The sequence below is a fragment of the Arachis hypogaea genome, chromosome 13, assembly GCF_003086295.3.
Source record: "Arachis hypogaea cultivar Tifrunner chromosome 13, arahy.Tifrunner.gnm2.J5K5, whole genome shotgun sequence".
NCBI lineage: Eukaryota > Viridiplantae > Streptophyta > Magnoliopsida > Fabales > Fabaceae > Arachis > Arachis hypogaea.
The window spans coordinates 1605661-1660757 of NC_092048.1; the positions used below are offsets into that span (position 1 = coordinate 1605661).

The window sequence follows — 55097 nt, forward strand, 5'->3', positions numbered from 1 at the left end:
TGACATAATTATAAATTTAGTGAAATTATAGAGACTAATATAATAATTAAATTATAAAAATTAAGTTAGAATAATTGAAGGTGAGTGCGGATTGTCTTTAAAAGTAGAGGTGAATGCGGATCGGATCGGATTGGATTAGATATGGCCAAAATTTTAATCCGATTTGCACTAAAATCATCGGATCCAATATCCGCAAATTTTAAGTTTGGATCTGATTCGATCCAATCCGATCCGCACATTTACGGATCGGATCGGATCGGATATCGGATATATCCGTAAAATACAAAAATATTTTTAAAAGCTTATTTTTATTAAAAAATATCAATAAAATTTATTTTTTCTATTCTTTTAAATATGTTTACTCTTAAAATAATATTAAACATACATTTCTTAAATAATAAATTAAAATAATACAACATATATGATAATTATTAGTTGAAATAAAATATAAAAAAATATTAATTTATTTATTTCTTTATTTTTGCGGATACGCAGATATGCGGATCAGATATGCGAATATCTACACAAAATCCATAATTTAATCCGATTAGTTTACAGATCTGATCTGATCCGATCCGATAACCTTGTGGATCGGATCCATATCCATAATTTTCAGATCGAATTCGAATAAATACCGCGGATATGCGGATTAGATCCGATCCATGAACACCTCTATTTAAAAGTTTATACTAAAAAAACCTTTAAATTAAAACAACATGAAATAAACTAACTAAAGGCAATAGGGGTGTCCATGGATCGGATCGTATCCGCGGTAAATATCCGCATCCGATCTGAAAATTACAAATACGATCCGATCCGCAAATTGATCGGATCGGATCGCGGATATCTGCTCTACATCCACGTATCCGATCCACGAATCTGCAGATCTGCACTATAATAATTAAAAACTAAATAAATATATATATGTTTGGTATTATATTTACTTGTTTGTATGTTTTAGTTAGTAATTATTATTCATATATTGTATTATTTTATTTTTGTTATTTAGATAGAGTTTGATTAAAAATATTTTAGGAATAAATAAGTTTAAAAGTATGAAAGAAATATTTTTATCAAATTCTTTTACATAAAAATATGATTAAAAAGAGAAGGTTTAATTATGCAGATATATCTGATATCCGATCCGATCCGCAAATGTGCGGATCGGATCGGATTGGATCGAATCCGACACTAAAAAATGCAGATATCATATCCGATCTGATTCGATAAAAATTGTGCGAATCGAATCAAATTTTTGGCCATATCATCCGATCCGATCCGCGTACACCCCTAAACGCAAGAGCAATTAGGGTGGGAATCAGAATTATGTTTTATATTCCCTCGTGACACTTGGTATGTGTTTTATATTTGGATCATATTTGGTTATCATGACAACGTATATTGGCACTAAGAACTTTATAACCAAAAAGTTGAGAATTTAATCTCTAGTGAACACTAAAAATAAAAAAATAACATAAGATAAATAATAATAAAAAAATCTATATAAAAATTAAATAAACTCAAAAAAAGATTATTTAAACAAAATATTAAAAATATAATTATTTATATTATATTTTTTTATCAGTTTAAACTTTTTTAAAAAACTAACATCACCATAAAATTATTGAAGACTGAGAACAACTATATGGCGGAAAAACTTCCCCTTAATTTATATATAAATACAAATTTTAGGTTCATTATGTTTTAAAGATATAAATTAAAGCAAAATTTTGTACCAATGTTTAAATTATGGACAAATTATATAGTCATATAACCGTACAGAAACAATTATAATTATGTTGCGATTGATTTTGAGAATATGACAAGACAAAACATTAAGAATAAGATACAAAAATAAAAATATAAAATTAATATTTTTATATTTTATTTTTTAATAAATTAAAATAAATTATAAAAATTTAATTTATTTTTATTTTTTTATCTAAAAATTAAAAAAAATGAAATATAATTATAAAAAATTAATAAAAATAATAAAAAAATAAATTATATATTTTTTGTTAATATTTCTATATTTTTTTATTAAAATAAATATAAAATATACTAACTTAATATTTTTTAATATATTAGTGTAGATGATTTTTTTTTTTTTTTGGACAGTGTCAGGCCTACAAAGGGCCAAAAAAACAAAAACCAGGTGGACCATCCCAGACCCACCCGATCCGGAAACAAATCCATCAGCTCCCTTATGCGCCGATCCTGCTAAGATTGCCAATGACGCCCAAACCCACTCTGCTGCTACCATGGAGAGCATAGGTCAACAATCTCACATTGGTGAGGTATCACTGCAAGACAATATGGCCAAATCACATTGAGAGCTTGGTCATATAGTTGCCTTCCAAGCAATGTCATTATCACAAGTGCATTGCACATGCTTGGTCATGATAGTCCAAAAAAGCAAAAGAGGGCTTTTCTTTTCTTATTAGCTCCCTGCTGAAACAACATTGCAGCGGCAAGCATGCTAGGGCGGTACATCTGCTATTGTTGAAGCAAGGCCTGTAGCATTAGGAATTGTTGTTGTTGTTGCTATCATCCTCTCCGACGGTGCAGTCCTTGCAGAAACAACCTTGCAACTGCTCCAAATGTTAGTCAAGAGGAGAGCTTCCTCCTAACTGCACCAATCCGAGGAGAGATGCTGTGCTTGTCATCAAAGATCTTGAGCTAGCCAGCAAGAAGGACGTCTTCATCAACACTCCGCAACGTTGAGCAGCACACAATGCAACCACCCTCAGGATGCATGCAGACTCATTGCCTTAGGACAGACAGACTTTGGGCTGAAAAGAGCCTCCTCTAGAAGATCTGGACAACCCAACCTGAAACCTACAGCAGGCTTCAAAGTCATCATTGAGAAACTCCAATCTATTGCCCAACAAGAAATTCACCCTTCCTTTCTTTAAACAACTGCAGATCCAACATGCCTTCCCACACTCTTTTAAGTGCCGCCCCTCCTCCCCTAGGGACACCAAAATAACCCAGATCCAAACAAGGAAAGCATTAGAACAATAAAGTTGCTATTCCACAATCTCCCCATAGTGGAGGTGCCAAAATCCATTTCTAAATTACCCTCGAACTCTCAACCTATAAAGGAAGTAAGTTTTCTCCTGAATTAATTAATTCATAACCAGTTCAAAACAAATTACATGCTCATGATCTGTTTGTCAATTGCAGTGACGTGTACTTCTCTTTTTGCAAAATGGACGTGATGATTTGTGGCTTGCACCTGAGCCAATTCTGATGCAGAGAACCGTTGGCTGTAAGCTTGGCTACTTCATGCGCTAAGGCATTCCCTTCTCTAGGAGCCCAGGTAAACCCACAATTTGAAATATTTCGTGCTAAATCCAAAATATCATCCAAAATAACTTGAAACTCTGCAATTGTTGCCTTTGATTTTAGAGCTTGGATGAGAATTAAACTGTCAGATTCAAAGATAACTCTTTCCAGTTGAAAGTTCTTTGCTATTATTAGACCTTCCCTAACTGCTAATGCTTCCGCAGCTAAAGGCGAGGTAGCCGCTATTTTAGAGTTAGAGGCTGTGAGAAGGTTACCAACGTGGTCTCTGAAAACAGCTGCTGTTGCACCTCCATGAAGCACTTCAAAGAACGCTGCATCAACATTACACTTAACCCATCCTGGCGGAGGCGGTCTCCAGGTAACCTTTCTAACTGTCTTTCTATCAATAACGGAACAAATAGCTGGTTCTTCTGCCATTTCTGCAAAATCTGTTTCCATCTGTTTAGCCCTGTAGATTACCAATGAAGGACTAGGTTTAGACCTCTGATGTACTGCTTGATTTCTTTCTTTCCACACCTCCCAAGCCAAAAAACCAACTCTGCTGATACACAGTTCATAATCAGTTCCTGTACACTCCTTCATATTTTTAAAAAGCTCCATTATCCATTTTCCAAAAGATGAGACTGTATGAGGCGTAGGACAGCACTGAATTTGAGCTCCAAACCACGCAGCCCTTGTCCAAGGGCAAAGCAGCAACGCATGCTCAGTGGACTCGGGTTCCTGCGAACAAATAGCACAGATAGGAGTGTTAGAAATTTTTTTATTATAAAGATTTTGAAAGACCGGTAATGTGTTATGTGAGGCCCGCCATAGAAACGATCTTATCTTTTGAGGCACTTTTAATTTCCAAATATCCGTCCACAAGTCCCTGAAGTCATCACTAGTTGAAGGGCTATTGTTATTATCAATACTCATCTCTTTCCTGGCAACATAGTATCCCGTCTTTATAGTATATTTCCCATCTGTTTTAAAAGGCCAACAAAACTTGTCTTCTCTACCAATAATACTTACCGGGGTTCTAATGATCTTCCCTATGGTATCTCCATCAAAACGTTTTCTCAACTCGTTCATATTCCACCCCTGTCCCTGAGTAATTAGCTCCTTTACAAAAGTGACGTCATGATTCGTAACCTGAGGACTCCTCTGAATGTTCAAAATCCAGTTATCCTCCAGGATTCTCACTTTCTCTCCATTCCCAATCGACCATCTCCCATTCCTCAAAAGGAAATCCTTACCATATACAATACTTTTCCAGATCCAAGAAGCCCCCCTTCTTGCCTTGGTTCCCTTAAAACCCTCATTCGGAAAATACACAGCCTTAAGCACCTGAACCCACACCGCATTAGGGCATTCAAAAATTCTCCATGCCTGTTTTGCCAAGTGTGCTATATTTTGACTATAGAAATCCTTAAAACCAATTCCTCCATCCCTTTTGCTAGCACAGATTTTATCCCAACTCTTCCAATAGATACCCCTATCCTTACCAGTGGAGGACCACCAAAACTTAGCCACTTTCTGACTAAGACGACGACAAAAACCTTTAGGAAAGAGAACAACGTTCATAGCATAGGCAGGTATCGCTTGAATAACCGATTTGATGAGAACCTCCTGCCCAGACTGACTAAGGAGTTTTTCTTTCCAACCTCGAAGCTTATCAAACACTCGCTCTTCAATCCAGCTCAGAGCTTTATTCTTAGATCTGCCCCACTGAGCCGGAAGACCAAGATACTTACCTGGTTTATCCCAGGCAGGCAACCCTAAGATCTCCTCTATTTCTACTCTATTTCTGATCGGTATCTGGTTGCCGAACGTAATCCCAGACTTGTCAACATTTATTCGCTGCCCCGAGGCTTCCGTATACATATTTAAAATAGTAATGAGTTGATAAATCTCCTCCTCACTATCCTTCGAGAAAATAATACAATCATCCGCAAAAAGGAGATGAGAAATGGGTGGAGCAGTAGGGGCAATTCTGACACCAGAGATTCTACCTTCTTCTTGAGCCTTATTCATAAGGATGGTAAAAACTTCAGCTGCTATGATAAACAGGTATGGCGATAGGGGGTCTCCCTGCCTTAGTCCCCTCTGAGGCACAAAACTACTTGACAAAATACTATTGATCTTAATTCTATAAGAGACCTGTGAGACACAACTCATAATCATTTTAACCCAATGCGAACTAAACCCAAAAGCTTTCAGAGCAGCCTCTAGGAATGGCCATTCAACCCTGTCATAGGCTTTGTTCATATCAATCTTAATGGCTAAGTTCCTAGAAGCATGCTGCCCTTTTTGATTTAAAGCGTGAAACATTTCCTGCACTATTACCATGTTATCCTGAATGAGGCGTCCCCCCACAAAAGCACTCTGGATAGGAGATATAATCGTATCTATTAATCTTCTAAGCCTAATAACTAACAGCTTAGAAATGATCTTATATATAAAATTACAACAACTAATCGGTCGAAGCTGATTGAGAGTTTCTGGGTAATTGGTCTTAGGAACCAAGACTATAATAGTATCTCCGATGCTCTTAGGTAGGATCCCTTCCCGAAAAAAAGTCTTGACAACTTCACAAACCTCCTTCTCAACAATCGCCCAATGCTTTTGAAAAAACAGACCGTTTAAACCATCTGGACCTGGCGCCTTAAGACTTCCAAGGCTAAAAGTAGCTTCTTTGATTTCCTGATCAGAGACCTCTTCCATAAGCTCTCGATTCATATCATCAGTCACTCTAATAGGAATTTTGTTAATGCATTCAGACATAGCAAGGTTACCTGAAGCTTTAAAAAGATTCTGAAAATGAAGAACTGCCAGCTTAAGAATATCATTCTCCCCACACACCCATTCTCCACTAGTATCCTTCAATCTCTCAATCCTATTCCTGTCCCTTCGTTGAATGGTAGAGGCATGGAAAAAAGCAGTATTCTTGTCACCAAATTTCAGCCATTTCACTCTAGATCTTTGACCCCAATACTTTTCCTCTTGTTTCCATAATCTATTAATCTGCACTTTCATTGTATTAATTTCCTGTTGCTGATTCTCGGAATATTCTGCTTCCTCTGCTTGTTTAAGATTATGCATTAGTTTCTGTATTTCGACATCTGCCCTCTTAAAGTTAACCTTACTCCATTTGATCAAATCCTGCTTACAATTATTCATCCTTCGAGTTAAATTAGTCCAATGATCAACCGTACTATTACAAACACTGTTCCATCCTCTCCTTATGACATTGCTACAATCAGCATGGTCAGCCCAAAAAGCCTCAAATTTAAAGCATCTGCACCTTACTCCTCTGGGTTTAACATTGAGAACTAAAGGCGTATGATCAGAGCTAATAGCTGGTAAAGCTGAAAGAGTGGCATGTTGGAAAGCTCTTCTCCATTCCCAATTAGCAAGAACTCTATCTATCCTCTCTTTAGTAACAAATTCATTCCTTGGGTTACTAAACCATGTGTATCTAGTCCCTTGCAACTCCAAGTCTATGAGAGCATTGCTATCTACAAAGCGCCTAAAAGCATCGATCTGACTACTTGGTTTTGGATGCAATCCTACTTTCTCATGCTGTGCAATTACATCATTAAAGTCTCCAATAAAAGCCATTGGAACATCCAAATTATTATTTGCATAAGTTAACTCTCTCCATAACTCCTTTCTTCTCTTGTAATCAGGATGGCCATAAACAAAAATTCCATCCCAATCTTTATCATTAGTAGTGCTGATCTGAGCTTTAATAAAGTTATCACACCAAGCATAGACATTAATATTTATATTACTTTTCCAAAAAAGACACAGCCCCCCGGACAACCCCCGGGATTCCACACAAAACATATTAACAAAGCCCAACATTCTCCTAATCCTAACACAACTAAGATTGCTAGCTTTAGTCTCCATAAGAAACAAAATGGACGGCCTGAGAGATTTACAAATATTTCTTAGTTCAGACACCGTCGAAGGGGCCGCCATCCCACGACAGTTCCAACTGACAACAATCATGGCTGCTGGTGGGGCATGATAAGGCCCGCCTCCTCAGCCACAACTGTTCCAGTTTCGTCTTTGAACTTCTTACCTGATTTTTCCATTATTAGTTGTTCGTCATCTTCCATCTTGTCTACATAGACTGGTAGGCTGCTTGTATCCCTTCTCCTTTTAGCGTTCAGATTCAACCCCATGTCAAAAGCCAGCTCCAACACATGTTGATTTTCGTTCCTCTGCTCCGACACAGCAGCAAGCTGCTCTTTCATATCTTGCTTTTCCTCAGCTAGTTCAACATAATACTCCTCCCCATTTTCCATTCGTTGAATCATGGTTCTACCAGCTGCAGTAATGGTCCTCTTCATTTTAAGTTTTTCCCTATAGCTCCACAACTGACCTCCGCCATGCTTTATAATTCGTGTCTCCTTCTCTGATTGCTTATTAAAATCCATAACGCCATATTGATAAATTTGGGGTTCTTTCTTGCCAAAAAGCATCTCCAATTCTTCCCTGATTGTTAACTTTTTGGGATACTCCGAAGCACCTTGCTGCACTTGTTGGCACTCAAACGAAACCTCCATCTGCTTCAGCTCATTGAAATGCCCCTCATTCAGCCTTGTTTCGGTACCAAAAGGTTGGTGCTTCATGTTCTCCCCGACTTGAAGATGCTCCTGACACCCCTCTTTAAAAGATTGAAACTTACAAGGTCTAGAACCCTGCTGCTCCCTAGAAAGTGTGGCATTGGGCATAAAAGCAGAGTTTACTTCACCAACCTCTTGGAGCTTATCTTTACCTTTTGTAATGTCAGCTTTAATATTTGGAGATTTGTCACCCCTTCTCAACGCTTTCCCATGTGAAGACATAAGTTTGATTAGTACATTTTGTAAGACATCTTCAACATGCTGTCTAGATCCCTGGCTCTCCCTATCTAACCCCGCCTGTTGCTCAGAATTTGCTTTGAGGTCCCTCTGAAGCTCTGCTTCTAATCCCCTGCCCGTACCACTCTCTGCTTCCGACTGATCCTTCATACACTGCATCCTTACACGTTCCCCCTCACAATCCTGCTTAGCCTCAGACCATTCCCTGTTCATTGCTTTGTCATCCTGCTCCGTTTCCTTGGCTAAGATGGCCCTAGCTCGACTAACCCCCAAACCCAGCCCATACCTTGGTTTCGTGTGGTCCCAGCTAGCCATTGCCATTGGATTCTTACATTCCTTCTTAGTATGACCCAGAATTCCACAATTCAAACAGTAACTGTCTTGGATCCTCTCATACTTGAAGTCGACCCAAACAGTTTGATGATTTTGTGTTGCTAACCAGAAGCCAGTTGGCAGAGGTTTAGTGATATTCATTGTGACCCTCACCCTCAAGAACGTTCTCTGTAGTGTATCGTTTAATCTAGGATTTTCTGTTTCCATTACAGCACCTATTTTCTTGCCAATAATCTCTGCTGTTTTTCTTGTTATATAATTAAGTGGAAGTCCATGTATTTGTATCCATAATTCCATATACCTATGATCCACCTCATAGATTGACTCACGTCCATTCCATGTCTGCAGGTTAAGAAGATTCCCTCGAATACTCCAGGGGCCTCCGTTACGTATGTGGATCCCTTTCCGCGCATCTTTAAAGCTGATCAGCACTTTATTCCTACCGACATCGGAGATAGCTACACCTTGCGGATGACCCCAAATCCCCATAATAGCAGCTTTGCAGGTGCTGAAGCTAACTTCTTTGTCCGAAAGAATCTTCCCCACCATGTTCAGGTTCTCTGGAGCAAAGCTGACATCTTCTTCTGGGTCAATGGAAATAACTTTGCCTTCAACAGATTGTTCCTCTTTGTAGGCCATATGTAGTATTGTGATAATAAGAGAAAGAAGCTAGAAATAAAAGTTTGCACAAAAGTAAGGATAGTACGCAGGTAAGTACAAAACCTTATTTCAGGAAAACTCTCCAGAAGAGAGAAAAGTTCTCCATGAGAGAGATAAGGCGGTTCTGCAAACCGAAAGATTAATTAGTGTAGATGATTTTGATAACCAGTTCAGATCTGATGTGGACCCAAAACATTTCTTGGGCCCTTGCTAGGTTCCTTCACCTTTTAGGCAAATCACACGTGTTGGGTGATATAGTAAAAGGGGACTTGGCCACTTGGGCCTTATTTTTCTTAAACAATAAAAATAGGCTACATTTATTTATATATGCAGCACCTCTTGCACAATGAGAATAGAAGTGGGTGGGTTTCGGGTTCTGATTTGGACCTGAAAGAATGAGCTGACCACTCGATCAACCCAAGTTAGTTATCATCTATATTAAGTGGGTATAATAATTTTGGTTATATATATATCCCTATCAATTATAGTTATAATAGTAATTAAAAAAGTATGGAATAAATAATTCAAATATATATATATATATAGCCCAAATTAAAACATGCACTTTATTTTCAAATTATCTCGACGACAATATTCATGACAGAAAACATACATCAAGTTTCAAATTAAATAAACTGCAATAATCACGCGTAATAAGTAATGCTTAGTCTATGTTTATTTCCTAGACTTTATTAGGCACACATGCGCCAGAATAATACAACTGAATAATATTATTTTATTTTTAATTTTGACCATACATAATAGTCAAAATTAAGATAAGATAATTACTTCCCCATATGATTGTATAGTTTAGGCTGAAGATGCAATGGTACTTTCTTGCAAACAGTGAGCCCATAAATCTCACACATATCAATGTGTTGCATTTTAGTGACACCAACATCATCATCATCATTATTATTGGGCAGCTTCCAATCAAACCAATATAGAAGATTAGCAAGAATATGTTCAGTGGAAGCAATTGCAAATGAAATTCCAGCACAACCCCTTCTTCCGAAACCAAAGGGTATAAGTTCCAAATGTTGACCCATAAAATCAATTTGACTTTTCTCAAATCTCTCAGGAATGAACTCTTCAGGGTTGTTCCAAATTTCGGGGTCCCTTTGAATTGTCCATGCATTCAAATATACCTTTGTCTTTGATGGAATATCATAACCTTTTAGCTTCACATCACTTAGGGTTTCACGGGGTATTAATAAAGGAGCAGGTGGATGCAATCTTAGAATTTCTTTCATGACACATTTCATGTATTCCATTTTATTCACATCATTTTCATCTATTTTTTGTTTATACCCAACAACATTTCTTACTTCTTCTTGAACTTTCTTCATGATCTTTGGATTCTTAATCAGTTCTGCAAATGTCCACTCCAAAAGTGTTGAAGTAGTGTCACCACCTCCCGCAAATACGTCCTGTGTATTAGATATATAATTATCGAAAATGTTTCGTAAGCAAAGAAAATCAGTCAAAAACAGCCATAATTAATGAATACTAAATAAGATAAGTTCTGTCTGTTTTTTGTCTCCCTAGCATTACCTATAATTATTTATTTACCTTCACTTAATATAACTTTATTTAACAGTTTAATTTGTGAGAGTAAATAATTTTATAATAGTATAAAATTATAAAAATTTGAGAATAAATACTAATATTTAATTTAAAGAATTATGTTGTATACTAGCAGAATATATATATAATATTTATAAATTTAGATAAAATATTTTTTTGTCTTTCAAATTTAAAAATTTTAAAAATATTCTTGAATTTTATGTTATTTTAATTTTATCTTAAAAATTTTTAAATTACACTAAATATATCTAGGACGACTAATTTTTCAAAAAATTTAACACAAATTAACGACAATTAACAAGAATAACTTTCAATACAAATAAATCAAACATAGTTGTTATAACATTATTGTTGATTTTTTTAAAAATTTAATTGTCAAATGATATATTTGATGCAGATAAAAAACTTTAAAGACAAAATTAAAACAAAAGAGATATTTTTAAATTTTTGATAAATTTCAAGAACAAAAAATACATTTTACCTTTCTATTTTTATATATATATTTAATAAAATCTCTTTTCTCTTCATTTCATTATTAAATCTCTTTCTCTTTGACTTGCTACACAAGCTATCTATTGTCCTAATGAGTAGAAATCATGTGGCTAAGATATTTGAAAATTTACGTTCATAAAATTAATCCAATTTTAATTATATATAATAGATAAATATATTATTGTTACTTTATACTTTTTAAGTAGGTAAGAATAATTAATTTTAAAAATCATACCATTAGGATTGCTTTGAGATTATCATTGGAGAGGTGAAAGTCATGATGAACACCATCCTCTTGAACTTGAAGCAGTAAATCAACAAAGTCTTTCTTATCATCATCATTTCCTTTCTTAATCATTCTCCTATGTTCTTCAAGTACCTTATCATAGAAACAATCTAATGCATGAAAAGTGGCCTTGAATTCTTGTATTTGGCCAGTGAGAAAATCAAGCCAACCCAAGAAAGGGAAGAAATCTCCCACACTAAAAGCAGCCAATTCTCTCATCATCTTCCTTCCAAGCTCTCCAAAGCTGCTATTACCATCTGGATTATCATACTTTTGTCCAAGAACACATCTTGACACTATGTTGTTTGATGTTGCAATTATCAACTCACTAAGGTTCACACATGACTCTTTGTTGCTTCCACATGTTTCACGTATGCTATCAACCTATGTATATATATGTTACATTGATATGCATACCGTTATTAAATTATAAAAAAAATAATCTTTAAAATATGGGAATGACTCAGATAAAAACACCTAAAACGTCTTTTTTAAAAATATTTTTTGGTAATTAAAATTTAATATATATAATTAATTAAATCATGTTATTTTTGTCAAAATTAGGCTAGACAAATTGATTTAACCGAAAAAAATGGTAAATCAAATCTTGAACTGGTCTAAATTAATATTATTTTTTTTTATAAAAAATGACTACAATACTCTTATTATAGAGAATAGTTAAAATACTCTTATATATATATTAATTTTAAAAATTTTAAATTCTAACCCTACAATAAAAAAATAAAGGATTAAAATTTAGGATTCTCAAAATTAATATATATAATAGAAATATTTTAATCATTTTCTATAATAGGGTATTGTAGTCATTTTCTATAAAAAATAATATTAATTTAGACCAGTTCAAGATTTAATTCACCATTTTTCGGTCAAATCAATTTGTCTAGCCTAATTTTAAAAAAAATAACACGATTTAGTCGATTGTATGTGTTAAAATTTAATTATTAAAAAATATCTTTATAAAAAGACGTTTTCAACGTCTTTATCTAAGTAGCTCCCTTAAAATATATTATGTTCTGAACGGTCACATATCATTTGATGGTCAATTAAGACAGGCCACCTAATCATATGTGGCCGCTTAAGATAAGACAATTAGCCATGTGTGACAAAAAATGATAATATAATATTTAAAAAAAATGGTATATAGATATTTTTTTCTATTTTATCTTAAATTCTTGAAATACGAAAGCTATAAATATAGTATATATTCATTCGAAAAATATAAATGCAAAAACTTGAGTAGTAGATAATTTTAAAGTATTTTGTTATGCAATCTCATCATAGCTACTAACCAATTCGGCAACCTCCTCTTCACGAATGGATTGAAAGGATCGCACCCTTTTAAGGCTTAGAAGCTCAAGAACACAAATCTTTCTTTTCTGTCTCCACTCATCACCATAGGGTGCAAAAGCAACATCCTTACATCCATACATAATGATTCTCTCGGATGTTGTTTGGGGCCTGTTGGAGAAAACAACATCATGGTTTTTGATGATTTCTTTGGCCACATCAACCGAAGAAACAACAATGGCTGGTGTTTGTCCAAGTTGAAGAGACATGAGAGGGCCATGCTTCTTTGAGAGTTCATGGAAGGAACGGTGTGGCAATGTTCCTAGTTGATGAAGGTTTCCAATGAATGGTAGCTTTGGTGGTGATGGTGGAAGATTATTGGATTTTCGTCCTTTTTTTGTTATTGTGAAATTAAGCACAAGAAAGATGCTTATGAAGCCAAAAATGGCTAAGTAGTAAAGGGTTGAGTAGTAATCTTGCTCATAATAATAATAATAAGAGGAATATTGTTTTAGTATTGATTGAAGTTGTAGAAAAGCCATTCTTCTTTGTTTTTTTGTGGTTGTTTGGTAATATGTGTAAAATTTAATGAATGGAGAGAATATCTAAATGTAGTATTTATAGACACCATCATGCACATTCTTAACAAATAATAAAATATTTATTTACTTTTATATATATTATTTGCTAAAGATATAAAAAAAATGTAATAAACGTTTTTGCAATGACACTTTAGTTATAACTTTTTTAATTAGGGTACAAATAGTGACACATATGGTAAAACAAGAGGCGAAGAGTATAGAAGTATTTTAAATATTTTACTAAATCACTTCTTCCAAAAATTTAAGTTAATAAAAAAATACATAAATAATTATATTTTTAATATATTTATTTATACAAGAGTTTTTTTTAGAATTTATGTATTTTTTTGTATATAGACTTTTTTTTATTTGTTTTATATTCATTTTTTGTACATCAATAATAAGAATTAAGTTCTAGATATATAGGTAATAGAAGTATTGATATTAAATTATAAAATTACCTTTTATAAAAATTTAAATTGATAAAAAATATATAAATAATTATATATATCTGTATTAAAGTAATTGACTGTATATATAAATGTATGAATAATGGAAACTTCATCACCAACACTAGTTCAACTTAGATTTTTCTTCTTTCTTATTATATATGTTGTTTTGTCTAATCTTTGGTTTTTACCATTTTTAATCCTTGCGTGTCCTATATTAAGAAGCACTTTTTCCGTTTTGATTCCGTTGAAATGAAATAAAATATTTTCCTTTGTGGAAAAAAAAATAGAAAAATGTTATACGTGTTAGAGTATAATTAGAATCAATTATATTAATTAGTATTATTTAACATATCTGAATATTTATTATAGAATATTGCGTTTTTATTATTTCGATTCTCTTAGCACCTATAAATCTCTTTTTATATTGTATCATTCTACACAACTTGAATACTCACAAACATTTTTTTTATTGCTCTCTCTTCCTTTTCTAACTTAGTATCAAAGCCAAGGTATCCTCCTCAAGGAGGATAAGTTGATTTTCTTCTGGTGAAATCACCATACTTTTCATACTTTTCACCAATTAGCTCATCCATTACTTATCTATTCTCATGGAAAAACCATATGTTTTTCGTCACCTTCCGATAGTTTGTTATCTCTTCGCACTTTGTCACCTTTTAACAGTTTTCTGGCAGTTCGCCATCTTTTCAGCAGTTTTTTTGTAGTTGGCCACTCTTGCAGCAGTTCCGTTTGCGTTCTCTTCGGGTAGTTTCGTCTGCACTTCCTTCCGACAGTTCTGTCTGCGTTTCCTTATGCCAGTTCTGTCTGAGTTTCTTTATGGCAGTTCCGTCTGCGCTTCCTTTCGGCAGTTTCGTCTGTGCTTCCTTTCGGCAGTTTTGTTTGCGCTTCCTTCCGGCAGTTTCGTCTGCGCTTCCTTCCGATAGTTCTGTCTGCGCTTTCTTCAGGCAGTTCCGTTTACAACCGTTCTATTAGTTTATGCATTTTTTTATTTAGTTGTTTTAAATAAGTTTTAAACTCAAGTTGTCACTTGAGTTTGAGGAGGGATGTTAGAGTATAATTAGGATCAATTAGATTAATTAACATTATTTAACATATCTGAATATTTATTATAGGATATTGCGTCTTTATAATTTCGATTCTCTTAGCACCTATAAATCCTCTTTTATATTGTATCATTCTACACAACTTGAATACTCACAAACATTTTCTCTATTGTTCTTCTCTCCTTTCTAACATATATATATATATATATATATATATATATATATATATATATATATATATATTCTTTGTTTTTTATTAAAAATAATTAATAAAAATAATAAAATATTTACTTTTTATATGCTAAGAAAATAAAAAATATTTATATAAAAAATAATACAAACATCCTTTCTCATATAAAATATCATAATTATTATTAGTTACTTAGTGTTGAACTGAGAAAGGTGAAAGTGCATACGAAAGCTAAGAAAGAAAAAATAAGAGTTGCGTCTAGGCCATGCTTTCGAATTTTAAAATGGAAATGACCTCGTCATGTCTATATTTTTTATCTTTTTTTCGGACGGACGTGGTGTGCCCATGCATATATATCACCATTGATAATAAATTATTTACTTTAGCTAGAAACATGAAAGTTTTTTTTAAAAAACGTGAAAATTATTACTAATGAAAAAATATATATCTAGACTTGATGAGGTGAATGTCTGTCATCATATGAGAAAATCCTTATCCATAAAGCAATGACACATAAATTAATCAAGCTACTAATTAAGTATAGGCAGGTGGAAAATGAGGCCGTGAATTTCAATTTAACATTGCATTAATGCATTAAGCTGATGTATTTCAGGATAGTGAATTTGTCAGAGATATAATTATTTATATAATTTTATATTTTATATTTTTTAAATTTAACAAATGTTTTAAAAATATTTTTAAATTTTATTTTATTTTAAAAATTTTTTTATTTGTATTAAATATATTTTTGATAATTAAATTTTTTAAAAATTAAGATCAATTTAATAATAATGTATGAAAATTATATTTGATTTATTTATTTTAAAGGTTGTTCTTGTAAAATTATTGTCGAATTGGTCCTAAATTAGCTATCAATGATATATTTGATGCAAATAAAAAAATTTCTAAGACAAAATTAAAATAAAATAAAATTTAAGAGTAATTTTAAAATGTTTGTCATATTTTAAGAAGAAAAATATACTTTACTCTTTTTTTAATTAGTTAAATTTTTAAAAAATAATAATTTCATAATGTAATATTAAAATTTTTTTAATTTAAAGATTTAAAATTCAATATTTGTTACTAGAAAAAATTCAGGATAAAGAAGATAAAATGAGAACAAGATAACTTACTCAAAAATTCATACAAATCTAAACAAAAAAAAAAATTTGTATGAAAGGAGTGTTAGAAATATAATTAATTATTTATACACGTCCTTTTAATTTATCAATTTATATTTTTGAGAGAAATGATTTTATGACCTGATTTAAATAGGGTAAAGTATATTTTTTGTCTATTGCGCAAAATTTGTTAAAAGTTTCAAAAATAATCCCAATTTTTTTTATTTTAATTTTGTCTCAAAGATTTTCTATTTGTATTAAATATTCTCTTGCCGACTAATCTTTCAAAAAATTGATGACCAATTCAACAATAATTTTACAAGAACAACTTTCAACACAAGTATATCAGACATAATTGTCATGTATTATTGTTGGATTGGTCCTAAAATTTTTAAAAATTTAGCTGTTAGGAGTATATTCAGTCGCTAAATCGGTCGTTAATTTGCAACCAGTATTTCGGCCTTTAATTTGCAACCAATATTTCGGTCGCTAAATCAGTCGCTAATTTACGACTAGCATTTCAGTCTCTAATTCAGTCACTAAGTGGAGATCTGTATTTTAGTAACCGATATTTCAGTCGCTAAATTGGTTGCTAATTAGCAACCAAGCATTTTAGTGACCATTTCTATGGCTGATCCTAATTCTTTACTAAATTTTTGCATCTAGGCTATCAAATATTGAAAAAATATTAACACAAAATTTACACCTTAACACATAACAGCCAACCTATAACAAATATATCTCAAATAACATAACACACTTAAACAATAACCAAAATAATTCATCAATTCAATATTATAGACAACAATAATAATAAATAAACAACACTCTCAAATTATTAATTATATCATTTAAAGTTTATTAACTAACTAATATCACAACTACAATAAGATAATCACTCTTTAAACGTACGGTCATCATCTTATGACGATGAACGAACCATTCTTCAGCTGACCTCTGTACATCTGAGACACAAAATAAAAACACATTATTTTAGAATGAAACAAATTACTTCATTCTCAATGATGAGAAGTAGTTGAATCTTTCTGATCAAATAGTTTTCCTGATAAAGGCTACATAGCATAACAACAAAAGATAGAACACTAGAACTCCTTAGACTATATATCATGAAAAATTGATCTGTGGAGTTATTTGAAAGATACAACATATTCATCATTCATTCATTCATTCATTCTAGATAATGCTTCATTTGCTCTTTTGTGAAGTGATTCATCGCATAATCACTTTGTCATAACCTTACATTTTCATACAACAGCATGCAAAATCAAAACATTTCATTGAAGTTAGCACTTGAAAGAATACAAACAACAAAAATACAAAGGAGTTTCTAATCAGTTAAGGATTTCATCTATTGAAAAAAAAAAATACAAACAATAATAACAACAAAGCCTTGTCCCACTAAGTGGGGTCAGCTACATAAATCAAACGACGCTATTGTGCTCTGTCATGTATCATGTCTACAGAGAGACCGTTTATATGTAGATCTCATTTGACCACTTCATGGATGGTCTTCTTAGGTCTTTCTCTACCTTTTTCTCCTTGACCATCTTCCATCTCATCCACCCTCCTGACTGGATGTTCTATCGATCTTTTTCTCACATGTCCAAACCACCTGAGACGCAATTCAACCATCTTTTTCACAATGGGTGCTATTCCAACTCTCTCCCTTATATCTTCTGAAAAAAAATAAAGAATGAAAAAAGAAACATATGATTTGTATTCAACAATAAATAAGTAGTAGTATTATTATCTCTTGTTGAACCAATTTTGAATGCATAACGATTTCACAACGGTTTAAGTGGCATTATTATTTAAGAGAAATTCAATTCAAAACAGAAAGTCAATTTAATTCACTATAAGAATGAACAGAAAGTCTTGATCATATTGTAACAGCCACAATGGATGGTTTCATTGGTTAACATTGCTAATGAACTTAGTTCAATGGAGAAGTCTCACTTTGTTCATGCAAGGAATATTTTTTCCATGATATGGAGGATCAAGCTTCTCTCTTCTATGATTGAAGAGATTTAATTAACATGTTGTCCAATTCCTAAGAGCAAGGTTACTTCATCGTCACGAAATTATTTTACAACAGCAAATCACAAACAATTCAATTCATAATTACATATTCAATGAGAACACTAGAACAGGGCTACAGGACTAAGGTTGACTCCTTCAACTTAACTACAAAATTTTTTCTATAAACAGAACATAATTCGTATACTAGAATGGATTTTCTTTTATTTTCTCATCACCATTTCATTTTAAAATTTATCTTCTACAATTGAGTTTTTCTTTTACACGATATTAGAAGGCTCAAATAAGTAGCATTTTTCATGGAGTCTTACTGAATCACACATTTTTAGTTGCTCAGTTCAACATACTACTAAACTTGGAGAACAGAAGATGAATAACAATGAGAATTAGCACCACCAAAAATCTCCATATTCCCATATTGGAAGCTGAATTCCCTAAAATCAGCAACTTCACATTTACAATGATAAATTAAAAATAAATTGAACATAAATCAAATGTAAAGACAATTTTATTCTAAAAGTTTTCGAATTGCATCAATATACTCTTGACGGTTAATTAAAAAAAATCAATTTAATAATAATTTTACAAGAACAATCTTCAATATAAACAAATTAAATTAGACATAGTTGTTATACATTATTATTGAATTGGTACTAAACTTTTTGAAAATTTAGCTGTTAAGGATATATTTAATACAAAATGAATTGAAAACTTCAGGGACAAAATAAAACTTAAAAATATTTTTAAAATTTTTGACAAATTTAAGAAATATATATATGATTTACTTTTTTTTAAATGTTATTTCTACAAAATAAATTCACAAATAATACTCAAAATGATCTCATGAATTATATATATATATATATATATATATATATGCTTGTACAAGAAGAAAACCAAACCTAGCACACCCAACTAACACACTTCATATTTCATCAATCTTTAATTTCAATCATTAATTTGTAAATAACATTCATATCACATTAATTGGTTACCTAGCATAACCCTATCTCTTAATGTATAATATATAATGTAGGTTCAAGATATAGTGGCACTTTCTTAGTTACAGTGAGCCCATAAGTCTCACCCATGTCAATATCTTGCATATTCACACCTACACTATTATTAGGTAGTTTCCAATTAAACCAATATAGGAGATTAGCAAGAATGAATTCAGTAGAAGCAAGTCCAAATGAAATTCCAGCACATCCTCTTCTTCCAAAACCAAAGGGGATATAATGAAAATCTTGTCTTAGAAAATCAACTTGGTTTTCCTCAAATCTTTCAGGAATGAACTCTTCAGGGTTCTTCCAAATTTTTGGGTCCCTTTGAATTGCCCATGCATTTATAAATACTCTTGTTTTTGATGGAATATCAAACCCTTTTAGCCTCACATCACTTAGGGTTTCTCTAGGTGTTATGAAAGGAGCTGGTGGATGCAACCTTAAAGTCTCTTTTATTACACATTTTAGGTACTCCATTTGATTAACATCAATTTCATCTATTTTTGATTTGCACCCAACAACTTTTCTTACTTCTTCTTGAACTTTCTTCATGGTGTTTGGATTCTTAATCAGTTCTGCTAATGTCCATTCCAAAAGTGTTGAAGTAGTGTCACTCGCTCCAGCAAACATGTCCTTCATGAAATTACAAAAACACAAAATAATTGATTAATGTTTTGATAGTTAGTGTTTATAATTTTTAGGAGAGATATAATTATTTACGTATTTTTATTTATTTATTTAGTTATTGAGATAAGTAATTTTATGATATTGTATCAGAATTTTTATGACCCAAAGGTATAAAGTTCAATTTTTGTTGAACCCAAAGAAAAAGAATTTAGCATAAGATAAATTATTAAAAAGAAAAAAAAATTATGTAAAAATTTACACAAACATAAAAGAGGCACTTATGTAAATGAGTATATTAGAAACATAACTATTTATATATCTTCTCTTATCAGCTTAAATTTTTAAGAAAAATAATTTCATGACAATTCTAAATCTTAGCGACCTGATTAAATTATTGAGTTATTGAACCATTGGTTTAATGATGGGTCATTGGTATGATCATTAGCTCAAAAATAATTAAATAAATATATAAATTATAATAATATTCAAAATTTAAATATATGAAATATAATTTATTTTAATATTTATGTATTATAGTATATATATAGTAGAAATGGTAGTATATATATAAAATAAAAAATAAATAAGAAAAAATTGAGAGAAACTAACCACTAAGATTGCTTTGAGATTATCATTGGTGAGTTGAAAGTCATGCACACCATCTTTTTGAACTTGGAGTAGTATATCAACAAAATCCATCTTGTCTAATTGACCCTTTTTAACATCCTCTTTCTTCATCATTTTCCTCTTATGTTCTTCAATCACCTTATCAAAGAAAGCATCTAATGCATGAAAAGTGGCCTTGAATTCTTGTATTTGGCCAGTGAGAAAATCAAGCCAACCCAATAAAGGGAAGAAATCTCCCACACTAAAAGCAGCCAATTCTCTCATCATCTTCCTTCCAAGCTCTCCAAAGCTGCTATTACCATCTGGATTATCATACTTTTGTCCAAGAACACATCTTGACACTATGTTGTTTGATGTTGCAATTATCAACTCACTAATATTTATAGAAAATCCTTTCCTTGCACGTATGATATCAACCTATATAACAAGTATTAGATACAATATGTTTTATGCTAAAAAAATTTTCTTTCAAAGGTATTAAGATCGAATTTTAAATCTTTTTGTAATAGAAATTTTAATGGTGAAAATTCATGTAAAGTCGACTTCACGTGAAGTTGATATCTGAGAATCGTTAGATGAAAATTTAGTCAAATCAGTCAAATAATCTAACGGCTCTCAAATATCAACTTCACGTAAAATTCACTCCACCTGAGTTTCCACCAATTTTAATACTATATTATAAAACTACTTTTACAAAATTTAAATTGATATTAAAATATGTATAAATTATTATATCTCAAACATAAATATAAATATATAAAAAGTTATTGAATAAGTAGAGAATATTAACTATTATGGACAAAATTAAATTCTAGTTTTTCATCTTAAATTTTTTAAATATAATTAGTCGTCCTAGCATACAAGATACTCGGGAAAAATTAAATTTCTAGACTGAGTTATATATAATTAAAAAAATCTTATAAAAAAATAATAACTAAAAAAAAAGATATAAATGCAAATCCAAAGCATGATTAACATATATTAAAAGTATTTGTAAATCATAGGTACCAACCAATTCCATAACCTCTTCTTCACGAATGTATTTGAAAGACTTCACTCTTTTGAGGCTTAAAAGTTCGAGAACACAAATCTTTTTTTTCTGTCTCCACTCTTCACCATAGGGTGCGAAAACAACGTCAGAGCATCCATAGAGAATGATTTTTCCAGATGTTGTTTGGGGCTTGTTGGAGAAAGCAACATCATGTTTCTTGATGATTTCTTCGGCCACCTCGACCGAAGAAACCACAATGGCTGGTGTTTGTCCCAATTGAAGGAACATGAGAGGGCCATGCTTCTTTGAGAGTTCATGGAAGGATCGGTGTGGCAGTGTTCCAAATTGATGAAGGTTTCCAATGAAAGGTAGCTTTGGTGGTGATGGTGGAAGATTTTTATTATTATTTGGCTTGTAATTTCTTCTTGTGAGCTTAAGCAATAGAAAGATGCTTATGAACCCTAAAATTGTTAAGTAAAGAGTTGGATTTGGCTCATAATAATAAGCCGATTGTTTTAGTAGAAAATTCATTGCTGTTTAGTTTGGGTTTCTTGGTGTTCTCATATATATATATATTAATTAATTAATTATTGGGATTTATTTATAGATAGACACCCATATTGCTTGAACACTTGAAGCAAGTCAACGAGAACAGTAGCAAAAAAAAGTCAACGAAAAAACTTTAATAACACCTCTTTATTTTAATATATATGTAATAATAAGTATTGAATTTAGCTAATATATATCTTAAAATTACATGATAAAATTATTATTAGTATAAATTTTTATTTTTTTATTTTAATAAATATATTAAAACTTAAATTTTATATTTTTTATAATTTTTTTAATAATTTTTTGTTTGATTGGTGTATAGTATGAGACAAAACAAATATATAAAGTACATAAGTTTCTAAAAAATCTATAATGCCCTGATCATCTACCCTTATTATTATGCAAACTTTTCATCTACCACTACCTACTTTTCTCTTCTACCACTATTCATAACCAAAATGTAATAATCCAGATAACAAAAAATTATAATAATATCAACAACAAATTTAATAATATTAAAAAAAATCAAAGATTAATAAAAAAAGAAAAAATAAAAAAAAAAAAAGTCGAGAAAGGGACAGAAAAAAGAGAGAATAGAGATGGAGATCAAAACATAATAGTGGACAGAAATTTCAATTCTTGCTGCTTTTGAGAGCAGAAAAATATGAATATTTTTACGAGAAATATTATATAAAAAAAAGAATGGTATATTTTAAATTTGTTACATGAGGTTCAGCATAGAAATTATTTATCGTAAAAATTTAGTTAAGCTGAGGATGTCTCTTTTTTTTTTTGGTAAATTTTATGTAGGTTTATTTGTTTTGCTCTTCTGTTTCTTTTATGTTTAAATTCTTTTTTTAGGTTAAAAAAATTTGAATTTTAGGCTATTAAAATATATAAATTCTGATTTTATGTTATAAAATTATTTATTTTAAAAATTTAAATTGATAAGAGAAACAAGTAAATAATTATATTTTTAATTCTTTATTCTTATATTTGTTGTGATTTTTCAACTGAACAAGTCAATTCTTAATAAGTTTGTAATAACCCGCACGAAAGAAATCTTAATAATTTACCATTAAATTATGTTGGATATAATACAATTTCTCTTAAAAGAAATGAAATAAAATATTCGAAAGAGACAATATAGATTTATTAATTGTAGAGAAGACCACATTATTATATTGAATATTAACAATGGGAATGAATTTTTGTAATGGTTGCGCATGGTCATACACTGAACATAACCGGGCCTCACTTGTTATTACTAGGGGTGGCAATGAGTAGAGTAGGGTAGGGTAGGATTTGGAGTCAACTCTAACCCTATCTGCGGGTTGAGATTTTTATATAAACTCAACCCTATCCTATCCACGGGTTGAGAATATCTCAACCCTAACTCTATCCGCTCTTAATTCGCGGGTACCCGATTCTACTCGCGGATTGCAAAAAAAAAAAATGCAATATTATTATATAACTTGATGATAATTTAAAATAGAACTGACTTTTATGTAAAAAAAGTTTATTAAATTATCAATTAATGATCTTCTTTTAATGACTAAGGATCTTTTGTATTTAGTGAGAAGTCTTTAGTTCAACATCTACTTAAAATATATTTTTATATAAGTATATAACATATACATATATAGGGTGCGGGTTGTCGGGTAGGACTGAGGCTCAACCCGCACCCTACCCGACCCGCACAAAAACCTTACTCGCACCCTACCCTACCCGCTGCGGATCGGGTTGGCAACCCTACCCGACCGGGTGGGGTCGCGGGTACATATTGCCACCCCTAGTTATTACTGTAGGGAGCTCTCGACCATCCCACATCCAACTCAAAATTTTAAGGTGTTAAGTTAATGAATTTTTTACGCCATTCGGACCACTTTTATCGAAAAGACTTTTGATACTTCACCTTAAATACCCCTTAAAATCATACCGATTAAACCATCGACTCTGATACCACTTTGTTAGACCAACCGTGAGAAGCTCTCGACCATCAGAGAGATTTCGGGAGGAATCAAGTGAGATAACATAAGATGAAAAAATACTATATCCAATTCAAAACCTTAAGGTGTCAAGTTAATGGGTCTCTCATCTTATAAACTCCTCACTCTTTTTTACTTTCTTTAACGTGGGACTAACTTTATACACTTTTCACACTTGCAACACTAACAATTACTAATATAATTGGGCAAGAGAATCTTGGGAAGATTTGTTTGATCAGAGGTCATTATTTGGTAACGATACATGTTTATTAATTAATTTATCCTTACATTTAATAAACGTGTATAATAAACAATATATTTGCGGCGGGTTTAGATCAATTTTAAAAAAATATTAATCCAATTTAAAATATATAATTTATTGCTTAGAACAGATTAATTTTATTTTTAAATTTAATCCAATCCAAATGGTTTGGATGGAATGGAATCAGTTTATTTAATTTTTTAAAATATAAAATTTTAAAATTTTATTATTAAAACAAAGTAATTTTAGGTTAGTAAAATAAATAAATAAATAAATCTTTTTTTATATTTAAAAAAATTTATTTAGTATAAATAATAAACAACATAATTGCCTTTTATAATTATTGTACTATTATTAAATAACATTTTTGCATTTGCAATATGCACTTTAATTTGCTTCCAAATTATCTTGAAATTCATTAAGATCAATATTCATGGCAGAAAATGGACTTCAAAGTTCAAGTTGCAATTACAAAAATGATACTTAAACTATGTTTCCTAGAGGTTCATCAAGGTACGTATCACAAGATCAAACTAGGATCGAGCCTAAATACATTAATATTTTATAATTATAACATTTATTTAAGAAAATAATTATTTAAAATAAAAAAATACAACAAAGACAATATGAGAAAAAAAAAAAACAGTAACACCATACAATATATCAAGAAAAAAATATTAGGTGACTAACATTTTCTTTTTGTTTTACCTTATATTTGAATTAAGAAAAAAACGATAAATAAGTCGTTGACCTTTTATCTCGAAGTCAAATAAGTTTTTGGCTAATTGAAAATACAAAAACGTTATTCACTTTTTAAAAAGCGAAACATCTAAGTCCGTCAGAGGACCTATTTGTCCTTATATATTTTGGACTTAAATATCTCGTATTTTAAAACGTGGAGAATATTTTTGTATTTTCAATTAGTAAAAAACTTACGTGTCTTCAAATTAAAAAAGGTGGAAACTCAGGTGCAGCCGACTTCACGTGAAGTTGATAGTTGAGAACCGTTAGATGATTTGACTGATTTGACTAAATTTTTATCTAACGGTTCTCAACTATCAACCTCACATGAAGTCGACTGCACATGAGTTTTTACCGTTAAAAAATCAAGAACTTATTTATCTTTTTCTTGAATTAATACTAACTAGTTCACTCTCCATATCAAGATTTAGAATGAAATGAGTGAAGTATTGGCTCAAGATAAAGTGGTTCTTTCTTGGTGACTGTCATTCCACTCAACTCACTCATGTCCATTTCTAAATCATCATCATCACCATTACTATTATTATTAGGAACCTTCCAATCAAACCAATATAAAAGATTAGCCATCAAATATTCAGCTGATGCAATCCCAAATGAAACTCCAGGACAACCCCTTCTTCCAATACCAAATGGGATTAATTGAAAATCTATTACCTTATAATCAACTTGTTGATCATGATTATTACCTTCAAATCTTTCAGGAATAAACTCTTCAGCATTTTCCCATAACTTAGGGTCCCTATGAATTGCATATGAATTCACATACACGGTTGTTTTGTTGGGAATGTTGTAGCCTTTGAGTTTCACACTTGTTGATGTTTCTCTAGGGACTAAAAGTGGAACTGGTGGATGTAATCTTAGGGTTTCTTTGATTACACATTTCATGTAATTCATTTGGTTTAGATGATTTTCTTCTATCTTGGATTTTCCATCCACAATTATTCTTCTCACCTCTTCTTGGGCTTTCTTCATGCATTTTGGGTTCTTGGCAAGTTCGGCAAAAGCCCATTCAAGAGTTGTTGAAACTGTGTCACTCCCTCCCACAAACATGTCCTACAATTTTAGATTTTCTTTTATATGCATCATAATAATTAGCATATAGAATAAATGACCATTTGTATCCATAAAAGATAAAAATACTGACATATATACTCACACTAAATCGAAACTAAACTTGTATCCACGCAAGATGCCTGCCGTGTGACAAAAGTACTCTACGTGGCACTCCAACCTTCCAAAGACAGGGTACTTTTATCACACGGAAGGCATCTTGCGTGCATACAAGTTTAGTTTTGATTTAGTGTGGGTATATATGTCAGCGTTTTCATCTTTTATGGGTACAAATGGTTATTTATTCTTAGTATATATTATAAATGCTCAAAAATTTTAATATAATTTAATTTGGAAAAATCAAGAAATAAGTTTAGAATGATGAATAATTTTATTATTTGGGTGGAAAAGAAATGCAATCATGTAAGCACATGATAAAGAGAAAAAGACATAAAACATAATATTCTAATGAACCAATGAGTGGGGTTTAGGTGAGAGAAATTAATTAAAAAGATATTTTGAAAATTTTTATGTGTAAATAAAAATTTAATTTTAATATATTGATAATATAAAATAGGGTAAAGTATATTTTTTGTCCCTGAAGTTTGGCAAAAGTTTTAAAAATACCCTTAAGTTTTATTTTGTTTCAATTTTGTCCCAAAAGTTTTTTATTTGTATCAAATATACTCTCGACGGCTAAATTTTCATAGAATTTAAGACCAATCTAACAATAATGCATAAAAATTATGCTTGATTTGCTTGTGTTGAGGGTTGTTCTTATGAAATTGTTGTTGAATTATTGGTCTTAAATTTTTTAAAAAATTAGTCGTCAGGTGTACATTTGATGCAAATTAAAAATTTTTGGGACAAAATTGAAACAAAATAAAACTTAAGGGTATTTTTGAAACTTTTGTCAAACTTCAGGCACAAAAAATATACTTTACCCTATAAAATATTTTATACAATTACTCAATTAAATTCATATATTTCGATGATTTATACAAAAATTAATTATTTTTACTAATATATATGTATATAATTTTATAAATTAAATTCTTGTAGAAAACTTAAATATTATTTACACAAAAAATATACTTTAAACTTTAAGTAAGATATGATAAAGAGAGAGTTGAAAATCATACCATAAGGATTCCTCTGATGGTATCTCCGGTGAGCTCAAATTCAAGCATGTTTTTTTCTTGAAGTTGAAGAAATATATCAATAAAGTCTTTATTATCATAAGAACGATCATTAATAATATTCTTGTCCTTTTTCTTTCTCTTATGCTCTTCAATAACCTCTTCCAAAAACGCATCTAATTCATCAAAAGTAACCTTCAATCTTGAGTTGAAACCGGTAAGAACATCAACCCAATCCAATGAAGGAAACAAATCTCCAATCCCAAGTGTTGTTAATTGTGACATCATCTTTCTCACTACTTCTCCAATGCCTTTTCTACCATCAAAACTTCTTCCAAAAATGCACCTTGAAGATATGTTGTTTGCAGTTGTAATAATCATCTTAGATAGATTCACAATAGATCCTTTTGCACAAGCTTCACATATGGTGTTAATCATCATTGATACTTCATCTTTTCTAATTGGCTGAAATGACCTTACCTATATTGAAAAAATACAAATACTAAGATTGAATATAGTATATCCAAGAATACTTATACAATCCCGCTACGTTACCAACAGTATTTCTGTCAATTTCTGCCAACTCTTATTTATGACTATATTTAATGGAAGTGTCTTTGCGAATGTGTCTAATAAAAATGTCTTTTTTATAACTAAGTTTAATGGAAGTGTCTTCATAGATGTATTTCTTAGATGTGTATCCTTATACATGTGTTTAAAATATAATAATTAATGAGGAGTGCTAAAAGGCCAGCAGAATTTGTGATGTTTAGCCATCAATTAGCTATCATCAATATTTTTAACGGTGTGAGATGACATTTAATAGTGTAGGATTAATCATTTTCCTTTTGATGATTAAGTGCTGACCAAATTTTAACAAAAGTGCTGGCTCCCTAGACTTTCTCATAATTAATTATTGTTGATAATAAGTTGGCAGATAATATATTGATACCCTATACTTTTCCATACTTATATATTCGAAGGACATATTTAATGAGAGGTTAAGAAATTAATACTTACAACCACGTATTTTTATTCTTATGTTGTTTACTTCTTTCATTTTTAAATATTTTATAATGATGATACACATACGTATTATATCAAAAAATTATTTTTCTCAAAAATTTAAACGGATAAAATCAAGTTTACTTTTTTTACTTTAAATATTTTATATAAAAAAAAAATACACATATGTATATCAAAAAGTTTTTTTTAAGAATTTAAATGAATAAAATAAACTATACAAATAATAATTATATTTTTAATATACTTCTTTACGTAAGAATTTTTTTAAGTTAGTGTTTATAACAAATTTTGTATAATTTTTTTTATTTGTCTACATGCTAAAAAATTGTTCTTTTAGAATTAAAGGAAAGATTACTGTACATTCTAAATTTTTTTATTTTAAAAATTTTGATATTATATCATAAAAGTACTTATTCTAAAAATTTAAACTAATAAAAAGATATATATAAATTATTATTTTATATAAATATTTTTTTTATTCATCTTACTTTAAAATTATAGACATTTTAATTTTAAAAATTCTGATATTATGTCATATAATTATTTATCTCAAAAGACTTAAACCGACAAAAAAAAAAAACACACACACACATACACAAATTATTATATTTTTGAAAACTTAAGTAAAAATAAAGATAAAGTATACCTTTTGTTTTTCGAGTTTGACAAAAGTTTTAAAAATATCCTTAAATTTTATTTTATTTCAATTTTGTTCCAAAAATTTTTTATTTGTATCAAATATACCTTCGACGGCTAAATTTTCAAAAAATTTAAGACCAATTTAACAATAATGCATGAAAATTATGCTTGATTTGTTTGTGTTGAGGATTTTTCTTATGAAATTGTTGTTGAATTGGTCTTAAATTTTTTGAAAAATTAGGCGTCAGGGGTATGTTTGATGCAAATCGAAAATTTTTGGGACAAAATTAAAACAAAATAAAACTTAGAAGTATTTTTGAAACTTTTATCAAACTTCAGCAACAAAAAATATACTTTATCCTAAAAATAAAGAATTTGTGCATTATAGCTCTTACCCTATTTGTGCTTAGAAGCTCAAGAACACATAGCTTCCTTTTCATTCTCCACTCTTCTCCATAGGGTGCAAAACCAACCTCCTTGCATTGATAGAAGAAAATCTTTGCAGCTTTAGTGTTTGCTCTATTGGAGAAAGCAATGTCATGTGATTTTGCTATTTCTTCAACAAGTTCCGCTGAAGAGACAACTAGGGCTTGAGTTTGCCCTAATTGAAGCAACAAAAGAGGGCCATATTTGTTAGCAAGTGCCTTTAAGGATTGGTGTGGAAGTGTTCCTAGTTGATGAAGGTTTCCAATTATTGGTAACTTTGGTGGAGATGGTGGAAGGTTATTGAACTTGTTGTTTCTTCTTGTGAACTTAACAATACACAAAATGGTTATGATTATGAAACATAAGGTAGATAGGGTTATTGAATGTGGTTGATGTTTTAATTTCTCCTGAATTGATCGAACAAGAGACATTTCTTTTTTTTTCTTTTTTTTTTCTTTTTTTGCTTTTGTGTGTGTATATATAAATATAGAAATGCAAGTTGTACTTGAAAATCTTGGGATTTCTTGAATTAATATATAAGGCTCAAGAGTCAAGCTAAGATTGGATCAACTTGCGGTGTTGCCGTGTTGGGAACTTGTAACTTGTAAGTTATAAAGATCAATTATTATTGCTGAATTAAAAAAATAAAATAAAAGGAAGAAAATAAGTTTTTTTTTTATTATTATTATGTTTCGTGAAACACATGGTTCTCTGATGCACTCTGACAAAAATTATTGACTGAGAAAATCCAAAACTTATAGTTTTTTTTTTTTTTTTCTAAAAATGTAAAGATTTCTCATTTCTTCGATGTACAATGAATTTGAGTAAATAATTCATTTTGAGTGAATATTTATATAATAATTTCATAAAAATTAATCAGAAACGTTTCTGATAGATTAACCTATTTATATCTTGCTCAAAAAAAAAAATAATAGGTCATGAATATTATCAAGCAATGGTTATAAAAATAATAACAATTTTGTTAAGTAACCAACTAATGTATTAGCTAACTTGAGCCAGTTTTTTTAAATTTTAAAAAATGTATGCTGTCGCGCTCTCTTTTGAAAAGAAACATCCTAAAACCTAAAAAAAAAATATCTAGTAATTTATATAAAAAAATCATTCATTTATATAAAAAGAAACATCTATTTAATAAAAAAAACCTTTGAAAAAATAGCTAAAAAAAATTCAAAAAAAAAAAATACACCTCTTGAAATGAAATATTTCAAAACTTAAGAAAATAATATCCAGTAACCCACATAAAAAAATCATGAAAAGAAATATTCGAAAATTTTGTAAAAGAAACATCTATTTACTCGAAACGAAACATCCGAAAAAATAATTAAAGAAAAATTCAAAAAAACAAAAACAAAAAAACACTGCAAGAGAATGCTACGGTGGTCGGCGGCGGTGTGAATCACAAAGAGGAGGGCGATGAGGTGGTCCTAGACGCGGCGAATCACGAGGGGGAGGGCGCTGCGGCGGCGGTACAAGTCGGCAGTGCTGCGAATCGCGAGGAAGGGCACTGCAATAGTCTTGGATGCGACGAATCGCGAGGGGGAGGGTGCTACGGCGATCGGTGGCACTGTGAAGTGTGAGGGAGGACCCTGTGGCGAGGGAGGGCGCTGCGGTGGCTAGGTGCGACGAATCGTGAAGGAGGACACTACGGTAATTGGCAGCGCTGTGAATCGCGATGAAAGACGCTGTGGTGGGAGAGGAAGACTTACATCAAGGGAAACGACGTGAGTGAGAGTGCTGGAAGAAAAAAAAAGAATGGAGTGTGCAGTTATTTTTTTTTTTTTAATTTTAGAATTAGCTATAGGTTTAGGGGTGTTTTTTTGTATTATTCGAATATTTTGTTGCGATCCACATTGTAGTTGGTTAGAGTTAGCTTGCACCTTAGTTAATTCAATTCTCTAATTTTTTTAAACTGGAATAAAGAACAAATAACTATTTTTTTATAAAGACAAATAAATTATTAACTAAAATTAAATATTTATAAATCCTCTTCTTTTGACTACCAGAAGAAGAACTTATGTCTCAACAAAATTAATTACTTGTGTGTTTCATTTTTAATTTTAATTTTAATTAGCCAATCTATGTGTCTTAAAAAATTGGGTAAATATGTATTTATCCTTTTTCCTAGTTAGCTATCTGGAGTGCTATAGCTTCCTTTGCTTTATTTGCTACCTACTGCGTTTTATTTATTAAGACATTAACTAATCCCATTTAACTACACTACTACTTTTGCACGACAAAAGTTTCGCTACATTATATCGAATTTTTTTCATTAATATATGAAAAATAAAACTTTCATTAAAAAAATATGATATTCTAAATTAGGTGTATTATGTCGCTTTCTATACAAAAGTGTCGGTCTATTATATTAAACACTACATACACTATAGCTTTTTTTTTTTTTTATAGTAGTTTTAATTCATTGTTGTTTACAATTTATTATTATTATTATTATTATTATTATTATTATTATTATTATTATTATTATTATTGCTTCTTAATAATTGCTTTTTTATTCTATAATACATCATTACAGTATGTAAATTAAAATTAAAATTAATACTCTTGAACAGTTGGTATAATATTAAATAATGGTATAATAAGGAGAAATAATAAAAATTAATCAATAATCAACTAATATAATTTTTTATGTAAAATTTTATAATTTGAATATATAATTTTTAATTTTTAGATGTGTCAAATTTTTATTTTATTGATTATTAACACATTGTTATTATTTTTCTAACATAACCAATTTTTTTGCTGTGTATTAACAATTGCCAATATAAATTGGCATTCCTTATTCAAGATAAACAATAAGATCAAGATAATGGCTACTAATTAAAACAGCTTTATACCCTTCAAATTAATAGTTAATAATAAGTATATATATATATATGCGGATCGGAGTGAAGATTTTTTTTTTATAGAAATAGATAGTAATATTTACTCATCAAGTAATACTACCAATAAAATAAATAAATATTATCATGAAATCATTCATTATTCTAAAGTTTAAATTAATAAATAAAAATATATAAATAATTATATTTTTAATAGTTACACAATAGTCAAAATTAACAGTATGACTGATAAATTAAAACAGCATTAAAATAGTTAAATTCGGTTCAGATGAGATTTTAATAATATTTTTGTTAATAAAATTATTAGAAAAGGTTGACAGACTCGCGATACATGAGGATTTCTAAAGTAATATAAGAAAATGAAGATCATGTTTCAATAAATGTTTATTTTTTAGAATAATAATTGGGAGCTAAAAATAATATAAAAATCATTATAGACAACCGCATGATGTCATCACCTAATCCATATTTTGAAAAGGAGAGAGACCGTCAAAATTCAAAAGCAAATAGGGAATGGTGTTTATTTAGAAAGGTTTTACCCTTGAAGATTTCACTCTCTTTCTTCTTATATTATATTATTAATTTTCCAATTTATTTGTCAAGCATGAAAGAGTTTCGAAGTTTAGATGTCAATTTTTTAACGCTAAACACCGTAACTCTTTCATATTTAACAGTATTTATTTACTTTCTCATCTATTTTTAAAGATACATCTATATTAATAATTCTACTAATAATAATGTCACTAATTCCATTCCATCAATGATGGTCATACCAACTTAACTTTTTCATCAGTAACTTTTTAATCCTATTGGAGATAAATTGAACTTGGATAGATGAAACTAATCACAAAACTTGGCTATAACAAGTCTTATTTATTATTTGTGGTCAAGATTTCGAAGATCATTTGTATCCTAATCTCATTACTCTCCGCATCTTTTATAATAAGAGACAATTATAAAATACAACTGAAAAATTATTCATATAAAAAAAAAAACAAAGATATAACAATACCTTTGATTAATCAAAAAAATTTTCATGAGCAATTTTTATGAACAAAGATATAAAAAAAATTATTCATGTTTAATTATTTTTATGTACTTATTTAATTATATATACTTATTAGTATTTAAATATGTAGAAATATTTATTTATTTCGCATTTATATGTTTATGAGTTTTGCTATCAATTTAAATGACTAGAAGAAAAAATTACAAATTTTTTAAAAATTAAAAAATATATCTTAAAATGTAACAAAAAATGACAATAATAATATTTTTTAAAATGATAACAAATAAAAATTAGTGGTAATTACTAATTAGAGACTTTCACAACTAACTAGTGCTGCAAAATAACAACGGTTTTGTGGTGTAGTTTCAAAGGCAAATTTAATGACAGTTACAAGCTGCCACAAATAAAATAAAGAATAAAATATTTTATATTTTGCAGATAGCGGTCGTCGCAATAAAGTGACGAATTCTAGATTATATACTACAAAAATAAATTGATGAACTATTCTGATATAATAGCGGTTGTTAAAAACTATCGCAAATACGTTTTTCGACATTTTAAATGACGACGGTTACTAAAACATCGTTGATCCATTTTGTGGCGATTAAATTTTTAAAAAATCGTCGCTATTTTTCATACTCCATGTAATGACTTTTTTTTTTTTTTGCCTGAAGGAATTGAGCCCTTTTGAAAGGCATAATTTGAGTATGGAAAATACTATACTTTCAATAACACTATTTTTAGACTAAATAATTTGAAAAAAGAACAAATAGGTCTCTGACCTTTTGTTTCGTGGATATTTTCGTTTCTAACCATTGAAAAATACTTTTAAATCCTTGACTTTCACAAAACTTGGACGGATCAGTCCCTTCGTCCAAATGCCTCCGTCAGACCCAACGGAAAAGTCTGACGTGGTTCCCATAATGCTTGCCACGCGTACGCGTGGGTCACGGGTACGCGTCGCGTGAGAGGGAAGTCTGTCAGGCGACGCGTATGCGTGACAAGCTTTACGGGAGCCATGTCAGACTTTTCCGTTGGGTCTTGGACGGAAGGACTGATCCGTCCAAGTTTTGTGAAGGTCATGGATTTAAAAATATTTTTCAATGGTCATTAACGAAAATATCCGCGGGACAAAAGGTCAGGGACCTATTTGTCCTTTTCTCAAATAATTTTTATAAGGATATAAAATACAATTGTTATTAATTAATTATGCATTAAAAATATTTTTTAATTAAGAAAAAAGAAAACGTGTATTAATTGTTAATAAAATACTGGCGTCAAATAATATCTATAAAGAGAATGCTAATGTAGTGGGATTATTGGACTTTTATGTTCTATCCAACTCGGTAAAATGTGTCTTTTAATTTTTTTTTTATTTTCTTTTCACTCTCAAATCTTACCAACTATATTTGCAAATTATCTTAAAAAAAATATTCATTTTATAAAATATACTTCAAATAAAATTTAGACTACAATCATAAAAAGATGCTCAAAGTATGTTTCTTTGAGTTTAAGCACACTATATATATATACATACACAACAATAACTTATGCCCACATTTCATACACCATTTTATATAAGTGGATAGTTACAACAACAATAAAAAAGCATCGTCCTATTAGGTGGGATGGACTATATGAATCAAACGATGTCATTAAACTCTATCATATATCATGTCTACAGAAAGACCGTTTATATGTAGATCTTATTTGATCACTTCATAAATAGTTATTATTGAAAAATAAAACAAGTACACAAGGAACTAATAACAAAGTAAAATGGCAATAATCTCAACAAATTAAGTAAGGCATTGGCTCTAAATAAAGTGGATGTTTTTTGCTAATGCTTAACCCACTCAACTCACTCATATCTATCAATGCACCATTATTATTAGGAACCTTCCAATCAAACAAATAGAGAAGGTTAGCCATCACATACTCAAGAGAAGCAACTGCAAATGAAACTCCGGGACAAGCCCTTCTCCCAATTCCAAATGGGATCAATTGAAAACCTATTCCCTTATAATCAACTTGTTGGGTACCTTCAAATCTTTCAGGAATAAACTCTTCAGCATTGTCCCATAATTTAGGGTCTCTATGAATTGCATATGAATTTATATATATGGCTACTTTTTTGGGAATGTGGTACCCTTTTATTTCCACACTATTTGCTGTCTCTCTTGGAATTAAAAATGGACCTGGTGGATGTAATCTAAGAGTTTCTTTGATTACACACTTCATGTACTTCATTTGATTTATATCATTTTCCTCTATCATGGATTTTCCACCCACAATTCTTCTTACCTCTTCTTGTACTTTTTTCATGGTCTTTGGATTATTAGCAAGTTCTGCAAAGACCCATTCAATAGTTGATGAAACAGTGTCACTTCCCGCAACAAACATATCCTACAATTATGGAAGATGTATAATTATTGTAAGGAAAAGTATATAGAAATAAGAGGTAATCAGCCAAAAATAAATAATTTAACTAATTTATAATTATATTTAATTAATTTTATTTGTTTTTAATTTATAATATTTGATATTAATTGTTTCTCATCTCAAATTAAAATTCTAAATGATACGTTGGAGAAATAGGGGTGGGGATCACGGAACTTCTAATAATCCCGATTCTTAGTATATAAAAAAATTTATAAAATATATAAAAGAACATTTATTTAGTATGAAAAAGAAACATTCTGATACTTAGTAGAAGAAACATCCTAATGCCTAGTATAAGCACCATCTACGTAGAGGTTTTAGATTCACCCATAGGCATTTGACTGGTTTTTAGCTGGTACCCTCTTCCCTAGCATTGTTGTTATTGTAAATAATAATAATAATAATAATAATAATAATAATAATAATAATAATAATAATAATAATTTAATCATACAGAACTATATCATTGAGCATTTAAGCTATTTTGTCACTCTTAACATAAATATTTGAAACGGATTGAATTAAAAAATAAATTTAAATCGATACAATATAAACGACAATCATTTGAATAAAATAAAATAAAATTAAATTAAAAGTAAAAATTAAATAAATTTTATTTGAATCGTAATAAAATATATCAGTTTTATTTGTTAAATGCCTAAATCGATCTAAATGATACTGCAATTTTATCTTGTTGGTATTGTAAACGAAATAAGTAATAAAAAAAATTTAAATACTTTTTAAAAAAATATATATCAATGAATAATCAATTTATTTTATTTATTATTAGAGGGTAAGGATTCTATTACTTTGGCTAAAAGAGGTTCATTATTATTATTATTGTTGTGTCTAAGGAAGAGAATTGAAATCAAAATGAAAGTAAAAATTAAACTAAATTTAGATCGACATAATACAAATGATAATAGTTTAGACAAAATTGAATTAAAATGAAAGTAAAAATTAAATTAATTTGATCTAAAACGTTATAAATTATGCCAGTTTTATTTGCTAAATCGATTCAAATGGTACTACAATCTTATCTAGTTGATATTGTCAATGAAATAAGTAATAAAAAATTAAATATTTTTTTAAAATATATCAATGAATAATCAATTTTTTTTTATTTATTGTTAGATGGTAAGAATTCTATTACTTTGCCTAAAAGAGCTTCATTGTATTTTATTATTATTATTATTATTATTATTATTATTATTATTATTATTATTATTATTATTATTATTATTATTATTATTAAAGGAAGAGAATTGAAATCAAACCAAAAGGAGTGCTTTCATGGTATCTCCATTGAGCTCAAATTCAAGCATGTCCCTCTCTTGAAGTTGAAGAAGTACATCAACAAAATCTTTATTATTATCATCACAATTTTTCTTCTTTCTCTTATGTTCTTCAATAATCTCTTCTAAGAATGCATCTAATTCAGCATGAGTAACCTTTAATCTTGACGTGAAACCTGTAAGAACATCAATCCAATCTAATGAAGGGAACAAATCTCCAACCCCAAGTTTTGATAATTGTGTCATCATCTTCCTCACAGCCTCCACAATGCTTTTTCTACCATCATCACTTGTTTCGAACCTTAGCCCGAAAATGCACCTACTAGATATGTTCATTGATGTTGCAACAATCATCTTAGATAGATTCACTAACGACCCTTTTGCACAAGCTTCATGTATGGAATTAATCATTATTGATACTTCATTTTCTCTAATGGGTTGAAAGGACTTTACCTATGTTTGAAAAATACAAATATAAACACGAATATAAATTTTGATCATCATAACAATTAATATTTAATTAATCAAGATATGTATATGAAAAATACAATATACAGTATGCAAAAAATACTTATAATTAATTGTTATCTAATAGCTTATCACTACTATACCCTCTCTTTTCTTTCTTTCTTTTCCAGCTTTTCTGTCTTTCTCTTTATTTTTTTATTTTTTAATTAATAAAAATATTTAAATAATTTTATTTATCTCTATATTTATCTTAAATTAAATAAAATATTAAAATATAATTCAGTCATATACACTTTATATTAAATATAATATATAAATTTAATTTAGTATCTATCTTCTAATTTTTTATTTTTGTCTTTCAATAATCTCTCTTCTAAATATAGTCTAATCTTCTAAAGGAGCCACTTAGATAAAGATGTCAAAAACGTCTTTTTTTTTAAAGATATTTTTTAAAAATTAAAATTTAACATATATAATCAATTAAATTATATTATTTTTATCAAAATTAGACTGGACAAATCAGTTTAATAAAAAAAATTAATAAATTAAATTTTGAATTAGTATAAATTAATATTTTTCATAAAAAATTACTATAATATCTCTATTATAAAACACAACTAAAATATTCCTATTATATATATATATATATTAAATTCTAACCCTATAACAATAGTGAAGAAAAGGACTAGAATTTAGAATTCTCAAAATTAATATATATAATAAAAGTATTTTAATTATTTTATATAATAAGAGTATTGTAGTAATTTTTTATAAAAAATAATATTAATTTAGACAAATTTAAAATTTGATTCACTATTTTTCGATCAAATTAATTTAAAAATAACATAATTTAAATGATTATATATATTAAATTTTAATTATCAAAAAATATCTTTAAAAAAACGTTTTCTGTGTCTTTATGAAAGCATCAACCAATCCTCTAATCCACTTATTAGTGTATAAGACATGTTTGGTATTCTCTTCTCCGATGTGAGCCTTCACATTTTACATACTCTTTAATCAAAGAATTACGATTCATGCAAGTTTTTAAGCAAGATAATCAAAATGATATTAAATATTACTCGTACTCATAGAGGTTTGCTCTTCTATCTATAAAAGAATAATTTTACCTTGTTATTACTAAAATATTTTATTTCTCTTATTTGTAACAAATAAAATGAAATAATTATGAATTTTTGTTTTGAATAAGAATAAAGTTTTTATGCATCATCATTCTTACCCTGTTTGTGCTTAGAAGCTCAAGAACACAGAGCTTCCGTTTGTTTCTCCATTCCTCTCCATAGGGTGCAAAACCAATATCCTTGCATTGATAGAAGAATACCTTGGCAGCTTTAGTGTTTGCTCTATTGGAGAAAGCAACATCATGTGTTTTCACTATTTCTTCAACAATATCTGATGAAGAGACAACTAGGGCTTGAGTTTGCCCTAACTGAAGCAACAAAAGAGGGCCATATTTGTCAGAAAGTGCCTTTAAGGATTGGTGTGGAAGTGTTCCTAGTTGGTGAAGGTTTCCAATTAATGGTAGCTTTGGTGGATATGGTGGAAGGTTATTGAACTTGTTGTTTCTTCTTGTGAACCTAAGAACACACAAGATGCTTATGATTATGAAACATATGGTAGAGATGGTTGAATTTGGTTGATGTTGCAATTTCTCTAGAATTGATGATAGAACAAGTTCCATTGTAATTTTTTTTTTTTTTTTTTTTGTGTATGCCTAGCAAATAGTAATTAATGAAGATCAGGTGTAGTTTTGAAAAGATTGAGAGCTCTTAATTAGTATATAATGCTCAAGGTGTTGAAATAAACGTGTGGAATAATCTTAGATTTTTTTTTTCTAAAAACTTAAACTGATGAGTAATTATATGAATTGTGTTATATATAAAAATTTTGATATTATATTATAAAATATTTTTTTAAATTATTAAAATTTTTAGATAAAAATATTATGAATAATTTTATATACAACCTGTTATGCATAAATTAAATAAATATTGTTGATTTAAATAAATAATCTATTATGAGAAAGTTAAATATTTTAGTAAAAAATTATTTAATTAAAAAATATATAAATTAAAATATATAAATATACACAAATATATAATAACCAATTTGATAACTTGTTTTCATTGTTTATAATAACCGATTTTTTTTTTTTGGTGACTATAATAACCGATTTGATAACATGTAATAAACACAGCATAGATTTGATCAATTTTTTTTTTTGGTGACTATAGATTTGATCAATTATCACTATTTTAAAAATTTTAGTGGGCTAGTAAATAAAAGAAATGGAAATCATGTGTTCGACATATATTTGATAATAGGACTGTTAGTAATTTAATTTATTATTTAATTCTTTTTAAAGATGTTATATATATATATATTAGCATACATGTAAATAATTAAAAACTTAATTAATAACAAACTAAGACAAATTTTAGATACGTAAATTTTGAATTTTAAATATGTAGCTCATGAATTTTCAAACGAACTAATTTTTTGTTGACTGATTGTGTTTTTTTTTTTACAATACCAATTTAAAACTATATTATGCCTAATGTTTTAACAAAATATTATTTATATATTAAAATTAGTCACTAAAATCAGTTATTAAGTATTTGTATATAAATATATATTAGTAATTTAATTCACTTTTAGTATGTATTTTATATTTTTATGTATATTTTATATTAATAATTAATTTTAGTAACTGATTTTGATATATATACTTAATATAGTTGATGTTTAAAAATTAAGAAGAGCCCATTATGATGAAAACAAAAATGTTTAATTTTTTTGTTTTTTCCAAAGTTAAAAATAGCTCGAACTTGCGATTTTTAGGTGAATATGAAAAAACTATGTCGTTTGAGATATAGTTCGTTAATAAAAAATTAAATATTTAGTTTAATAAAAAAAAAATATGTGATACTTGATGGCAAACTGATTTCATCATACGAATCCATGGTTGACGGATGGTTTGTGATTATTCAAGCTCTCTATCTCTTCTCGACGAGTGAACCTTGCAAGTCTATCTCCATGGTCGTCTATGAATTTTTGGATCGCAAAACAACAAAATAAAATAAAATTGTACCATGTGTTACAGCGAACTTCAATGCTCCTCTTGAGTAATTTTTATTTTTAATCTCCATCATAAAACATATACATAGCTGAAGTCACTGATTAAAATAAGTGCCACATCTGAAACACTAGAATATCTAAAAGAGAAATTGTGGAGACCATTAATTTTTAGTATTTTTAGTAATTATTTAATTAATATAAATATTAAATTATTTTTAATAAATAAATTTTATTAATTTATTTATATAAATTTTAAAAAATATAAATAAAATTTATATTAATTTATATATGTAAAATTTTAATAAATATAAATACAAATTATATATTTTTTATGTGTAAAATATTTATAAATATAATATAAATTATTATTAACTAAATACTAATAAAAAATAATAATATTTATTAACAATCTAACATTTCTATATTTAAAATGTTTCTTATATTACATGGTGTCAAAACCACAATAAACCTCAATAATGGTGGGTGGTGGATGATGAATCACATATCCATTTATGAGTTATTTTAATTTTTTTATTATAATTTGATTGAGACCGAATATCTAACTTTGTCTAAGAGTTTAATTAATATTAAATTTTTAATATCTAAAAATATGTATTTTATTATCTTAATTTATGAATAATTAATTTATTAATTTTTTTATTTTTTTATTTTAAAAGATCTTGATCCTATTTTTTATATCGTATATTGTATTTTATATATCGTATATCATAAGATACACATAAACAATAATAATAGATAAAATTAAACTTTTACTAAATATATTCAAATCAAATATAAATCATAATTCATGTCATTTAATAATATTCACAAATATAAAAGAAATAAAATGATTAAAATACATATAAGTTTTGGGTGAGCCATTTAGATAAAAAAAAAATAAAAATAAAGACAAAATAACATAGTAAAGTAGGTATATATATATATATAAAAGAAAGGAGCATAGTGAGAACAAAATTCTATCAAACATAACATATGATCTAGTAATAAAGTAATAACAGTAAAATGTTAGAAAAATACACCTGTAAGTCACTAGATTGCAAAAGCCAATAAATAATATAAGGAACAAAAAGCCAAGAAAGTAACTTATCTCATATCTCTAATAAAGAACGGTGATTACAAAAGTTGATATTATTGATAGTTTGAGAATTGCTAAATTATAATATAATTAAATATATTAAATTATTTAATATTAAATAAAAAGTCAAGAAATTCTGAAATTTTTTTTATTATTTGAACGGTATGATTCATTATCATCACAAAAAACTAATTTTTGTCGCAATAAAAATTTAATGTATTCAATTGTTGTTTTTAAAATGATTTCAGTAATTTCTTTTATTTTTAGTGATTATTTCTCATTCGCTGTATGCAAAAAGAAGGATTTCTTTAATTTTTTTCCGATGAAACACAAATAAAATTTTCTTTTTTGTTATAGTCTTAATATGTGATCTTTGTTTAAAGTCATAATTTTTTTTACTTAAAAATGGTAATCCACTTTTAATTTGAGCTCTAATCAGATTTTTTTTCTTGTTTTCTTTCTGAACTTCATGTGGATGATAGAAAAGAAGGAAGAGAGAGAAGAGAGAATTTAGTTTGGATGGCTTATTTTTAGTTCAAATATAAATGGAGTTGTCAATCTTAAAAACCAAGTTGAGTGAATGGACTTGGATCACCAGTTAAATCCTTTGCTTTTATTTGATCCAAATTTATTTTTTCATACTAATCATCCAAATTTTTTTTATCATTTGGACTTTATTAGTTTATTATTGGGCCAGCCAAGATTCTTTCTTTCCTTCTTCTTTGGAGATGAGCTATTATTCCTTTGAAGGAGTGAAATGGACTTTGAAGTTTGAATCCAATTGGACTTAATGCTTTGTATTAATTTTCTGCACCATTAAGTAAATTAAATTACACTTAATCGGGTTATTAATCCACTAATAATGTTTAGTTATCATCAATTAATTTTTTTGTTAGTTCTTTAAACTTAACATACATATATGTCATTGTTAGAGATATAAATTTATATAACCAACTTAGATTGGTCGAGTGGTCAGCTCACTCGTCCGCTTAAACTTGTCGGGGGTTCGAATTCTGCCTTGTGCATGTAGCAACCCATTGGCTAGCGGTAGATCCTTAAATGGAGTTTCGATCCACGACGGATCAGTCCTAAACCTGTCGGACTGGGAGATACCGTGGACAACCAAAAAAAAGAGATATAAATTTATATATTTTTTATTCTCAGTTTAAATTTTTTAAAAAATATTTACAAATAAAAATATTGTGTTTTAAGACACTAAATTAATATATTTGGGAATGTGGTACCCTTTTATTTCCACACTATTTGCTGTCTCTCTTGGAATTAAAAATGGACCTGGTGGATGTAATCTAAGAGTTTCTTTGATTACACACTTCATGTACTTCATTTGATTTATATCATTTTCCTCTATCTTGGATTTTCCACCCACAATTCTTCTTACCTCTTCTTGTACTTTCTTCATGACCTTTGGATTGTTAGCAAGTTCTGCAAAGGCCCATTCAATAGTTGTTGAAATACTGTCACTTCCTGCAACTAACAGATCCTACAATTAAGGAAGATGCATAATCAATTTATTGTAGATTATCTTAACAATAATAATAACAATTAAGCATTTAAGCACTTTTTCAGTCTTAACATAAATATTTGAAAGTTATTTTAAACAATAAATAACTTTCATTGTATTTTTTTTCATGTAAGTCATGAAATCTATTAAGGCTAAGGTAACTGCAGTGACTTAGTCATAGTGTTAGGTGTAATTAATCTTTGGAATCTTTATCTATTAATAGGATTAAGTGTTAGTATATGTATGTAGAGGGAATACTGTAAGAACAGAATATATACCTTTGACAATCTCAAAGTTCCTAGGCCTGTTTCTAACAAAACTGCCTTAATATGCAATTTGAGTGTTCATGAATAATTTTATATGCATCATGTTATGCATAAACTAAAATTAATTATTAAAATTAGTTATTATATATTTGTATATAAACACATGCGTAACTTTTAGTATATATTTCATATTTTTATGTGTATTTTATATTAGTGACTGATTCTAGTAACTGATTTTAGTCTATACTAACATAGTTGATGTTTTAAAAATCGAGAAGAATCTATTATGATAAAACAAAAATGTTTAGTTTAATAAAACAAAAAAAAAATGTGTGATACTTGATGGCAAACTGATTTCATCATACGAATCCATGGCTGACGACGGATGGTTTGTGATTCAAGCTCTCTTATCTCTTTTGGACGAGTGAACCTTTCAAATCTATCTCCATGGTCGTCTATGAATTTTTGGATCACAAAACAACAAAATAAAATAAAGAGTAAAGGACAGATCCGTCCCTGACCTTTTTTTTTGCAGATATTTTCGTCCGCGAGAATTGAGAAATACTTTAATGTCCATGACCCCCCCCCAGAAAAGTGGACATATTTATCCTTCCGTTAGAGTCGCTCCATTTGGCCTGACGAAAAATAGTAACGTGGCTCCTGATCTGACCGTTACGAGATACCACGTGGGATGGACTTTTGAAAAGAGGAAGTATTAGTTCTCAGGAACCAAAACGTCGCTGTTTCTCTCCCACCCCCAATCTATGAAATCCTTGAGCCCTCCTTCAACAAAGTATGCATCATTTACGATGTCATCTGTTCATGAACCAAATTTATAATATTCTCATGAATGGCTCTCTTCCTTTTCATCACATCAACCCATTGACCGGAAGGACCCTGCAATTATGCGTCATTTACGATGTCAAGGTAATATGGTAAGACAACTAGCTAATGATGAAAGCCAGAAAATCACAAAGATATTATTCCTAGTGGCTTGCTAGCTATAGGGGCAGGCATTGTAAACTCATACATGATGATATATCATGGAATATGAATGATCATTAACATGGATATCAATATGTGTGAGATGACACTAACAACCATGAAACAACACACCAAAAATTAAGTCAATGGAAACACAAACTACCTGTACATGCTTTGATTTAGCTGCTTCCCCCTGCAGCTTCCAAGATAGTCTGCTTTGGCCTGAAAATTACACGATCTAGTTAACTTATGATAAAATGATCAAGCCATTAGACAATTTGTATATAATCTTATACTCACCTAAACTTTTTCAAATGCTCTGAAAATGCTAGGGCCATTAACTCCCCAGTTTCCAATACATTCTTGAACATCGGATGCAGAACCTCACGTGGCAAATCCTTTGCTCTTCGAATAGACTCCTTGGATGGTAAGGGTTTTTTATTCATATATAAACGGAATGCATTGTTACATGTTCTCTGCAATGACTCCAATTCTACATTAGTATCAATAATTTTCCTAACTCTATCTAAAACAAGGTCAAGGACTGTTTGAGGGAATCGGCCATAAACAGTTTCTCCATTTGCCATTGCCTGTTCAATTTTCGACATTACTCCAGTCATATTCTGCAAGACCTCTTCTTCGGTGGGAGCAACTTTTATTGGCTTCGACAAAAACAAATGAAGATCCAATAGGTAAGCCATATCCTCCGATGTCGCTAAGGAATAAGCAGTGCCAGTACAGCCAGCCCTTTCAGCCCTTCCAACACAATGAACGAATATCTTAGGCTTTGGAGGGAAGTCCCAATTGATAACATTATCAAGCAACGGAATATCAATGCCACGAGCTGCAACATCCGTCACAATCAATATATAGCATCGTTTTCCTCGACCTAAACCTTGCCTATGATGGGGTTTGATGGTTTAGGGCTCAAGGATTTTATAGATTGGGGTGGGGGAGAAACGACGACGTTTTGATTTCTGGAGACTAATACGTCATCTTTTCAAAAGTCTATCCCACGTGGTAGCCCGTAACGGCCAGGTCAACGCCATGGGAACCACGTCACCATTTTTCGTCAGGTCAAACAGAACGACTCTAACAAAGGAATAAATATGTCCACTTTTTTAGGGAATCATGGATATTAAAGTATTTTCAAATCCTTGAGAATGAAAATATCACGAAAAAAAAGATTAGGGACGAATTTGTCCTTTACTCTAAAATAAAATTATACCATGTGTAACAGCAAAACTTCAATGCTCCTCCGCAGTAATTTTTGTTATTAATCTCCATCATAAAACAACATAGCTAAAATCACCGCAACATCTGAAACACTAGAATATCTAAAAGAAAATTTTGTGACTATCAATTTTTTGTATTTTTAGTAATTATTTAATTAATATAAATATTAAATTATTTTTAATAAATAAATTTTATTAATTTATATATATAAATTTAAAAAAATATAAATATAAACTGTATTAATTTATGTATATAAAATTTTAATAAATATAAATATAAATTATATATTTTTGTATGTAAAATATTTATAAATACAAATATAAATTATTACTAATCAAATATTAATAAAAATTAATAATATTTACTAACAGTATAGCATTTTTCTATTTAAAATGTTTCTTATATTACGTGGTGTCAAAACCACAATAAACCTCAATGGTAGGTGGTGGATGCTGACTCACATATCCATTCATGAGTTATTTTAAAATTTTTTATTATAATTTGATAGAGACTGAATATCTTTGTCGTGAATGTTATATATTTTAAAAAAATAAATTAAAAAAAATGATAATAAAATAATAAAATAAAAATTTAATTAATATTAAATTTATAATATCCAAAAATATATATTTTATTATTTTAATTTATGAGTGATTAATCTATTATTTTATCAATTTTTTATTTTAAAAAATTTTAATCCTATTTTTTATATTGTGTATCATATCTTGTATCATAAGATACATAAACAATAATATTTCAGACAACAATATCATCCACCCCCAATCTTTCTAGTTTCTTTGGTGTCTGGACCATTTTCTACTTCACTAGGGTCATACCAGGTCGACCATCGTTCTTTCTCCAAAAGAACTTCCTCTGCAAAGAGATAATTTTCCTTACAACCGCATTTGGCATTTTGTATAAACTCAAGTAGTAAATCGGAAGGCTGTTAATTACTGACTTGATGAGAACCACCTTGTTAGCCTTGCTAAGAACCTTTGCTTTCTACAGTCTGAGTTTCTCTTCCACCTTATCAATAATTGGCTTTCAAGTTTTCACCAACCGCGGATTCGCTCCTAGACTAATGCCAAGATACCTTACCGGTAGAGCTGCCTCCTGACACCCGAGTAACTGACACATCTGGTTAACCCACTCCTGACTGCAGTTTACAGGTATCAAGTTAGACTTCTCAAAGTTGATGCTCAACCCAGACATCATTTCGAAGCACCTTAGAAGTCTCTTATAGTTTCTCACTGTCTCCTCCTCCGGTGGACAGAATAATATAGTGTCATTAGCAAATTGTAGGTGTGATAGCTCTATATTATCCCTACCAACTAATAGAGGAGATATTCGACCATTTCTAACCGCCTCACTGATCATTCTATTCAGCACATCCACCACCAAGACGAACATAAACGGCAATAAGGGATCACCTTGACGTATTCCCCTCTCCATTTTGAATGGTTTCGATGGTGACCCATTTATCAGAACAGAAATAGATGCCGATGTAACACATTCCCTAACCCACGCCCTCCAAGTTCTTCCGAAGCCCATCTTCTCAAGCACAATATCAACAAAGCACCATTTAACTCTATCATAACCTTTTTGGAAGTCCAGTTTAATAATCGCTGAAGCCTTCTTCCTTAGTCTCAACCATTGCACAGTTTCACAAGCAATTAAAGCTCCATCATGTATCTTCTGCCCCTTCACAAAGGTACTTTGTGATTCCCCAACTAAGCATGGCATTATACTCTTCATTCTTCGTGTCAACAATTTAGAGATAACTTTATAGACACAACCAACCATACTAATGGGTCGAAGATCTTTCATTTCCTTCGCCCCAACAAATTTCGGAGCCAGCGCTACCCAAGTGACATTAGCATCTGCTGGTAATCTTGCTGTCTCAAAAAACTTCATCACAGCTGCAGTGAACTCCTGTCCAATCTCATTCCAACACTTTTTTATAAAGTTCATGTTGTATCCATCACTCCCAGGCACTTTGGAAGATTTGCAGTCCCAAACTGCCTCTTTCACTTCCTCCACTGATGGTAGCACCTCTAAGCTTTCCGCTTCCTCTCTTTGTAAACGATTAACTAAACCATCCCTAAAACTCACCCTTGGGGATGCCTCCTGGTGGTATAAACGTTTATAATAGTCCCTGACCGCTACCTTTATTCTTGCTTGATTTCTCACTAACCTCCCGTTGATCACCAAAGCCTCAATTCTGTTATTTCTTCTCCTTGCAGAAGCAATATTATGGAAGTACCTTGTGTTCCTATCCATGTCATTGGCCTGCCTTGATCTTGACATTTGCTTCCAGTGCATATCCTATCTTATATACCACTTTTCGCAGCACCTCACTAATGCCCTTCTCCTTGCCTCAATTGTAACATCATACCGTCCACTACTCACCATATCATCCACCTTCCTTATTTCTTCCTCAAACCTCTTTATCCTCCCAGCCATATCCCCAAAATGCTGCTTATGCCAATTACGTAGAGGTTCTGACAATGCTTTCAGCTTCGATAAGAATTGCGTATCTCCTAATTCCCTCCATTTTTCCTTCACCATACTCAATAATCCTTCATGTGTAAACCATGAGTCCAAGCTACGGAAAGGTCTTGGGCCATCAAATCTTCTGATGTCTTCCATATCAAAGGGCAGTGATCCGATAAACCTCTTGGACCACTCTTTAGACGTGTCTCCGGGTACGCATCAAGCCACCCTAGAGAAACCAAGCACCTGTCAATACGACTGCACGACTGTCCCCTAAACCATGTATACCTTCGATCGTTAAGTGCCAGATCGATCAACCCCATCTCATTTATCCATGTTCTAAACTCTATTGCAGATGCTGATGAATTAGTCGCTCCTTTCCTTTCCTCCAAATGCAATATTTCATTAAAATCCCCTGAAAAACAGAACGACACCTGACACAGACCTGTAATAAAACTCAATTCTTCCCATATGGAGATTTTCTCGGCTCTCTCATGCGGCCCATACACAAGACAAATAGCACAATGAAAGTTATCTTTTGTCACGATCCCTTCTAAACACAACCATCTATCCCCTTTATAGCAATTATACATCTTAAAGGCCGTTTCGTTCCATATTAGCAACAAGTCTCCAGAAGACCCGATGGAACTTACAAACTCCCAACACGCTCTGTCACTACCCCATATACGAGTAACATCAAATTTTGTCAGTACCTCATTCTTTGTTTCTACCAAACCCAACATATCCAACTTAAAATTATTTTTAAAATTCTTTATCATACTAACTTTTGCAGCTCCTCCCAACCCCCTTATGTTCCAAGCACTGAAAATCATTTAACCAAAATATTACACACCTGTTTCCAGTTTTTTGGCCGGCTTCTGCGAACCTTTTCTTTATGCTTAGCCTGACGTCGTTTCATAGCAATAGCTTCGTTCTGCTCCTGCAAAATCGCCATAATATCATCTTCATCACTGTACTGAGCACCTGATTCTACTTCTAGTTTCCAAGTCTCTTTGTTCTTAGCCATCTCCTCCTCCCAAGTCAGCCTTTGTTCCTCCGTGTCTGGATTGCTACCACTCTCCAAGTCATTCTCCATCCCTGCATCTGATTCTACACCAGTCCCGCGCTCCTTATCTAGTCCATTACCAATAGCCTGAGCCAATTCGTCCATCAAGATTTCCCCTCCTCCATTCCTAATCTTGGCTCACGGCTAGTCTGTGGTTCGGCCTCTGGTGCACTGCAGTTTTGGTGAACACCAGCAACAGTTACCTATTCCTTAATCCATTGAGTGTGTTTAGTTTCAATTTGCAAGCCCGTCCTCTCCCTGTTCTACCTTCGGTCACTCACCTCACCGGTGGCTTCCACAACCCTGCTCGTCCCTTCATCAGACCCCGCAACCACCGCCTGCCGTGTTCCGGCCTCCATCTCGCATCGCGGTCCAATGCCCCCTCCCTACCGTGTCGCAGCTCCACGGTCCCCTTCGCATCACCCGCGCGCCCAGGCTCGTGATGCGCAACCGATGATTTTTGCCCTTGCCTCATGGGTCTTGCACATGTCTCCCGAGGCACCGACGCGTGGAGTTGACTGGCCTCCTCCCCCCCGCGGCACTTCCCAGTAGCTGTCATACCGCAGGTTGCAGGCGCCGTGCTCTCACCAACATGATCCAGGTTAGGAGGTGCCTTCTGGGTTAGCATTGGTTCCGGGTCAGACCTAACCCGCTCAGGAGTTGCAACAGCAAGCCTAGTCCGTTGGTCTCTCTCCCTCAGCCCACCGAATTGTCTCATGTTAAACCTTTTGGGCCTAATAGCTCCCAACCCACTAGCCTTCCTTGTATAACCTTCTGTTTGGCTTGTATAGCCTTGTTCATAAACATTTGAAACCGTATCCTCCGAGTCGATCTCCCCATTAATTTCGTATAATCCCTGTGAGTCCTCCGTATCCTTGAATGCCGCATGATAACCATTCTCCCGAGAATATTTTGAATTTTTGTAATTCCATTCATTCAAATCTAGGCATGAATTTACCAACCTGTCCCTTCCTTGGTCATCGTTTCTGTGGTCCACCATCATCATCACAGCCGCTTGATCCCAACCAACCACCCTTCGTTCATGCTGCGTCTCTTCTCCGTTGATCATGTGCCTGTCACGTGCCTCCTCCTCCCTCTTTTGGAAGTATTCCTCCCGATATACCTCTCCGCCCACTTCTCTGACAAGGACATCAAACCTGCTTGCGCCTATTATAACACGAATCCACTCGTTAATCATATCAAATGCACATGTATCAATTAGGACTCTACCCACACTGAATGAATTACATGATTCCGTTAGTTTATCACATTCCACCACTTCACCCTATTGCTCTCCTATTTTGTGAAAGGTGTTCCTTGACCATGCATGTATAGGAACTCCAGAACACTCCAACCAAACTCTTCTAGACTCGCTTTTCTCAGCCTCGTCCCATCTCCACACCATATAAAACAATTTCAATAACTCGTTCATTCGAAAAGTGTAAGCTTCTTCAGCACTAAGCACAGTGTCAAACGTTATCATTGCTTTATATGCCCCAACTCCCTTACCTATGTCACGCATGGCCATTCCCTAGAGATCTTTTGCTTTAATGAATTAAAATCAATTGCCGTCTTCGTACCTCCGACAATACTTCTCTGCAGCCAGACGACATTCTCATTTGCTATCGGCACTTCTAGTTTCTTTGTCCATCCATTATCCTTTGGATCCCTAACAGGTACATCTGACGTCTGCCGCCCCACGTTCGCTTCAACTACACCCGCCTTCTTTGTCTGTGGAATGCTGCTTCTAGCATCGTGACTGGTTATCACCTTTGTTTCCTGGCCCTTTGTATGTTGCACCCCAGTTCCCCTCCTATACTTCGCATCTCCGACAAATAACCTTTTGCCTCTCAGTACCATACTGTTCATATCTTTAACAGCCTTCAAAGCTCCTCTCTTTGTCGTATACAGTACAAAAGCAAACAAGTATACGTGACCATTTTTATTCTTCCGCGACATGTATATGTCGATGATTCTGCCTGTCCATTTGAACATATGAAAAAGTTCTCTTTTTGATATATCTTCCGGCAAGTTGTCGACGAAAATGGAGAAAGAATCAAGCTCCAAGCGTTGATACTCTTCTTTGTTCCAAACCCTAGGATCTTTACCATTTTTGCTCTGAGTAGATATCCCCCCTTGTGTTTTCCCACCTCACAAACTCTTGATTTTGCTCTCTCATGCTCTCATAGCTTTTACCGAAATAGATACTTGAAACGGCGTTGTTTTCTTATTTTAGCGCCAAAACCTAATACGACGCCGTTTTTCATAGTCCAGCATGGCAAAAATTTGCCACATCACTGCCACCAGGAAGGAGTTTGGATGAAAAAAGGAGAAAAGATCAACTAAGTGCATTTTTTTTAATGTCGAGGACATAAATAATGTAATTGAAAAGTTAAGGACCAAATTGGTATATTTTGTGAATTTTAAAGACTATTTTAGCGTTTAACTCGTTTAGAATGAAAAGGCAATTATTGAAATTAAGGTGGCAATATTACGGATAAACTTGGATCTAATAGAACATAATGAAAATTGTGTTTGGACAAAAATATAGTATTATCTGAATTTAAAATATTTATTTAAATAGTTTAATCCGGATAAGCATGCTTGAATTCTTTGTGCATTATTATAAGGTTACATCTCTGATAATTATATTTTATTTTAGGTGACTAAAATTAGTTAAAATTTTGACCGATGAATAGACAGACGACAGATGACATTACTTAAAGTTGTGATTAAGTGTGAATTATAATGATTAGACACAAAATTTTATGTCTTAGTAGGAGGAGAAGAGTAATTTCACTTTTTTTTGTTTTATTAAACAATTTTTTCGGCATTGTCATCAAAATTGATTACAAAACAAGAAAATACATAATCCAACAAGATATATATATATATATATATATATATATATATATATATATATATATATATAAACTACAGATATTTTGATTAAAGCACTGTCCCTTTCGACCACACAACATACTAGAGATTTTGATTAAAGCACTATATATCTCCTCCTTTCAAGGGATGTAAAAGCAAGTTTGGCTTTCTGAATCTCTGAAGCAAGCAGGCCTTTATCAATAATAATTCCAACAGACAAGTAGTCAAACTAATATAAAAAATATTATTTATATATTAAAATTAATTATTAATACATTTATATATAAATATATATATATATATAATTTAATTTATTTTTAATATATATTTATATTTTAATATATATTTTATATTAGTAACTGATTCATTTTAGTATATACATAAAATCGAAAAATATTTATTATTGGAGTCCAGTCATATACAGCTGCCATTTTAGACTCGTAGTGCAAAAATAACTTATGAAGACTAAAGTATCGCGGTTATCATACTTAGTATCATAGTTATTAGAACCGAATCGATTATCAACCCGATCATATGACCGGGTCACTGGGTTACTGGTTCAACCGGTGGGTCACTAATTCATTCGGTTAATCCGGTCATAACTAAAAAAAAATATAAAATTATATTAATAAAATTGAAATAATGTCTTAAAACTTAAAATGTGAGTCTTAAAAACATTAATAATCAAATATCAAGTCTTAAACATAACTAATAATCTAAAAGAAGAGTTAATAAACTAGTTTCTAGTATAAAATATGTTCTCAATTTAAATCAACAAGAGCAAGTTAAAGATAACATAATCATTAAATCAAGTCCAAGGGGTGAGCTTAAAGTTAGCATCAACATCTTCATAGGGCAAATTAGGAGATTGATCAACATTTCCCTCATTTTGATTTGTATCCATATCTTCCATAGCATTGTTACTTGGTCCATCGTTATCTTGGTCATCTTCCAAATTTAATTGATCTACATTTTTGTATTTTTGACAAATCAATATCAAGAATAATTCGTAATAGCAACTGCAATTAAAATATTCAAGCAATTGAAGAATTTACCAAGATCATCCAAAGTTGGTTGAATGGACATATTTGCCAAATCATTTCGTAGAGCATCAACCTCTTCCAGAGTTAAAAACGGCGGTGAATCTTCCAATATCCAATCCGAATGGTCATCAAATGTATCAAGACAAATTGGATCATAGCTTTGCTTTCTCATTAGATTCCTATGTTATCAAGTTATGTAATTATTAAACTAAAGATTAATTTTAATGAACAATACATTTTAAAATTAGATAAATAATTATAGAAGATACCTTTGTTGTAGCCTCAAGTTATAATGAACGAAAACAAGATCATTAAGCTTTTAATGTTCTAACCGATTCCTCTTCTTTGTGTGGATGTGTTCAAAAATACTCCAATTTCGCTCACAACCAGAAGAACTACAAGTTTGACTTAAAACACGAACGGCTAACTTTTGTAAATTTGGTGCTCCAGTTCCATAAGATTTCCACCATTGGTCTTAAAATCAAAAGAGGCAATGCATTACAATTAGCCTTTTTAAATAAATAAACAAATAAAGAAAGATAAAACTAAATAAATATATTTACCTGGCATCACTGTGCTTCGTTCACGCAGTGCATATTGTCTTCCAAAATCATCTTCAGCATTAGAATATATTCTCTTCCCACTTGTCAACTTAGTATTCAATTCTGGATCATCATATGAATATTTCTCAATTACATCTAGTAGGCCAGAAGTGGTTTGCTTATGTTTTTCAAATTCAGCAGCATTGAATCGAAAAGCAGGATTTAACCAATAGCCAGCAGCATGAAGATTTTTTTTTAAGTTGTGAATCCCAACGAGTATCCAAAATCTTCAAGTAAGGCTCCACAATCTTCTTTCTTCGTCGAAACCTCTTCACCATCTCTTCTCTAGCCATATTAAAAGCTTGATAAAGAAAACCCATTGCAGCTTTATCTTCACTATCCACAATACAAAGCACGCGAACAAGTGGCTCAGTAAGCTTGACAACATCTGTACATTGATTCCAAAATTTAGAGTCTAAAACTTGATCCACAAATGTTTTAGCTTTAGCTTCTTTGGAGTAGGCTGAGATTGTCCATTCTTTAGCAGTTACCATAGCTCTTAATGCATCTTTTTGAGCCAGAATACTTTGCAAAGCTATGAAATTGGTAGCAAAGCGAGTTGGAGCTAGACGAAGTATTTCTCGTCCACCGGTAAACTTCCTCATAAGATACAGTGGATGACAATGATTATATATGTATTTAGTAATCTTTGAAGCATGTGAAAATGTCTCACTGACTTCATTCAACTTTCTAATATCTTGCAACATCAAATTAATATAATGCGCAGCACAAGGAGACCAATACAACTTAGGGAATTCAGCTTCCAACAACCTTCCAGAAGCAACATAATTTGCAGCATTGTCCGTCACTATGTGAACAACATTTTTAGGACCGACAAAGTTGACAACATCCTTAAAAAGCTTAAACAATAATTTAGCAGTCTTTGAGGCATGAGAAGCATCAACAGACTTTAGGAAGATAGTTCCTTTAGGACAATAAACCAAGAAGTTAATTAAAGTGCGCCTACAAGGATCAGTCCATCCATCAGCCATGATAGTACATCCAGTTTGCTTCCAAATTTCACGATACTGTTCAATCATCTTTTTCACATCCTCCACCAACTTACTCAACAAATACCCACGAACTCTACCAAAGTTTGGATCTTTATATCCTGCACCCATGTTTGCAATAGCATCAATCATTGGTTGGTAATATGCTGAATTAACTGCATTAAATGGCACAGAAGCATCAACCATCCACTTTGCAATGGCAATGTCACATTTTTCCACAATTTCTTTACTTTGCAATACACTTTTTATCGTTGGTTGGGCTCCAAGTGTTGTTGAAGATGGAAAAAAAAGTTTCTATTCCAGTAGTTTTTTTTTTCCTTTCC

General features: G+C 30.8%; 5 protein-coding genes and 1 long non-coding RNA gene across 6 annotated transcripts; all 6 read right to left on the reverse strand.

The window, feature by feature from the left end:
- Positions 1 to 9693: 9693 nt before the first annotated feature.
- On the reverse strand, positions 9694 to 13413 carry LOC112736310 (phenylacetaldehyde oxime monooxygenase CYP71AN24). The gene is made up of 3 exons (XM_025785701.3): positions 12828 to 13413; positions 11467 to 11901; positions 9694 to 10582 (listed from the first exon to the last, which is right to left on the reverse strand). The coding sequence occupies exons 1-3, from the start codon at positions 13365 to 13367 to the stop codon at positions 9938 to 9940; spliced, it is 1620 nt and encodes a 539-aa protein (XP_025641486.1). The 5' UTR covers positions 13368 to 13413; the 3' UTR covers positions 9694 to 9937.
- A 5778-nt stretch (positions 13414 to 19191) lies between these two features.
- Positions 19192 to 22129, reverse strand: LOC114924006 (phenylacetaldehyde oxime monooxygenase CYP71AN24). Its single transcript, XM_025785703.3, has 3 exons — positions 21559 to 22129; positions 20529 to 20963; positions 19192 to 19925 (listed from the first exon to the last, which is right to left on the reverse strand). The coding sequence occupies exons 1-3, from the start codon at positions 22066 to 22068 to the stop codon at positions 19302 to 19304; spliced, it is 1569 nt and encodes a 522-aa protein (XP_025641488.1). The 5' UTR covers positions 22069 to 22129; the 3' UTR covers positions 19192 to 19301.
- Positions 22130 to 25361: 3232 nt separating this feature from the next.
- On the reverse strand, positions 25362 to 29935 carry LOC112736311 (cytochrome P450 71A1). The gene is made up of 3 exons (XM_025785704.3): positions 29351 to 29935; positions 27294 to 27770; positions 25362 to 26154 (listed from the first exon to the last, which is right to left on the reverse strand). The coding sequence occupies exons 1-3, from the start codon at positions 29810 to 29812 to the stop codon at positions 25501 to 25503; spliced, it is 1593 nt and encodes a 530-aa protein (XP_025641489.1). The 5' UTR covers positions 29813 to 29935; the 3' UTR covers positions 25362 to 25500.
- A 4885-nt stretch (positions 29936 to 34820) lies between these two features.
- On the reverse strand, positions 34821 to 39259 carry LOC140172909 (phenylacetaldehyde oxime monooxygenase CYP71AN24-like). The gene is made up of 3 exons (XM_025785706.3): positions 38718 to 39259; positions 36992 to 37462; positions 34821 to 35678 (listed from the first exon to the last, which is right to left on the reverse strand). Exons 1-3 carry the CDS (start codon positions 39177 to 39179, stop codon positions 35064 to 35066), a joined length of 1548 nt encoding a protein of 515 aa, XP_025641491.1. The 5' UTR covers positions 39180 to 39259; the 3' UTR covers positions 34821 to 35063.
- Positions 39260 to 44276: 5017 nt separating this feature from the next.
- Positions 44277 to 44870, reverse strand: LOC112736314 (uncharacterized). The gene is made up of 3 exons (XR_003168744.2): positions 44745 to 44870; positions 44608 to 44666; positions 44277 to 44357 (listed from the first exon to the last, which is right to left on the reverse strand). It is a non-coding gene; the product is annotated as an uncharacterized lncRNA (long non-coding RNA).
- An 8057-nt stretch (positions 44871 to 52927) lies between these two features.
- LOC140178092 (uncharacterized) lies at positions 52928 to 54960 on the reverse strand. The gene is made up of 5 exons (XM_072213351.1): positions 53979 to 54960; positions 53726 to 53827; positions 53495 to 53636; positions 53175 to 53341; positions 52928 to 53085 (listed from the first exon to the last, which is right to left on the reverse strand). The coding sequence occupies exons 1-5, from the start codon at positions 54958 to 54960 to the stop codon at positions 52928 to 52930; spliced, it is 1551 nt and encodes a 516-aa protein (XP_072069452.1).
- Between the last annotated feature and the right edge of the window lie 137 nt (positions 54961 to 55097).

Coding starts and splice junctions, on each gene's coding strand:
- LOC140172909 (XM_025785706.3), bottom strand. CDS start 39,179: ATGGAACTTGTTCTATCATCAATTCTAGAGAAATTGCAACATCAACCA. Junction 37,463..38,717: donor AGCTTCTAAGCACAAACAGG/GTAAGAATGATG, acceptor TTTCAAACATAG/GTAAAGTCCTTTCAACCCAT. Junction 35,679..36,991: donor CCATGAAAGCACTCCTTTTG/GTTTGATTTCAA, acceptor CCATAATTGTAG/GATATGTTTGTTGCGGGAAG.
- LOC114924006 (XM_025785703.3), bottom strand. CDS start 22,068: ATGAATTTTCTACTAAAACAATCGGCTTATTATTATGAGCCAAATCCA. Junction 20,964..21,558: donor AAGAAGAGGTTATGGAATTG/GTTGGTACCTAT, acceptor CTTGTTATATAG/GTTGATATCATACGTGCAAG. Junction 19,926..20,528: donor ATCTCAAAGCAATCTTAGTG/GTTAGTTTCTCT, acceptor AATTTCATGAAG/GACATGTTTGCTGGAGCGAG.
- LOC112736311 (XM_025785704.3), bottom strand. CDS start 29,812: ATGTCTCTTGTTCGATCAATTCAGGAGAAATTAAAACATCAACCACAT. Junction 27,771..29,350: donor AGCTTCTAAGCACAAATAGG/GTAAGAGCTATA, acceptor TTTTCAATATAG/GTAAGGTCATTTCAGCCAAT. Junction 26,155..27,293: donor CCATCAGAGGAATCCTTATG/GTATGATTTTCA, acceptor CTAAAATTGTAG/GACATGTTTGTGGGAGGGAG.
- LOC140178092 (XM_072213351.1), bottom strand. CDS start 54,960: ATGGTTGATGCTTCTGTGCCATTTAATGCAGTTAATTCAGCATATTAC. Junction 53,342..53,494: donor CACACAAAGAAGAGGAATCG/GTTAGAACATTA, acceptor TTGATAACATAG/GAATCTAATGAGAAAGCAAA. Junction 53,086..53,174: donor ACCAACTTTGGATGATCTTG/GTAAATTCTTCA, acceptor ACAAAAATGTAG/ATCAATTAAATTTGGAAGAT.
- LOC112736310 (XM_025785701.3), bottom strand. CDS start 13,367: ATGGCTTTTCTACAACTTCAATCAATACTAAAACAATATTCCTCTTAT. Junction 11,902..12,827: donor AAGAGGAGGTTGCCGAATTG/GTTAGTAGCTAT, acceptor ATATATACATAG/GTTGATAGCATACGTGAAAC. Junction 10,583..11,466: donor ATCTCAAAGCAATCCTAATG/GTATGATTTTTA, acceptor TCTAATACACAG/GACGTATTTGCGGGAGGTGG.